Here is a 72,089-nt window from a genome sequence, read left to right on the forward strand (position 1 = left end):
CACAAGGAACAAACAGATGAGAAGAAATGCTGAATACGTTCACGTACACACATCATCTGCATGCAACAGACAGGAGTGAATTTCCCAACAATTTGTACAGTCATTGAAGTGGCTTTAAGTGGATATGGACAGTACTGCATTTTTACTTGCTATTTCTTTTTCTGTTTTTTTTTTCTTCTTCTATGTAAACATGTTGGTGCTACCTGACAGTGTCAGCAATGTCAGCATGACATAACTGTCACCTTGGCACACTCTGTATTTAATAACATACAGTGGTCACGTAAAGAGGAACATTACAAGAGTATTACGGCACACTGCAAGACCGTGTGGTAATTTAGGTTTGCCGTACATATAGAAATTGTGGTCCCGAAATGGGCTCTACTCTGAACTCTGCAACAAATTCTTGAGAGCATAACTTAAAAACACCGCTCCTCTAAATTAGCTTCTTTGGGGATTGGCTAATCCTTGTTCCATCAATCAGACAGAAATACATTTTATGGATTTTGTCAATTTTTTATTATTATGTTTTAACCAAAGCATTCCAGATTCCAGTTTCCTGCACTGGTCCATTGAGGCTTTACATAAACACTCTCTTGAGAGCCCAACAGCCGTGCAGACTGCAGATTTCTCAGGGTGAGCGCATGCGCTCTTGCCTTCTGCTCCCCTGCTTTTGTGGATTGAACTTTGAGCCACTTTGTGTAGGCAAGACATGTTGTCATTGATACACAAATGTGCTTACAATTCCATCAGCATGCCAACAAACACATTTTTTTTTTTTTACTTTTTTTCTTATTTTACTTTTTATTTCACGTAATTTTGATTGTTTCAGCATAGTGTCATGGTCTTGTCCCCATTTACAAAGGTTAGTTCATGAGGGCACTTCTCCACAGCACTGCTCTCTCTCTCTCTCTCTCCAAGATCTAGAAGAGTTAGTGCTGGAGACATTTTGCAGAAATACAGTGCAACAAATTGACGGACAGTGTTCATTTCCCCTAAAGTTCAGCATTTGGGAAAAGAAAATCAGTCGCTTGAAGGTGACTTCTAAGCTTGAGTGGCACGTCGTAGTTCTTTCGGAGAAAAAAAAGTCTCTCATCGATCCAACATTCACTTTCAAGACGGCAATAAAGCTTTTCCGCCTCTTGTATCTCAGTTTAAAGTTTGCTTAACCCCTCCTGAAGCCAATTCAGAAGAATGTCCTTGTGACACTGATCATGCCAGACCCTCAGCGGGTCTTTTAGGGAGCCTTCACACATGAGTCTGCATGCGTTGCTGCGAGGGCCGCCCATAGTCCGACTGCTGTGACGACACCTGCGAGGATGCGTATGAGAAACGGGAGGAGCTAGATACTTTGCTGGCCTGGTCTGAATGCTCGTATCCGTCGACCTTTTCGAAGGAGGCGGGTTTGACGTAGCTTGTAAAGGCGCGACCGTAGGTGGCGGGCAGGTAGGCGGAGCCTGCGTAGACTGGCTCCTGGGGGTAGATGGTGGGAGTTTGCTGTTGTTGCTGTGGTTGTTGCGACTGCTGTTGCTCATAGGTGGTGCGTGTGGCAGGGGTTGTGGCGTAACGCTGGGAGAAGTCGTAAATCCGAGGCTGAGCGGACTGTTGGCCGTATAAGGGGCTCGGCGAGGGAAGCTGAGAGGGAGTGTAGACTGGGCGAGCATTAGGGACATATTCGGAGAAGCCGGTTCTCGTGATGTTGCGGTCCTCGTGAGCCCGCACATTGTAGTAGCCATTGGTGGGATCCTAGGACGAAAGAAAAAAAAAACCTCGTCAGAATATTTTTTAAATATTGTACTGAATTAAACGCATGCAAATGATTTAGCTACAGTAGAAGTTTGCGATTGATCGATAACTGTAGGCTTTCTTGAACATGATCCAAACTTGTAGTGTAATACAAATATGTTTTCAGCAAGTTAGTGTTATTAAGTACAATATTTCCCTCAATCCTTTTGCTTTTATCAGATTAACCATCAGATTCATGCTTTGTGAAATGTAATACCTTGATATCTGATCTCTCATCCTCCTCCTCCTCCAGTAGGTCGCTGTGCTCTGTGCGAGAAGTTCCCGGAGACTCACTACTGTTGGGAGCCTGAGAAAAGAACAGATATTTGGGTTAGAGACTGTTCAGTGTCTATGGCATTTGAAATGTCATACACTCGTAATTAATAGTGTCCCTAGCTCCTGGTCTTATTGTAAAGACATTATCAGTAGACATTTTTACTAAGTAAAATATAATAAATGACTAGATTTTGGCTGGCGTCGATTTAATTTTTATGTTTTCTTATTGCATATCCAATTTCCCTTGGGAATATGCAACTGTTCTTGTTTTTCCTGCTGTACGGCACTTGATGTAAAAGCTATTCCTATCTATAAGAATATTCTGTGCATTGGTTTGAGAGGGGCTTACCATAGGCTCCTTCACATCCTCCTCATCGTCATTTCCTCTTGCTGCGTTGTGGTCACTGTGTACGATTTGTACGCGGATGTCGCTCTTAGACAGACGTGTGCCCTTTTTGCCTGGGTGAGGAAATAGCGCAGTGTATAGAGATTAATGAAGTGAACGGTGGGAAGATTTCCAGAGAGGTGAAAAGGTCAACACTGCTCCAGGCAAAGAGGTGGCCCCATAATTAACCTCTTGTCTAGTTAGTTCGTTTGATTTCTACTGTATCATGTTTTTTGAGGAGAGAATAAGAACTCTCAGATAACATCTGACCTTTGACCTCACCTTTAGCAGTGTGGCGGCAGCAGATGGAAACCAGGGTGATGACACAAACGATGAAGACGCAGCCTCCGCCCACCGATGCTCCAATGATGATTAGCAAGGGGAGGGCCTCTATAAGGGAAACAGGTATTCTATTAAGACACTATCTCTTGAACACAATCCAAATTCAGGCTGCTCATGCATTTCACAGCATTACAAGGTCAGTCACAAAACAAGTGGATTTAATGATTTTACATTTCGATTTTATTGGTCTCATAGCTTAGTTTGTCCCTCTACAATTTTTGTCAATTTTATAGTAGAGCCCGAGCGATTAAGGATTTTGAAGACCAATACCGATACAAATATTTGTTGGTATATATCGGCCGATATTTTTTTATTAAACTTGTTTCTTTTATTGGCTAGTCTATGATGAGCCATAATTTAGCAATGGATAACGTCATACTGCAAATTGTAAAACACATTTTCAACATAACAGGCGAAGGAGAGATGATACGTCTCATTGCTATAACTGTCACGTGCTATTAAAGAAATACATTGTCAAAAGTTAAAAGGACAGTCAGTCAACTACACTGTTACAACGTAACGTAAAAAAATGAGCTACACGCATCAAAAGAATGAGAAGAAATAAGTGCAATGATGTAATTAAAAAACTGACAAGTTATAGTGCTGTCGATATATAAACCTAAGTTAGCATGCTAAATTACTAGCCCCGGCCCGGCAGGTGTCGTAATACCAGTTTCGGCCATGGGAGGCGGTATGCGGGCGGGCAACATTACCACCAGCCAAACTGCAATAGACGAGTAACTCGCGCGGCTTGTGTGTGTACTTGAACCTGATGTCAGTCGTGTGGAAAATACAGCCCACTACTACATTTCAGTTCAGGGAAGAGTTAAAAAAATGATTGGTCGACATTATGCATGAGGAATACATTTTGGTAAGTTGTAGCATACTGTGTCTTTCAACAGTGTTCGTGTTCTTTTTCCATTAGCTAGTAGAGATGATCGGTTCACGTGCGCTAGGGATCTGTCGTGTAACATGTACAAGCGACAAAACAGTATTTATTGTTTGAATTGCGTGATAAAATTGACCGAATCTGAGAGCTTAACTAACCTGTGTCTCACGGTGAATTCGTGAGAGTTGGCAGCTCTGAATGGCACTAGGTTGATCAACATCAGCGAATGCTGTCTGTCAAATTAATTCAAACTAACAATAAAAGTGTAATATGAACAAAACGAATAAAATAATAGCCCGCAGGCTTTTATTTTCCCATATCGTCGAAATGCACCAGCTTGTTTTTGAGACAGGCGTCTATGAGATGGTCTTCATCATTTAGTGTTGAGATGTTGTTCATTGAGTCTCTGATCTCTAAAAATCCCCAAATGCTCCACGTAAAACCTCGGTCTTCCAACCTTTTATTATCGTGTCAAATGATTTGAATAATATGCGGAGAAAGAGAGCAAAACAGCACTCGCTTGTGTTGTTTGAAGACGTGAGAGTGCGCGCGGCGGCGGCACAACACATTTTCTGGAGGTATACTGCCCCCATCTGTTATGGAATATGTAATATTTTTTGATTTTTAGTTCCAGATGGCACCTTTAACAGCAGCAAAACTGTACACGATAGTCACAAATTTTGTCATGCTAAAAATTTTGTCATTCGTGTAGAGTGCCCTCTGGTGGACAAACTATACAACTCCAACACTCATGACATGGTTGATGCGTGTTTCGTCTGTTTTTATTTTATTTTTGAAATATTCATTTATCTGCCATTATAACTGCCGATACCGATAGTTTGTAAAATGCCTAATATCGGCCGATAATATCGGCCTGCCGATAAATCGGTCTGGCTCCATTTTATAGATCTTAAATAGGGTATTTCTTTTCTTTTTGCTTTAAACTTTGGGGCTAAAGTATGACTCAGTGTATGACATGTTCTTGACAGTTATTTGTGAGATGATTTCATTTACATATTATCAAAAGATATCCCAGTCCTCCAGATGATTCAAAAAAGGCTGTCTGCTTGACAAATGCGTTCTCCCAGAAACTCTTTTTCCAAGCCACGTCCAAACTGAAGCGCAACATATAGAAATTCATCTAGTGTGATCTGCGGTGGCATCACAGGACCCAGCTATTGTCTCTAATCTCTGGTGGAAGAGGGGTAACCAGACCTGACATGCAGCGAGGCAGCCGACAGTAATCTAATTAGAGATTCCAGGAGATAGCACTGTCTGCCTCTCCAGAGACTTGGCTCTGCTGCCTTGATGCAAATTGCTGGCGAAGACCTTATTTTTGGTGTCTTCCAGTACAAAGGCTCAAGCCGTCTACAACGCTCTTAGTCTTATTTAAGCACATTTAAGATGGTGCACTGTGCATACAAAATGTAACGGTCAGTGAAGCGTCACATACCCATGTCGTACATTAGGTCTTGATTTAATTCATCCAGGCTCAAAATCTATATCTTTGTTATGGAACGAATGTATTCATTAAGTCGACCATCTCCTGATTAAATGATATTGATTTGGTGGTGTATAATTAAGATTAGCACAGGGTTGCAGGGTGTTTTGGGATGCAATCCCTCCATAGAGCGGACTTGAACTGGATTAAGCTTGTCATGACTAATCTTAAATAAAAGGCAAAAACTCTAAGGTGGACAAACCGTACAACTTACTGTCAGTGTTTTAAAATCATCCGTCCCTTAATGACTAAAGCAATGGTGCCAAACAGAGCTTGGCCCGTACCCAAATCTAAAACCCCATGCCACTTTTCTCACTTTACTTTCAGTTGTTTGCTTCTCAATCCTCCATTTTGCCTCTCCTGACCCAACATTTCTCAGAAAATCCCCCCAAACATTTCCTCGCTGATCTGCACTACCAGTCAAAAGTATGGACACACTTGACTGAATTTGAAGCTTAAAGGCATAAAATTACTTGTTAAACAAATATAAAGTGTGCCTATGTAAAACTTTCTTGGCAAAAAAAAACAAAAAAAAACAATCAATACTAATTTAATTTCAATATTTTTAAAAGCATCTCAACTCAGTGATTTAAAAGCATGTGCTGTCCACTTCAAAGAAGCTAAATTATAATGTAATTTTGATTTATTTAACAAAAATAATTAATTTGTTTGATCCCTACATCATTTCCATACTTAATTTCATGATTTAATGACCACTACCATTCTAAAAGGTGGAGCATAGTAATAGTAAGGAAATAGGTGTGTCCAAACCTTTGACTGGTACTGTATGTTTTACACAGGATAATATGACATGAGGACCCATACCTTGCTCTTCAAGAGTGACCAATGCTGTGCCTGTACCGAAGCGGTTCCAAGCAGTGCAGTTGTATCGAAGCTGGAAATCTTGGGCCAGAGTCTCTGAGAGAATTAGCGAGGAGAGGACCCCCTGGTCACTGTTTACTGTCTGCACGGAGAAACGACCAGAAGAGCCAGATGACAAGATCATATCCCCAAATGTCCACACCTGAGGAGGAAGAAACAACAAGGTGTAAGGTAAAGCGACAATCTTTTTCTCACACTTTAAGCAAGCATGAAATGTTTACAAACGGTTACAACAGTTACAAATGATTTTATTGATTTGATCATGAAAAGTTAAGAGGGATATTTGATATCAAGCAGAAAGTTTATTTATAACAATAACACGCACTGTGTGAATTATTTATACTATGACCAGGAACATGTATTAAGAACAAGGATCTCAAGGATCAGGATCGATTAAGTTTTTTTTGTGAATTTGTAATGTGATATATATATATATATGAAGAGTTCAGATGCAAAAGCCTCTAAATGCCATTTGAAATTTTCTTCTTTAATGATGATTTTTATCAAACTTGTATATTTAAGTTCAGTAATTTCACTTAAATAACAATTAATAGGTAATTATCATTGCCATATTTAAGTGAAAACACTGAACTTAATTATACAAGTTTGATAAAAATCATCATAAGAAGAAAATTTCAAATGGCACTTAGAGGCTTTTGTATCTGAACTCTTCATATATATATTTATATAGCTGTAGTAGTAGTATGTTGGAATCACTCAGTAGATTTAGATAATTGATTTTTTTACAATTTACATTTGAGCCCCTGATAAACTCTCTGCATATCCCTGTACTTGAAATTTGCACCAAGCTCTCTAAGAAAATACAAGTATCAGATCGGGACTCTATGTCGGCAGATTCAATATTCGGATCGGAGCAGGAGAACACAAAAAACCTGATCGGGACATCCCTAGTATTAAGTGAATGGGGTCCATTTTGATTCCAGGTTGACTTAAAACATTAAAAATTTGTAATGACTTGCGTCATTAAAAATTCAAGCCTAGTCCAACCAGCACAGCAACTAAAAGTGGCATTTTGAACATAAAAGAATTAAGGACATGGACATAAAAATTGTCAACCCAGGACATTCAGTGTCTTATAGAGTCAGATTACAATTTTTCTTATGCTCGCTGTCATGTCGAGTTGGTTTACCAACAGTGTTGTGCCTCGGCTTGCGAAAAAGAGCTTTGTGAGAAAGCGTGCGGGGAAGACAAGTAGCTCCTGTCTAGAAGAAGGTCAGTCTGAAATCTCAAAGCTACTCAGAGAGAGAGAGAGAACAAGCCATTGTTTCTTCCCTTCACCTTTCTGGCAAAGAGGTGAAATAGCATGTCAGAGAAGTCCTCCCTTGACTGGCCTGAGGTGAAGGAATAACAGGCAATAACACCCTGAATCCCCACCTGTCACTGTTTCCAGGATCAGATTGTTTTCCTCCTCTCTGATTCCATCTTTGCATCATTGCTTTCAGTTACCCTTGCTTCCATCTGTCTCTGTATCTGCTTCTCCCTTCTTCTCGCTGCCTTTCCAACTTAGACCCTAATTATCTACTGAAATGCCTACCCACGTACTAAGAGGTCATGGGAGGTCAGCGGTGCTATGCACTAATTGCTCGTCGTTGGAAAGGAGCCTAGAGGGCCGGAGGTCCTCTCTGCAGACCCTGGCATTAGTGCGGTTCGCCTCTGCACGCTTGAGGGTGGAAGAGGTGAGCTACACGATCAGCCCTCTCATCGAGCGCTCTCTAATAGGGGAACGGGGCTGTGTAGCCGCGCGAGTGTACATTCGTGTGGGTGTCGGATATGGAAAGAGAAACAGGAGCAAGGGAAGAGAAGCCTCGCATGAGATATTGGTGGAGGGAGCTTGAGCGTGTGATGTGCACACACACAGAAAGCACCTGCTCAAGGGAGAGGCTCACAAACAAGCTTGTCAGGAAAAAGGCTAGACTAAGCAAACACACACACAGAAATAGGAGAAAGTATACTTACAATCTTGTCAGGAGGAGGGCTGCTACCAACCAGACACTCCAGCTTGCCCTTGGAATGCTTGACGGCCTGCTGCGTGGCCTCAGCCGTGATGATGGGAGGGCCTGAAGTGTTTGTGTGAGAGAGAAACAGAGATGAAGAGAAATCGTACTTACTAAGGATGCTAATGAAAACAAAGAAGACCGAGCTGATGGTCCTTGTGCACTAGACTAACTGCATGAGTCATGCACATAAATATAAAGCTCATAAATTGAAGAAGCAATTCACTGATTAATAGTAAAAATTGCAGCTTTTGTTCCAAACCCTAGTCAAAGAATCCACCTCATGGTTTTGTATCATGAATACAATCCAACAAATGAAATAAAAAGACAGAATTTGGTTACCATTGACAGTTAGAGTTACGTCTCTCTCGGCCACACCGATTCGAGGCACGATGGCTTTGCATGTGTACGTCCCAGAATCCTCTTGGGTGACTGCCTTCAACTGCAGGGTGTTACTATTGCTGAGCACCTGTTAAATAAAACGAACAAGAATAGCCTGTGTTCAGACCTGTTGCTAAACCAAGACATTTCTCATCAAGTGACCACAGATATGGAGCTTTTCCAGTACCAGCTCGACTCGACTTGGCTCGGCTCAGCTCGCTTTTCGTTCCGTTTTCCATTGCCGCCACAAATAGTACCCGGTCGTCATAGCGACGCTTTTCGTTCCTCGTTGCCCTATCAAGCTCTCGCTGGATCCTCTCTTCGGCCACCAAACAATGGAAAGTCTGCACCTCCTCGTTTGACCACGGCGTATTCTTCCGAGGTGCCACAATAATAGTAACTATCTCTGGCCAAACTATTTAAAAATAGCGAGGTTATTCTGGATACTCCATCTGGCGCGTGTAATGATGACGCAGTGAATGGTGACGATTCTCTCTGACCAATCAGCAGTCGGCATTGTTTTCACGTGACATTTTAGTATCGCCTTAGCTCGCTCAGAACCTCGCCGAAGGTGGTACAAAAAAATGTATCCGAAAGCAGGAACAGGTACAACTTACACAGTGGAAAACCAAACAAACTGAAAACCGAGTCGAGTCGAGCTGGTACTGTGTAGTGGAAAAGCGCCAATAGAAACATCAGGTAAGAGTTTGCCACAAACCACATGTCAATAATTTATACCAACAGAAAGAGAAAACGTCTGTATGAAAGTGCCTGTCTATATGTTTGTAATATTGATGTTTTTTTCACTTCCTGTTAAAGTCTTATGTTTCTAGCAAGTTGTGGAATAAAAATCATTACAGAAAGTCAATATTTCCCCAGGATAATTGGGAAGATTGTGACACACGGCATGATTTTTTTGTTTGTTCCAGACAGATCAAGCCATGGCCCTCAGAGATGGCCCCATTAGCACCACTCATCCATTTTGTAGTTTGTGGATCACACAAGAGAAAGACCAATGCCACCAATACCAAGGGGAAAGCATTGACTCCGCCTGTAATTTCGTCTGCAGCAATCTTAATTACTGTCTAAAGCGCTCCAGCCTGGGTCCTCTGAGTCAACCGACTGCTCTAATTAAACCTACTACAATGGCAGAGCAAAAATTTCCAGAGTGTAAGCAGATCCTTGTGCTCCTTCGCCTCTAGTGCACACACTGTGGTCACTTGTTAGAAGCCATCATTAGATTGATCATTAGAGCACCCTCTTCCCCTTCCCTTCCTTCCCCTCTCGACGCCGCCAAACTGTGATTAATCCGTTTAGCACTCGCCTCGATTTTTCATTCGCCGGCACTCATCGAATTAGCCAATTAATCCATATCTTGTGGCGATGAAGTAAACGCTCTACTTGTGGATCAGATCGGCCCATACTCAGGAAGGGCAGGGTGGAGGGATGTAGTCATGGCAAAATTAACTGATTGCCTCATCAGAACCTTCTGGCTTTTCAGCCTTGGCCTCCCACTCTCTCTTTTCCTTTCCTCTCTCGCTTTTTGTTTGCTTTCTCAGGCTCTTTATGAAATCTGATTAAGCAGCAGCAGAGAAACACTTACAGCAGAATGGGCTGATGCATTTCACACCCCTTCTGGAGATAAACTTTCATTTTAGGCTAGCAATCACTTTATCCATTTGCCATATTCTTGTAAATGCACCGTAAACAGAAATGCCATCCATTAACCATCCAGCACTGAGCAGAAAATCATTTGATCTTTTCTCTACAGACAGGGGTTAAATTGGGATGGAGGTGGGTGGGGGAAATGTGGTGTTGATTTTGGTGCCATAAAAAAATTAGATATGACTTGAATGGACGGATTGGGCGGTACTGCCCAAAATGACATACTTTTAAAAATGTGTACTTATCTTAAGTACTTAATGTGTACTTAAACTATTCATGATAGAGGTACAGTATTTTTGCCGTCTTCCTCAGATTCCGCTGAAAACAGTGATAACCGAATACCCGGCTTATATACAGACCGTCAAAGACCAGTGAAATCGATGTTGTTTGGCAGATTCACGAGCAACAACCAATGGAAAAATTGCCGATGGAAAAATGTTTTTCTTACCCAATCAGGAGAAGGTTACCATGAAGTATTTAAGCAAATCGGAGGACTCTCAGAGTGGAGGAGACGACAAAAAGCGAGTATAAACGAGGCTTTACGGAGCGAGAGAGTGATTTTCAGAAATAAATGACAAAAATCGAATTTCCGTTTTTGAAATTCTCTAGTATATTGTACATTTTTCACTCATACTTCCTTTATAAACACATTAAATGCATGCTTTTGTTAGCTTAGGGTCTTCTGAATCCATAGATACCAAACACATAGTGTTCTATCCATCTCCATTACATGTAGTTTATGAGCCCAAATGTCAAAAATAGAGAAAACAGAACAAAAAGGGCTTAGTCCCCAGAGGGTTAATATACTGGTTTATGTAATGAACCTTTTTTTGAGTTAATAACTTACTAAATGGAATATGTGTACCGGATCAAACAAAAACTGGGCTGGAAAAAACTATGGATTGTCAACCAAAACAAAAGGCGTTCTGAATCATTGCGACTCAATCATTCCATAGCCTAATGGAAATCAAATTAAACCTATAGCTTGATGGTATGCCATATTTAGAAAGAAGAAGAGAAGAGGTCAGCATACCACACTGGATCCTTGTTTGGTCCAGGCCAGAGTGAGGGGAGGGTTGCCCGTCCACGAACAAGTGAAAGCAGCATCCATCCCTATGTCCACTGTCTGGGGTTTTGGTTCTGTCAGCAACCTGGGACCAACTGCAAATTAAAGATGTGGATTCATATTGAGTTCTTGAGTGTTTTTGTGTGCACAAAACAGGAATGAAGCCCATTACACTGTTCTCATCTGCAGTCTTATTAATGGAAATATGCTAGAATACAAGTAGGAAATAAAGGTCACTCCTAGAAGAGATTGTGGGAGGTACGGTGCGTATATTTCAATATTTTTGATGGAAAAAATATGATTGTGTTTACCTCCTTATATATGAAAATGTATCATATATATTGCCACGTTTACAATATTTATGAGGTTGATTATACCTAACATTATGCTATTGATTATACCTATACATTATATCAATTAATAGACACTTCATTTCTAAAACATCCACATGAAGACCAAAAGACATGGCCCAAACAAAAAAGGTGAGTAGTATATCTAGCACTTTTAATACAATGCTACAACAAACTCTACATCTCTAAAATCCTGACCAATAGAGCTTTGTTTTCTTTGACAGAAAACTACTCACATTGTACATCCACCAAGGTGCTGACATTAGTACTTCCTACTGAGTTGGACACCTCGCAGGAAACTGGGTCTGTGAAGTAAGAGTGATCTACGGTCACCTCCAGGCTGTCGCCATTGGCCTCTGAGATAGGAATCCCACCTTTGGACCATCTGTTTGAAATATGGTGATGAAAATATATCCAGTTATTCGATTAAATTCACCATAAATCTTCTTAGTGATGTTGCTACCTTTACATTGAAAACTATTATTGACATCAAACATTGGAGCAACTGTGATCTGTAATTTATATATCCAATTCGGGGTTTACCCTCAAACCCAAATCTGATGGAGTGGATAATCTGGGATTAAATGTGATATTAAATGTGCTTACCTGTAACCTGTGATCTCAGGGTTGGCAGAGGCAGAGCAGATGAACAACACTTTCGCTCCCTCCATCACCGTCTGAGGCTGAACAGACAGAGTCACAGACGGAGGATCTGGAAGGGAACATGCAGGATTAGATTCACTGCAGCAATAGAGGCTTTACAAATCCTTCCCAATGACTTTACTTCAAAGCTCCAGGTGTGTAAATCTAAGTCAAAATCCTTTTTTTTTTTTAAATCCATTTCCCTGTTCAATTACACATATTCTTTTTACCATAAAAAAACTGCTTATCTATAGACAATTGCACAGTTTATTGCAAACATATACAAACCACTTCTCATATTTATAGAATCACTAATCTTATTCTGAAATATTGCTCTCTCCATGTTATTTTTTATTGTGACAAAACATTTTTTACGTGTTAAACTTTTTCAAAACACTAAGTAGCCATTGTTGTTTTCAAGCGTTCAATACAAATGCAAAATGTGGCCTCTACCTGCAAAATTAAAGCACTATAAACAAAAAAAAAAGAATATATAAATAACACTCACGTTGAACATTGATGGTAACCGAAGTTTGGCGACCTGCGGGGGCGGCTGGGTTTAGGACCCTGCAGGTGTAGGTACGTCCAGAATCGCTGTCCTCAGGCACCATGGGTAGCAAGCTAACCGCTGTTTCTCTCTTTCCATCCTCCATCAAAGTCTGAAAAGACAGTAATGCAGTGTGAAAACAGTAAAAAAAAACTGAGACCGTATCAGTGCTGGTGGAACAAATTGCTGTTGCTCTCTGAAATTAGAATGCCTCAATGAAATGTTCTGAAAATAATGCAGCTCTTAAACCTAACTGTAATTTCTATTACGTGCGACAGCCTTTGAATTCAAATAAGAAGAGCCATTTGACAGACAGGATGGCCACTGAAATGTTATTTCGCCCTAATGGTCGGTGTACTTCAGATACCGAACCCAGCTGTTTCTCTCATCTTGTTATCACTGTTAAAATCACACAGACATGATAATCCTAATCTAATTGTCCTATATTTCCTGATGCAAGTCCTAATTTAATAAGGAATTCCCATGATGCCAGTAATCCCATTTGAGCTCAAGTCTGTGCCAGCACTGTAGGTTGAGCATTGCAGAGAATTAAAGCCGCCATCAGTTTAGCGTTTAGCGAGGCAGGTGTGCGTTTGTGTTTTACAACGCTGCCGGGACCATTCTGCCATTTAACTCGTTTTCCCAAAGATCTGTCTATCAGCTCTTCCTGCTGCACATCATCTTCGGAATCTATTTATTGTGTGAAAGAAATCAATACACCTAAGTAGGGAGAGGTGAATTGTGCCGCGATGAAACTACAAGACAGAGTTTTGGGGGTGTTTGGAGGGGGGAAAGACAGTGCTGTACTGGGGCAGGAGCATTATGGGAAGACAGTTCCCTGGAGAGCCTGGGGCGAATCGATGGCAGGTCACACGCTTAACCTCCGACGCGCTGAATGCATTTTCACGCTAGATCGAGTCGCGATGCCGCCTGTCATCAGCCTGTCCTTTTATTATTGCTCATCTGCTCCGTCAACCTTTTTCACATTCCTTCACTTTGTTCTTTGTGTCTTCATGTGGCTTTCCGTTTCATTATTTTTTTTTGTTTCAAATCAAAATGGCTTTGAGTTTTCTACCTCACTCTTAAACAAGCTTCTCCCGTGTTCATTTTTCTCTCATCTACTTTCAGTTCCATCTGTCTTTCTTTCTCTCCTCTTCCCTCGATTCACTGCTCACTTTCCCCCCCCTTTAAACGTGTCGTTTAGTGTCATTTAGCGTGGTCAGGGAGCATGACAAATGTGACACTTTCGCAGTTGCACCCGGTTCATGCTCCAACGCACTTCCCATTGTGTTTCGACATTGTTGTGGCTGATTTCCCCTCCTCTTCCTCTCTCTCTCTCCCTCCTTTGCTCTTTCTCTCTCAGCGGAAACTGTATCAAACGCTTATGCCTGTCTGAGCTTTGACATGCTCCAGTTATGCTCGAGTATTAGAGCAACAGCGAGAGTGAGAGAAAATAGAGGCACAAAAGGAGGCAGCTTGCGGTGGGGTGATGAGGATGAGACATACAGAGATTGAATTCGAGAGTTTTTGCAACTTTGCTCGTGCACTGTGAGATAGAATTTATGTGAAGGACAGGTAAGAGGCAAGACAGATATCCTAAGTTGTAATCAGCCATAGTGACTGTCATGCCTGTCAGTAATGTGTCGACAGCCTCACCTTTGAGTAGATGGCATCGTGCATTATCTCTCCATCTCGGTACCAGGTAATTTCTGCGGCGGGTTTGGCTCCGGATGCCCGGCATGTCAGGTTATGAGGGGTGTGAGCTTTCAGTCGAACAGCTGGCCCTCCTTCTACTACTGGATCTGAAGGTGGCACTGAAAAAAAAAAAAAACAACAACTTTTTTTTTAATTTGGGAGAAAAAAAAAACACAATTTCCACCCAATTAGCCTGAAATGTGCAGGTGTCAAATCACTATGGGAACCCACAAGTGGCTTGTTGAAGACATTGTGATAAACCTGGCAATGACCAACGTGAGACTTGGATTTGTGAGAATAAATATTAAAAATGATCCAATCTTCATCTTTGCATTCTATTGATGATACATTGTTTATTTTACACAGTATGACGGCATATACTTTATGTTTTTGAAATGAATATTTTGTTAGAAACCCAACATAGTTAATCAACATAACAATGTTAAAGGAGAACTCTGGTGCAAAATGAACCTTTGGTCTAATAAAACATCGGTACCTAGTCAATCGTTCTCTGAGATTTGTTTTCATGATATTTTTTATCTCTAAAAACTATTTAGCGTATAATGCTAGTATATGGGGCATAGAATAAGTAAATATCGCTCGTTAATACCACTAACAAGGCTCAAAATAGCCCCACACTAACACAGTAACATAATGAGGGTCCCTACATGCAAAACAAAGCATTGAGAACTTTGTAAGTGTACAGAATGTTTAATAAGAAGATGCTTTATAAAGACAGTTCACTTCGTGTATACAGACAGGAGCCATCTTAGAAAATAGTCTCGACAAGTCGATCCCCGAACGCTGTTCATACAGTTCAGCTCACTCAGCACGAAGTTCGTGGTTTGACTTGTCGTGACTGTTTTACAAGATGGCTCCTGTCTGTATACACGAAGTGAACTGTCTTCATAAAGTATCATCTTATTAAACTGTCTGTACACTTACAAAGCTCTCAATGCTTTGATTTGCATGTAGGGACCCCTTATTATGTTACTGTGTTAGTGTGGGGCTATTTTGAGCCTTGTTAGCAGGGGCGTGGTAGTGGGGGGAAAAGTGGACCTGACTACCCAGGGCCCCGTCTAGGGAGAGGGCCCTTTAAAATCCCACCAATTTTAAAAAAAAATTTTTTTTTAAACCTAATTAGAATTAATTGGGCCCTCCAATTGATGTCATTAATAATAATTTTTAAAAAAATATTGACCAAAATGAACTCAGTGCCAGACACTCTGGACCCCCTTCCAATTGGTTTAGTCCGCAACGCGTCGACCGCCCATAGACGCAGCGGGCGGCAAACAAGTAATAACGCAGTGAGCCTAGCCTGTAACGGGAGCCTGATCTGATCATGCTGTGCAAAAAGCCCAAATCGGGCTTTAAAAAAAAGAAAGAGAGGAAAGAAAAAGATAGGAGGCAGAATGCGGGGAAGCAGCTGATGACTGCTTTCTTCCCAAAAGGTGAACTGAGTTTGCTATATGCACCTAACGTTACATCCAATTAAAGTTAACGTAACTTAGTCAACTCCAGACAGCTGCTGCTAATGCAGGGTTCCAGACTGCGACCAAATTGGTCTCATATGCGACCATTTTTTTGAGAATTTGATTGTGCGAGTTAAAATTGTATGTGGTCGCGTCGCATACGAGTGGACGCTCGCGCAAAAGAACACCGACCGTTGTATCAGCTGCTGCAGACTGCAGTCCGTAACTTATGTTCAAATCGAACGAGTAGGCTACATCATGAACCCATTTTCCAAACCGTGTTTTTGACTTATCCTGAATCACTACGCCTGTTATAAGTGTTTATATTCGGACTATTTTTTTATCCCGGATTCCCGGGGTTGACTCGGATGCGAAGTTGCCCAGTGACTGCGTGACTCGCCATAGACATTAATGGAGAGAAGTAGCTCCGGCAACAGTGTTCTTCCGCAAGACACATAGACGTCACGCGCGCATTGCACACTGATGGTGGAACACGCCAATTACGAATTCATGAATAAAAATATAAAAATGAAAATGTCTCAGGAAACAAATTATTACAAAATGCAGGAGGAAGGAGTGTGAGATTTCTGATTTTTGAACTAACTTATAAAATTTGATAACGAAAAATCTGTTTTAGCTTGTTGTAATACTCTAATCTTTTAAAATGTAATGTACATTTGAATGTTTAATGATTTTTAAAAGATAGAAATATGATGCTAATAGAAAAATGACAGACACAGAAGATTATGATTCAAATGTAAATAGATAGATTGAATGTAATTCAAATGTAAAATTCTTAAAATTACAGATTAAAATTACTGTCCAAAATCCATGAAAATCCTGAAATTTGGCAATGATAATTAATATATTACAGGTATTTATGGTAAGCCTTTGCTGGCTTTGGTCCATTAAAACCACTATTCATCGGCATGCATTGATTAATCCCATGGCATGTAGCAAAAAAAATTAAAAATAACCGCGACGAAATCAAATGCTGATGCGACCAACTGAGAAAGTTGGTGGCATCAGTTTAACCTGGTTTCTGAGGGTACAGTTGTCTCTCGTGTTCTTGTGTTCTCCTATTTAAAAATAAATGTTTTTCATTTAAAACTTGCATCAGTATCATGGATCAAAATGTTAGTACACAAAACTGATGTAGCCTAAGGTTTAAAGGTATTTGAGCACAAGTAGGCCAAATGCATCAATTCAGGTGGTGAATGAAAGAACCAGTCATTACTATAATCTGATTTTATTATTTAAACACTGTTTATATTTGTTTATATTCAAATAATTAAAAAAATACATTTCATTCAAAATTGAATTTTCACTTTGCTAACCCGCATCGTACAATGCCATATAGGGGGCCCATTGACATTGAGAGTGTACAGGGCCCAGAATTTGGTGCTACGCCCCTGCTTGTTAGTGGTATTAACTAGCGCCCCGTATACTATCGTCAAACGCTAAATAGTTTTTAAAGACAAAACTCTTTACATTCGATTATCATGAAAACAAATCTCAGAGAACGGTTGACTAGGTACCGATGTTTTATTAGACCTAAGGTTCATTTTTCCTTTAAATTGACTTTGAAGCGTACTAAAGACCAGTAGACTATTCAACTCTATCGAAGATTGTTCAAAATGTAGTGTATTTTTAATAACCATAACCTCTCCCTGGCTGTAGTGCAGTAGCAATTTAGCTGGTTTGACCTATACAGAACATGCTGGTAAATGGACAGAGAGATTGAGATAGATAGGCTCCCTCTGAAAAAGGTTAAGACAGTACTCATGCCCTTTTAACATAGCTGAGATTTTCTATTATGAGTCTATTTACAGGCACTCTGCCGCAGGTCCGTTTCATCTGAATTACTGATTTGTTCATTTGTTTGCATGGCTGTGTGCAAGCCTTAGGCAAATAGTGTCTGCCACCTTTGATGAAGGTGTCCATCTCGCAGTAGGCACAGAAACGCGTGCAAAAAAGAGAGAATCTTTCAGTGGTACACACTTCCGTCTGTCCTGCTCCTTTTCTCCGAACCAATTTCTGTTTTTGTATTAGAATTGTCAGAGGTCTTTTCACTGGTCTTGCCCAGGTGCTAATGGAATCCGTGCGCGAGGTGATTCTAATTTCCATGCGGATTCCCTCGACTGCACTCCCGCCGTTGACTTTTTTGACTCTGTTGGATTGCTTTGGTCTCATCCGGCTGCATTGATTTCCCCACATGCCCCTACATGCACGTACACACATGATCGCTCACATATACGTACACACACACCTCTTTCCCTTCATGCGGGAGCTGGCATACTCGCTACATATTCGCTACACACAAAGGCTATTGTTGTAGCCCTACTTTTCTTTGGTGAGACTGTGTTTGTGTGCCAAGACAGAATTCTTCTTATTTTGCAGTAACAACTTGATCTTTACCATTCTCATAGCACTTACTCTTTAACGTCCCATATTTTTAGCCTATGATGTACATATGCTGTGTTTTTAGATACTATACAACACCGGTTTGTCCAAGTTGGGCCACCAGGTGTCAGCAACGCAGCACTAAGCTGAAATCCCCAGTGACCCCCCTCCCCCCACCCCTGTCGCTAAATGCCGGAGAGTATGTAGATCAATCATATTGCGTTAATGTAAAAGCAGCCCTGTGGTTGATGAATTCTGTGAGTCACTGTGGAATGTGCTAACTGTGCAGACTTTGACTTTTAACCATTCACGCAAGTCATTTGTGACTGCTGCAATCACATTTCCTTGGCCCTTCACTGTGTTAAGTGTCGGAAGGCTTTATGTTGACTTGGTTTGATAAAAAAAAAAAAAGAGTCCTGTTTTGGCGTGATTTAAAATTCGAATAAAAAATGAAGGAATGACTTACGATTGCATGAGGGTGGGATCTCTGGAGTGTTTATGCGGAGCAGAGAAATTTGCAGTGTTACGAATTTGAGGCAGTATTTTAAATACTGTTAATGAAATTGGGGACTATGAGGAATGCCTTTATTCCCTCCCGCTTTTAATCAGTTGCAGAAGAGTTATATTGCAGTGTTTTTTTTCTCACTCTCAATCACACTCACACACACACACAGTTCTTACCCAGCACCGTCAGTTTGGCTCTGTGTGATCGCAGCCCAGCCTGCGTGGCTTGACACTCGTAGACTGCATCATCGCCTAGCTCAGCTGAATCGATCACCAAGCTGTGCTCACCTGATAGCGGGTCTCCCACCAGAGAGTAACGTACCCAACCTGGTCCACACAAACAGCACTGTTAGAGATATGCACACACATAGGGCTACTACTTGCATTAGCATCTTTGGTCAGCGGCAACATGTGAGATGCCACGCTCATGCAGCTAGCATAGCACACGGAGATAGCCTCAAAGGTTCTCTAAGCGATGTGGGGCCAAAACATTTTTTGTCACATACATCAAACGTCTCCTCACTATCGGCTAGCTGCCTGTCCCCTAAACACACTGTAAAAAATTGCGGCCTCTGTAGACACCACAGGCTCCACAAACGGCAACAAAAACAATCATGTCTCACCCGGACCACGAAACCTAACAAACAGTGTTCCAGCCAATCACTGGCAAGAAGTATTTGAGGGTGGGTCTGGGGGGTTAGTGCGTGTGCACATGAAGGGGGTGTGTGTGTGTGAAGGAGATAGAAGCATCAGAGGGAAGTTTGAAAAATGGCCGACACACGACCAAATAGACGTCGTTCTGAAGAACAAATTAAAAAGAAGAAGGAGTCGGATAAAGAACGTGCGAAGTTCCGAATTTACATCGGTAGCAAAGCTTTTGAACGATGGCGAGAACTCCGGCGGCAAAAGGGCTTCCAGTCCGACATTCAGGTTGCTCTGTTTTTACTGGAAAGGTGGGTAACGTTTAATTGTTTTTTTTTCTTCTAAATTGACGCTTTATGTTCGCCAAACCCACACAAGGATATAATTAGCTAGAAATGCACGTTCACAATTATTTCAGGAAGCACGGAAGGGAGGGGGAGGGGATGAGATGCGGCGGAGGGAGGGTCTAGCTAGCCTCCGATTTGTTTGAAAATATTCCGAACGTCAACAACACCCAGGATCGCTCAGAGAACCTTTAACTGTCCAGGTTGCTAATTTCAAAGCTGCTGGGGGAAATCATTTTAAATGTCAGTCCGTGACATGAGCTGTGATTGATTCTCCACCTCAGCCCGAGCAGACGGCTGAAATGATTAGACAAATTAAACGCTAGTTTGCATTAGCCGCAGTGTTTGTTTGCCTTCCCGTTTCTTCACTCAATGGAGCCTAGGAAGTAAGGCTGTGACGTTACTCAAACACACATTCACTGCAGAAGAGGGATGCTGCCCTTTACCTGCCAATCTATGATTAGTTTTATCTCCCAATTGTTAATTGGAAAGAAAAAGATGAAGATGAGAGGACACTAAGCCTTGGTAAATGGACTTCAATACGCATTGTGTACCTCCTGGGGGAACAGCATCATTTCTGCCTTGCTACTTGCTCTAAATTTGGTTGACATATCGGAAACTGGGTTTCTAGCTAATTACAAACCAGTGCACCATTTAGAAACACCTTGGAAATTAATTACGTCGACTTCCTTTTTTTTCCCTTTCAACTCAATTTTTAAAAGTGACTCGATGATGAAAAAAGCACTGTTAAATGGGATGACTGTTCGTTTTACCTGGTAGGTCTCGTTCGCCACCTAATGCCAGGCCATCTTTGGTCCACTGCACCATGCCCCGATATCCCACAATCACACAGGGCAAGGTTACTGATTGGCCAGCAACAACTACTTGGTCCTGGGGCTGCTGGGAGAAGTAGGCTGCTTGAGACACTGCAAAAGGAAAACAAATATACTTTGGTTGGTGTTTGATATTGTAAAATATGTATAATAATGGACCATATTCCATTATCTTCTTTGACTTTAGAAAGCAACACCATACAGTAAATGAGAGTGCTGCCACCTAGTGGATCCTGCTGTTAATTAAATGTATATCACACATTGTAAAACTGAAGCATCCTTAAGACTTCAAATTCAATGACGGGCTTCAATCTATCACATAGGCATGCCCATAGAATTTATTCTCTTCCAGTCATATTGAGTTTTTCTTTAAATGCAGAAGTGGCACAAGGCTGGCTCTCTGAAATAGACCAGTAGCAAGTTGGATTACCATGGTAAACTACAGCAAGGCTCTCCCTCCTAATGCTGAAGCCTATCTGTCATTTTGCTCTAACCAGTTCGGCTTTCAGGTCAGTGATTTTGTACAGGGAGAGAGATGGGAAAGCACAGAACACATTAGTGCGATAGTATATTAGCGCTGAATCAGCAAGAGCCATTCCAGCTCGCATTCACCATCTCTCCGCAGCTGGTAATACTCTTCCAGTTACACAATGAAACACAATTTTCCTTGCAGTACCCATGCACTGGGCTCTAGGAACCTATTACTCTTTTACACTGATCTGAAATCATTTTGCCTACCCAACACACTCTCTTAATTGAAGTTTCACGACTGGTCACACACAATTTTTTTTTATCAAGGCAGTGAGTGGCATTTCGCTAACTGACTGATGCAGAAAAGGCTAATATTTCATCATCTTCCGGTTGGAAGAAAAAGGCACAGTCCATAACACATTTTACAACAGTTTGATATTCTGAACTTGGCAAGGGGTCTAGGCGTCAGCTGGTCATGACTTATTTAACTCTTTCCCATGCCCATATGGCAACCTGCATAGAACGACATGGAAAGCAATGCCCCGTTGAGCCAGAGAATCTGTTGTTACTTCTTCTCAGGGTGGGGGAAGTGCTGTTTTTTAGTAAAATTGTTGGTTAAACAATCAATGGAGCTTTCAGCGTCCCATGAGAGCCATCCGTCGTGGGCTGAGAAAGGCACCTGCCACCGCACTGCCTTCCCTCTATTTTGGCTTTGCTGCTGTCTTTCTTTCTCCTTTTTAAACACTTTTACTGTTTTTCCGGCTTGATTTGCATATCAAGATAAATGTGTCCCGACTAAACAACAAACATCCATCTCTCTCTCTCTCACTATTCCAATCACTTTTATATACACACATGGTCTTCTTACACACTTTCTGTGTTTCTCAATTGCAAGAGCTTTATGATTGGATCTGGTGCATCATGAGCCCTCTTGAAAGTAGAAAGATGGCAACCAGCCAGAAGTAACTAATCCATTCACATGAGATTTCAAAAAGGGCGAGGGAAGAAAGAGCCCAATTTGATGGAGGTTTTAGAAGGGGAGGGCTGTTACTGGTTCTTCAATAAGAAAGGGGCCGTCCCCCCATTTTTTCTGCCTTTCCTCCTCTTTCTTTGCCCTTTTATTTCAGTGTGGTTAAATAGGAGAATAGCGTGCCAGTGGTGGATAAAGAGGGGTCTATTCAGCTGGTGCTAAACCCCTCTGAAACTTCTCTCTTTGGGCCAGGGGTGTTTAAACAGACAGGGTAGGGGGCCTCACCCCAGGGGGGCCCGAAAGACGGTGAAAGGAGGGCAACATACGGTGGCCAGAAACACACTATTGTCCCCTTGTCCCTTGGTTTTAATAGGCCTCTTCATTTCCAATCAATCCTGCTAAATGCAAGTTTAATAGCTTTTCAATAGCGGCTTTCCCCCCCTGAGGGAGCCCAGGATTTTCTTTCTCCTCCATCCTCTCTCACTCTCTGTTGTTCTCACTCTCTCTCTCTCTCACTTCATCATTCTCACTGCATTTCTTTGAGCTGAAAAGGGGCTTCCGAGCTTGGCTGACGGAGTTTGGTCGAGACTCAATTATCCACTCCATCAAGGGGTGCAGCAAAGACCATCCACCCCCCCCCCCCCTAACCTCCTACACAACCCCACACCAATGTTCTCTCTCAGAAACATAAGCTTCCTTTCCTTCCAAGGCAAAGGCCAGTGCAGATTTCAGATATTTTCAAACTTGCTTTTTTTTCTTTACTCCCTCTTGTGCTGACAGTCCTCTTTTCTTCACTTGAGGATGGACAGGGAAAGAAATAGCAATACCATGGAAGTATGCTACCTCTACTTCCTTGTCTTTTTCTTGTACTGCACCAACCTTTTACTGGACAGACCCATTAAATAGTTAGGGGAAAATAAATGAATTAGGGGAAAACATGCATCATGCCTGACTCTGACTACCTGCAACACTAATATCACCCTGCATCCCACAAGTTCCCATTCCCATGGGAACTGTTACTGAGAGGAGGATACCAAATGCTCAGTCTTCCAAAGCTACCTAGTTTCTTACATCATGATTCAAATGCTTCTTCTTATACCTTTTTTCCATGTAGGATTGTGATTTTGTGATTATTATTTTCATGCTTCATACAGAATGTATATAAATACCCATAGTAATTAGTAAGTGGTAATTTATATTTGGAAACCCTGACCTATACTTGTCAAGAGCTAGATATGAGTAATTAATACACTAAATATGACTCTTTTGTCAAAAACAAAACTCTTCTTGACATTATCATCAGCTGCAGTATTTCTAAGCCAAGACTTTAAGTCTATTTTTCATATAGAATTGTTCTTTTTGTGTACACTTCTGCCATCCCTGGAGCACGATATTTATGAGATATTGAGTCTTTTTACAGATACTGTAATTGTGTTGTGCTTCTGGGATTCTCCTTTTTGCATCAGGTACTGGATGAACATCGATTGCAATTAAAGAATCTTGCCCTAGCATCTAAATGTTTACGAGCGGTGATAATTCATCAGGATGAGCCGATGTTTAAGGGCTTTTGTATATTCAATAGTTCCTCTTTAGACCCCTTACTGAGTTGTGCCTCCGTGCATGTCTTTAATCACTCTATCACACACAAGACATTCACAGCTTGCATTCGGGCCCATTTACAAGTTATGCACCTGTATCAATGCACGCATTTGGCCTTATGAGCAAAACCAAAAGCATATTTCTTACCCTTGCAATGCATGTAGCCATTCGAACACACAAACCCACATATGTAACGAAATGAGTTCACACCACGGGAGTGATTCAGCGCTCTCCAAATCTTGCTCCAAGAGAAGCTCAACAAAATATCACGTCTGGTTAATGAGTCATTTCAAATTGGAATAATTCCTCCTTGCTGAATTAGCCAATTCTTTAACGGCATGTTAGCGGCTTAATTACATGAGTTCATTCCTGACATAGAAGAGAGGGATGAACGCAGGAAAAGACGAATAAAAAGGAGGAGGTGTTGAGATGAAGAGAAGCAATTGAACATTTTTATAGGTGGACCCTTTTGAGGATTTCTAACCTGGTCCTGCTTAGAATGCACTCGTGGAAAGAAGGAAAACCGATTAACAAAAGTTCAAAACAGGATAATAAAGATGGTACTCGCATGAGCAGGTCAGACAAAAGGCTTGATATTAACATGGCTTTCTGGTTCATGCAATGTCATTATAAGGTACCATGACAAATAAAGAGGTGCGTGGGATAAGACAGAGAAAGCCGCCTCTAAAACCTACGTTGTGATTTGCTCCACAGTGTGTGGCATCTGTGTGTGCCTGTGTGTTTACGCGTTCCCCCTTCCCCTAGTAACAAGGTCATAACACACTTGGCCTGATACACTTTAATCCGGATTTTTTTTTGAAAATGGAATATCATTTCACGGCACTGGATGGAAGCAGAGAGGAGTGTGTGTTCGTGTGGTGGCGTAAATAGGGCAGGCGTGTGGGGATTGTGGCTCACATTTAGTTGCTACTTTGACACAGTGACTTTGTCTTTTTTTGTCACACGTTAAGTGCAACTGCAGCTGTGCCTGACTTGAGCATGACATATTAAAGAGCTTTGCTTTTTTCTCTCACTCTCCCCTAGTTTCTCCAGGCTGTTTTTAGAGCCCAGGATGTGTCTGAGGCGAGAGCTATGCACTCTGCCTCACTGGGACGAACGGACGAACAGATGTTAGCAATGATCCCTCCCTGGTCTACACTCACTAGGGACAGCGGGGAGTCTTGATGGTATTAGCGAAAGTCTATGTGTGTGTGTGTGGCACTTGGTTTTTCGCCCCTGGCACAGTTGCAGATAAATCAGAATATTTATCCCATGTCAAGCCATATTTAGCCCTCCCTCAACCTCTTCACTGTTTGCTCTGACAACCCTGATTATAAAAAGTGAAGATGTTGCAGCGGGGGAATACAGCTCACATGGATTCATGATCATGCTAAAATCTAGATAGATAGATAGATAGATAGATAGATAGGTCAAACACCCTTACCGTAGCCTGCTCTTCAATTATCCTTATTTTGACAATGCGTATCCAACTCACATGGCACCCTTTAGCGTCAATATAACGCTTCGGTTATGGGTAGGTTTAGGTGTGGGGTAGGGTTAGGGTTAGACCACTAGGAGGTGCCTTCTGGCCCATATATATCTAGGTCTCATATTGACGCTAAAGGGTGCCATGTGCGTTGGATGTATACGCATTGTCAAAAGCGTCACTATAACACGCTTCGGTTATGGGTAGGTTTAGGTCTGAGTTAGGGTTAGACCAAGAGGAGGCGCCTTCTGGCCCATATATATCTGGGTTTCATATTGACGCTAAAGGGTGCCATGTGTGTTGGATGTATACGCATTGTCAAAAGCGTCACTATAACACGCTTCAGTTTTGGGTAGGTTTAGGTCTAAGGTAGGGTTGGGGTTAGACCACTAGGAGGCGCCTTCTGGCCCATATATATCTAGGTCTCATATTGACGCTAAAGGGTGCCATGTGCTTTGGATGTATACGCATTGTCAAAAGCGTCACTATAACACGCTTCGATTATGGGTAGGTTTAGGTCTGAGATAGGGTTAGGGTTAGACCACCAGGAGGCGCCTTCTAGCCCATATATATCTGGGTTTCATATTGACGCTAAAGGGTGTCATGTGTGTTGGATGTATACGCATTTTCAAAAGCGTCGGTAGGTTTTGGTCTGAGGTAGGGTTAGGGTTAGACCACTAGGAGGCGCCTTCTGTATAATCAGGCGCTGGATGTATACGCATTGTCAAAACCATCAGTATATGACGCCTTGAGATGAGAACGGGCTGGAAACTCCACCTTGAGCATTGTGCTCATGACTTGTCTAGAGGTGAGATTGGAATACAAGAGAAAGAAAGGTAAAGGCGTGGATGAGTGCAGAGGAAAAAGAGAAAACTACTGTGAAAACTTGCTGGAAATAAACAGGGCTGGCTAAGAGCGATCCATTGTGCCTGCTTCAGATAAGGCCACTAAACCCAAGCTGGAAAGAGCTGAGCTCCATTCTGCGCCATGGAATTATCCTTTTGTTTGGTGTGGGTAGACTCTCTATTGTTTTCGCTTTCATTGTGGAGGGTGAGTGTGTTTGTGTGCGTGTGTATGAAATAGTTTATGCACATGTGAAGATGTGTCATACCAAAGTCCCTGTAACATTCTCATAGCCGTCTCCTCTATCTAATGTCCAAACAAACTGAGCCAAGGGCCACTGGTATTTGTTTCTGCCATTTCAGAACCTGCCACATTTCATTCCTTTCTCTTTTTCTTCGTTCTCGCCTTCCCGTTTGCCTGGTCTCATCTTCTGCACCTTATCTACTGCCTCACATTCCCGTCGCATCTTTCTCCCCCTTTCCTTTTTCACTTTCAGTGTTGTTTTGTGTCTAAATTGCAGCCTAACAGCTTTTTAAGAGCTGTTTGCAGGGGTTTAATCCTCCTAGCCTCTTATTCAGTCTGCAGTCTATTGTAAGCATCCTGGCACAGTACGAGACCCTTTTCAGGACTACCATGCAGCTCATCCATCCATCACACCTTCTTCCTCTGTCCTTCCCTCTCTTCTTCTAGCCCCTCCAATCCCTTTAGTAAACCCCCACTTTCTCTTTTCCCTCCATCCCTCTCTCTTTTCTCCTGTCAGACAGGCCTGATCCCCGGCATCAATGCTGAGCAGGGCCCTTTTCACAGTTACATAAGGTGTGACAAATTGTTGATTTGCCTTTTCCATGCCTGTTTCTGCCCCTCTCTCCGCATTCCAGACACCCTGTCCCTTGCTCGCACCCTCCCTATCCCTGTCCTTTCTCAATTTATCAGCATGAAAATTGCAGGGGTTCAAGTCAGCCTGTCGACAGAGAGAGTGAAATGGGGATGATGGGGGGTCTGCAGCGGCAAGAGAAACAGAGAATAGGACATGAGAGTTTCCAGCAGGGATGGAGAAGGGAAGAACAAGACTCTGACAGAAAGGGGACTCAAACAAGCCTATGCTTTTCAGAGGGAATGAAGGAAATCTATAATCAAGCTTCTCACCCTGCAGTTACTTCTCACTCTCTCTTATTCTCTTGTTAGCGGTGCATGCTAAGGTGCTTGCAGACTTGCTCATACTTGGGGTTAGGGAATTGAACGAACCCCTAACCCCTACTGTATTGAACCGACTATGGACATGAATGATTTATATTTACATTTATTAATTTTGTAGATGATTTTATTCAAAGCAAAGTGATTCCTCGAATCACATGCCTTGTTGAGGATTGTTGTGCTATTACTTTTCTTAAACTCTGATTGCGTCAACCCTGCTAGGTCACGTTAGAAATCCGTTAGCTAAATCTTGAAATGAGAATGATACTGAAATATGCATATGTATGTGTGTGTGCCACTCAGGACATATGCGTGCAGCAGAGGCTTTATCTGTCACACACTCCTCTATGCTGTGCAGCGTCTCTGGTGTGCGTCAGAACTTTTCCAAGTGTCATTATTCCAGTGTTCCCATTCCCACTCTCCCACTTCAGAGTCTAAGAACTCCTCTACTCACAGAAGGAAAGCTCTCCGCTAGGAACACAAAGACGCTGGGAGGAGAGAAGGAAGAGGGGGAGGATGAAATTGTCTCTACACATCAGCTAACTGTCTTGACAAGATGTTGATTGAGCCAGTCTTGTCATTTCATTCCTGCAGGTCTCCTGGTATTTTCTGGAGATGGTTATTGCTGCTTATCTTCCTTCTCTCTCTCTCTCTACATGTTATCTACTTTTCATGCAGCCTTTGTCTATTTCCCTCTCTCTCTTATACAGCATGTGACAATCTCTTTTTATCTCTCTCTCTCTATGTTGCTTGATGTACAGTATGATCTAAGATCTAGTATGCTTTTAAATCATTAGCGTTGTGAGCTCTTTGCATAAATGTGTGGGTTGCTGTATGCTCCAACACCCCCACAATAAAGGAAACATCTACATTTGGTACGCCTCCGATGGGCCTAATAAGCAGGGAAAATAAATAAAGACAAATTAATAAATAAGTAAACAACGCTTTTATATGCACTCTCATTTCATTCCTTTGGCTGTGAAGTCCGGGTAAACAACACAGGGAAAAAGCAACACAAGATGATTCAAAATCCGAAAAGATCACTTGTAAACGTGCCCCCCTTATTCGTCGTTGTTGATCACTGTGCCCTGCACTCACTTTCAAAAGGCAAATGAAATGAAAACTAAGAAATCTAGCACTTTTACTGAGCTATTGGGATGCTAGGCTCAGTGCCCTAGGGTGTCAATTAATTTAGTCTGGGGATTTGTGGCCTATACTTCCTAATTGAGCCCAGTGGAGGCCCCTGTGGCTCATTGTGATAGGAGGAAGTGCGTTCTATAATTAATATGTTTTTTTTCCCTCATACTGTCTTTATTATTATTATTTTTTAATGAGGAAGTGATGTTGTAAATGTATGCATCTCATTAGAGCAAAAAGGGCCATGCACTTTATTGGTCTAAATGCGGAGAGGAAAGGGAAAATAGCTGTAATCTCAGTTGTTAGTGGCATATTGAAGTCTGAGCATGCGTTGGATTGTGTGTGTTGGGAAATAAAGAGAGATGGGTTCAATGAATACCTTGTTAGGGTTGTTCAGTGTGTGTGCTTTTTTTTTACCGATTGGAGGTTAATGTGGCGCTGGCAATTCTATTGAAGCTTTCTCTAATTTTATGGGGTTTTTTTTCCATTCTCCTTGAAAGAGAGACTGGCCATGGCTAAGTTATGTTTTTGAAGACCACCAGTTGGTTTGATGTACAAGAAATTAGAATTTTCTCATCTGGTCTGTTATGCTTTGTTTCTTTCTACACCTATGTGGTGGCGACTTCTATCACGTAACAGTACACAATTAAACAAACAGCTCCTTCATCTCTCTAGGACGAGTGGCATCAGCTGAAACAATGAGCCCCCTCTTTTTCCTGGGTGAAAGAGCTGACCCACACTCACGGACGGCCTTCAAATCCACCGTGATTAATCAATGTCTTTGGTTTTCACAGTCACCACATTTTGCATTTCCTTCCTCTATCAAGTTAAGGTGGTTGGAAGTCGGGTAGTTTAATTAAAATCCGTACAGTCTTGTTCATCAGATTAGCCTGGTCTCAAAAGTGTTCTTTTAACATGACTGATGACTGATGACTAAAACCCCCCAGAACAAAAAATAATGGCTAGTCGAAGGAGGATAGAAAAAGGATTGAAAAAATTGTACCTGCCGACCTCAATACATCCTGGCTTGCTTAGCGCAAAAGAAGAGAGGGAGGGAAGAAGGGAAGAAAAAAAGTAATTTCCTGAAACTCCATTTCTTTGGTGGTGATTAGCAAAGAAGCGTAATTAGGCTGAAATGTGAAGTCAGGATTTTTTTTTTTTTTTTTGTCTTTACGGATTGAACCACTTCCTCTGGAAAAATCTGGCCCTGATTAATGAATGAATGATTAATGAGAGAACTAATAAATCAATTAATTATTAAGCAAGCACTCTGAACAAGAGAAAAGGGAGGATGAGTAGTTGGAAGAGAGTGTGAAGGGAGCATTGTTGTGGAAGCCACACACACATCGTCTGAAGAACCTTTAGCTGAGCACAAACGTGGATTCCAGACAACAAGTGTTAGTTTTAGCCAAAAAATGTGACATACTCACATTCGCTTTTACTGATTGGTGACATCGTGTTACAACAAGTTGTAACCCTGAAGCACGGAGGTGGCAAATCTTCTTTCCTCGCTTCATCCCTCGTTCCAACTTCCTACACCCTAACTAGGACACTCTATCAATCTTTGATAATACTTGGCGTGGGCTGTGGCTACGAGACCAGCGACGGGAGAGTTGAGGCAACACAGCATGGCATGATGTATGAAATGTGGGCCGTGCCAGTAACAATGATATACTGTAGCGTTTTCCAGTCAAGTTTGACCTTTTTTCCTCCGCTGATATTAATCGCTGCAGCGCCAGAATACATGCCTGATCTATTTCTCCCCCAGGAACCCTCTGCACTTTACAGTGCCGCTCTGGCCTCTCCATGTCTCTGCTAAGCTTTCTTTATCTCACTTCCTTCTTTCTTTCGCTAAGACTACCCCCTGTCGAAACGCACCTCACCAGGATGCGCCGCCTAACTGTTATTTTATGATTGGATAGGTTTGTTGTGGCCTTTTAAAAAATGTGACGTGCCCCTGTAAACCTTCAACTCCCCAGTGCATAAGACCCAACTTAAACATAAGAGAACTTGCCTTGTGATAGCCAGAGATATAGATCTCTATGCTTTGGCCGTGGCATTATTAGCTGAGCATCTGAGGAAAAGAAATAGACACCGAGCTTTTGAAGAGAGTCTCCCGGGGGCTTTGGAACTGGGCAACCTACAGAAGAACTCGGGGAAAAAAGGGAAGGAGCCTCAGGGCTGTTTGGCAGGATTGTTCCTAGTTAATGTGATGGAAAATGCCAAGTCCCTCTCATGCTCTCTCTTTCTCCTTCTTTCCCTGTCCTCCTCCTTTTCACCATCTTCTTGTTGACTGGTGCTATGCTGCCAGTGTGGAATTGTAGATTTCCCCAGTCTCAATTGAGTGAAAAGGGCTTTGTCCTTCCATTTGGGGAGGATTATTGACCAGAGCTTGGGACATATGGTCCCTGTGTGCTGGTCCCTGCCTAGCGTTGCTGAAGAATGTAGTGGGAGGGACACTTGACCTCCCCACTCTTCATTTAACACCTAGCATGCCTAACCCAGCTAGTGGCGTGATGAACTTAAACACTTCATTGTTTGCTTTTCTTTCGTTAGGGATTTTTTTTTCCCTCCTGTCATCAGCTTTAAAAGTTAACTGACCATGGGAGGAGTGCTGGTAGTGGTGGGCGGGAAGCAATACACAGGAGGACAGATGTGGATGTTTCCACAAATTCTCCAGCAAATAACCCACCCACAATATGTTGCGCCAAAACTCTGTTCTTCCAAGCCTAGCCATTTGGGCGATCCTATCACAAGTGGTCAGCTGAGACACATTGCTGTCTACACCTGGTGATAACTTGCATCTAAAATGCAAAGAGAAACAAAATAAAGTTGTGGATTGATCATCAGTCTGTTTTTGGATCCCATTTACACCTCTATTTAGCACTGTCCTGTTTCAAACGGATCCCCCAAACGGGATGCTAATGCCCTTACATTTTCTCTAGCTTCGTCATTCGCACTCGCACCATTTCTTATTTTGAATACGCACTCCTTGTTCTTTTATGTTTTAACACATACAAACACACACTCAGTTTGGCTGGACAGTTAAGCAGACAGCGGTAATAGATGGACGCTGTCTGGTTGTGCCAGTATCTCTAATGCCCAGGCCCATATTGGAATGTCTCAGCGTGTTTTCCTGTGATAAGGCTTTTAATTAAGTGTCTAACAAGGACGTCTGGGGGTGTCCATCGAAGGGACATGGCCACCTGTGTACAAGACCATTATCCAAAGAGACAGAGGGAGAGAAAGAGAAGAAAGAGTGTGTGTATGTGTGTGAAAGAACGAAAGATAGGCAAAAGCAGAGAAAGATGAACAAAGCCACACACATACGTACTGACTTTGCACTCTGTAAGAATCTAATTCCCCTGTACGGTCATGACCAGGACACCAACAGATTCAAATCATGATTTAAGGACCAGATGCCATGACCACTTACATAAACAAAGCTTTATTAACAGATAAGGGTCAGTTTCGGGCTACTTCAGAGGCTGGTAAACAAGTGAGGTAAATATAAGACGAGTACTTTTTCTAGTTAAAATTACACTTATGGGAGTCATTGTTGGTGTGGCCACTTTGGTCCCAGTGCCACTTCCGGTTGAACAATTTTTATTATGAATTGAATTTTCTATTTTTTTCTAATACTAGTGTAAATTTAAGCCAGTTCTATGATAGTTTCACATATTCCCCAAGCGCTGGCTCCAATATGAGCACCATTTCAGTGGATAAAGGGTACATAAGGTGTCCCTATCGACCATTACAACCATATCTAGATAATCTGAAGATTGCTTGCCTGCAGCTCGGCAGTGTTCCAATGACGTCTTTACAGGATATGGGTTTGGATCTTAGGAAGCTCTAATCAATTTCTATGGATTCTGATTTTTTTTTTTGTTAAAGAAAATAATAATTTAGCTCTTGGAGGAGGGGGGGGGGGATCTGAAAGTGTGAATGAATGCATACACTGTACACCACATAACCCATTTTAATTCAACAGACATAAAACTCTCAACTTTTTTGCTGGCCAATCTGTTCCACCTCGTCCACTCTCATCTCCCCCATCCAAATAAACCACTCAATCTTCCTTCTTGAGGGAGACCTCTTTTAAATCTTAATTAAAACTCCAAAAGCCCATCTCCTCCCAGGGGCAAGCTTGAAATCAGCTTAGAACAATCAAGCTTACGGATTAGGTTCCATGGGAAACGAGGAAAAGAAAAGGAAAGATAGAGACACAGCACAAAGAATAGGATGATGAGGTAAAAGAGTCCCCCCCCCCACAGGCTAGCGACTAGAGTCCAGTCTTGACCTATCGACCCCACTTTCTTGCAAGATTAAGCTGCTAGCGATGCTCCTAGAGGAGGTAAACATAGGTTAGGAACAATGGCCACCAGGCAAGATCCTTATTGGATTTTAATTAAGTGCCAGTAGAAAGTGTTAAAAAGGAAAATGGGACACAGAGGGGTTCCAGTGTTCACAAACCCATACGGCACATTTCTCATGCTTCATATTTTGTCATGTACTTTTTCTTTTTTGTGTGACCCTTCCTCCAACTCCCCACCTTTTCTTTTTCAGAAAAAAAGCTCCTTTGCCTGTTTGCCCGCTCGTTCACATTGTGAGAACAACAAACAGGTCTTCACTCCCGCTCCTTAGAGAACTATTCGTCACCCGCCTCGTTTCACCACGATCCCAGGTTATCGCTCTTGGGCTCCCTCTCTCTCTTAACAAGGTGAAACGAGACTCGGTCCCCTGAGGAGGGAGCGCCAGTGATAAGGTTAAAATGGGACGAAAAAATGGAGGCGATTATTTGATATTGGACAGATTGAATTATCTAGATTGAGAGTGCAAGAGAGGAGGGGGTGCTAGTTTGGCTCCGAGTGCCAAAAGAAAGATAGTGTGAGGGAGAGAGGAAAAGAAAGGAAGAGTGTTGGACAGAATGATTTTTCTCCAGCATTGCCATTTGTGCCAATGAGGACCAGCCTGATATTAATGAACACTCAACTCTCGACCAGTGGAGGACTTAAGGGGAAGATTGTGAACAGTGCAGAGTTGGCCGTTAATTTGACAGAGCAAGTCAGCTCATGCTAGATGTGTGAAGACTGAGAGAACTCTATACGAAGACTGAGAAATCCATCCCTATACATTCATTGGACCTTCTGGTGTTCTATCTATGAGATCTATATAAGTCTATTGCTTACTAATGAAAATAGAAAAAGGTTGAACATGGAAAAAAAAATCCAAATACGGATAAACACCAAGCGCCTGGCCAGAGGCAGGCCATCATCACCTCAGCAGGCACCAAAAGTGAGCTGTTAATTGGTGTGAAAACACACACACTGACTTGTGTTGTGGGTATTCGATGAATCTGGCACTTGTTAACAGGATACACTGAATCACAGTGAGAGATGGAGTCAAAAGGAAGAGTGTTTTGAGAGGAGAGACCCCACCTACTGCTAATATTTGTGATTTCTTTGCTTGGCTCTAAGGAATAGGGCTAATGATTTCGTCCCACTTTAAGCTATAGTGCTTTTCGAGAAATCAGTGATACTCGAAGGAAATTTCCACTGTCAAATAACTACACTTCACACCTTCATGCTAACATGCCTATAGTGCACCGTTGTACAATATAAACTGAATATAAAAAGAAAAAAACACGCTATATTTTTCCCTTACGGGTTGAATCTGCTTCACTTTTATACTTAAGTGAGTCCATTAATAACATTAGCAAAACAAAAGAGGTTTCTGGGACAAAAGGCTGAGCCTTTTAAGGTTCCGCTTGACAATTCAAGACTCTTTCACGGTGAGTTTGGACCATAGGTTTTTCAGATGCCTGGTAAATGAGTGAAAGCTTGCGGCGTAAGGACTGTTACAGGGCTAATCACTAGCATGGATGATCTCTGAACCTCCCTGTGGCTCTGTTGAAAGGGGGTTTGTGTTGGCCTCTTTGCCACTCTGTTACTGATCAGTCTGCTTAAGTAGCTTGTGATTGAGGGGGTCCATTAGAAACCTATCCATCACCTCCTCCCAACAAGCTGAGTGAAAAGTGATGACATCAGACACTCCCCTGCACCAGGTCCACATTCATCAGAATAGTGCCATTTTCACCTTTTTATAAAACGAATAGTTCAAATTCCAAATTCAAATTGACCCTTTGTTAAGCTCTGCCCATCTTGGTTACAGTTGCTAAAAAATCCCATATGAATGAACTGTAGAGTTTTGAGAATTTTGTATACTTCCAGTAGAATGTGCTTATAAAGAGGTAAACGTTTTTACACAATTTAGGAACTGTGACATGCAAAAACTTTTCTTCCTAGATGACAAAAACCCCTGCAAATAAGAATAGAGATAAATCCTTCTCACAGTCTGACAAGAAGAAAAGGCTCATTTGATCATGATTACAACTGATAACATCAGTGTAAGTGAACAGAACACATTTACTGCGGTACTGTGCACTCTTAAATTACTATAACACAACAATGACCTGAATCAATATTTAAAATTACGTTAAAAGAATAGAATGCAAATTAGTATCATCAATTTACCTCTGAGCAAATGGAGGTGTTTGTATAGATATTCTACTTGGTTAATTGGTAATTAGAGCTGGCGCATTGTTCAATCCATAGTACATGCTACTGTACTTTAAAAAAAAAAAAAAGTAAAACAGACAAAGTTGGCCCAGCAACATTACCGTATACCATAACATGTATATTCACATTAATATGATTAACAACTACTTATTGAACAGCATCTCCAAAGCAAACTTTTTGTTTTTTTTAGCCATTCTAGAAGTACAAATCTAACCGAGGCTCTGAGAAAACATTCCCACAAATTCCTCCGCCTGCGAAATCCTTTCATATCTAAACAAGCTTTCTCAAAGCTGCAGCTCCACCAAAACTCAACAAAACATTGACTTTGGAAGCGAGATGTCAGTATCATATGAAAACCTTACACATTTGTGCCCTTTTTTCTAGGGGGCTTCATAAATCATCACTAAATCTCCTCGCCGTGGGACGCAGCTCATAGAGAAATCTGAACCCGTATCTTCAGGCAGGAGAGTATCTCGCTGCTCGCCTGCTGCTGTAAGTGAGAAGAAGCTATGGAAGTGCAGTCCAGCAGGAACACGCTCCTCATTCTTTCACCTGCTCTGAGGTGACTCTGTTTGGGAATGCTTGAAACCAAGCAGCCTGCTGCGTACAAAGCCAGTCTGAGAGCTAGAAGACCTGCTGTGTTCACCAAAACCATTGCATCTTTATCTCAACATACTGGTGAAGCTGTTTTTGTCACACACCAGTAATATACGCAATCCATTCGAGGAGAAAGCTTAAAAAGGTGGCTTGAGGTAAAGCACCAAGTGGATTGCATTAGTGTCAGACCTTTTTGTCCTGCTCTCCACACATGAACCAGCCCACACTTCCTTGCCTGCTTGATGGCATTTCTTCTTTATGTATTTGCCCTTTACTATTATGATGTTCCTAAGGGTGGCATGCCAATTTTGCCAAACACAGGATACAATTAAGCCTCCAGCTCACACTGCATTATGGATACTTTCCTTGAAGGATTAGCAAATTTGCTTACCAAGATGCATTTTAGATCATGTGTTGGTCTATCAGCATCGCAAGCCAAGTTTTTCTTGTGAACAACATTGGTTAAATATATACACACCGTATTCACTGAAACAAGGGCTAGTCTAAGCTGGTCTTTTCAGTGGGACTATTACTACTTCTAATCTGCATAATAGGCATACTTATGCATGCAAATTCATAGAAACTGTCACGTTGTGCTGCGCCTTGGTAAAGTTCTAAAAAGCTCAGCCAATGTAAGCATATCACTTTTTTAGACTTCATTTGTCCATACAGACTCATTATTCACTCCAAGAGACATTATGTTTAGCTAGCAACTTTTCTTCCTTTGTCTCTCTTTGTTTCCTTGTGCTCTTTGTCTTCTCTCTCACTTCCTCCTCCTCCTATTTATCTCTGTCCTTATCTGTGAGTGACAAGCACCCCACACCAGTGTTTACAGCAAGCCAGAACCGGGGAGAGAATTTCAAAAGTAAACAGCCAATATCCTGCACAACAACGCTGAGGTTGCTCTTTTCAGTGTGTATCGTGTACCTGTTCCTGTGTGTGTGTGAGCTTCGTCTTCAACTCTGCCGAGAACGGTAGAGTTTGGACGCCTCACCCAGACAATAGTCACAGGCCATTAGAGGTTTCTCTGTCTTTCTCCGTGCAGGGTTTGGCGCTGTAATCCGTTACAGCCCTCCCACAGCAGTAGAGCGGCTGGAATGCATCAATCAGGAAGGTCCAGGGGCACTGCCTGACATTACCTCATCGTCTGAAAGAGGCTGTGTATCAAATTCAACCCATCAACACCCCCCTGCTTTCCCTTTCATCCACCCAGCTCTGGCCAACCTGTGCATTCAAAGCTTGTTTGCTTTGTTACGGCTTCATCATTGCCCCCAGGTGTCCAAATGCCCTATCCAGTCTCCTGTGTCAGACGCTCACTTTTTCATCTGGTATGTCTTTGTTACTCTGTTTCCTACTTTTAAACTGGGAGAACAGATGAAGGGGTTCCTTCACACCAGTACAAGGATATCCATTACCTTCAGAGCTAAGATGCTGGAAGTTAATCTGTTTGACCCCCCTCTTTCCTCTCTTCCCTTTCTGCCTTGGCACACCATTTTATCAAGCCGCATGAACTCCCAAGCCTTCCGCACCTTGGCTAAACGGTTCTCTCGCTTTCTCTACCTTCCGAATCATTTGATCGCCCGTTCTTTTTTTTTTCCAAAGGCACTGGCTTGTTTCAGATAACTTTGGATCGCTCGATAAAATTACCATGTTTGGACACATGAGTGACGGCGGAAAGCTTGTTTGATGCGCTTTGACTGACACCCCTCGCTTGATAGCAAATTGGCCAGCTTCTCCTTCGACCTCCCACTGTGGCGTTCAAAGCCATGCCGAAATATCCCAGCAATCAAGAAACACCAAGAGAAAGAAGAAGGAGATACATATTAGCTTTTCTCAATTTCTTGCCCAGCTGTCTGAAAACTAAACAGAGATGCCTTTCACCCTGATGTGGTGGGGGAGCTTGAGTAAGGTCTTCTCTCCGGTGTGGAGTATTATGGTTAACGGTCGGGCTCGCAATCACAATATTTGCGCGTACATTCCACTGGGGTTTCCAGAGTGGAAGAACTATTTGGTTAAGGGATGTGAGTGTGTGCGCGACAGAGAAAGAGAGACAGACGGAGAGAGAGAATGAGCTCGCAAATAGCTGATAATGAGGGTATTCCTGTCTGCATGACAGTCTTTATGCCAAAGACTCAAGTAGGGCTGAGATCTGGTCTGAGATCTGATTTAATATGATGCTATCTTATAATGGAAACAGGTATAAGATCCTATCCTAAAACAAAATCTAGGCAGCATTAGCGGAACTGAAATCGGTGACCAAGTAGTGTCAAAAACACCTACTACACTTGTTATATCCCTGCTGAAAAATCCAGCTAAAACCAGCCAAGGCTGGTTGGCTGGTTTTGGCTGGTCTCCCAGCCTGGTTAGTTGGTTTATCAGGCTGGTTTTAGAGGGGTTTTGAACACTTTTTCAGCTGGTCAGGCTGGTCAAGTTGGTAGCCAGGCTGGGAGACCAGCTTAACCAGCTAAGTCAGGCTGGGAGACCAGCTTGACCAGCTAAGCCAGGCTGGGTGACCAACTAAAACCAGCTACTTCCAGCTTAAACCAGCTAAGACCAGCCAACCAGCCTAGGCTGGTTTCAGCTGGATTTTTCAGCAGGGATTGCATGAAATATAATTCTGTTTAAGTTAACACAGTGGTGGATGATATGGCGAACATTAAGGAGTCAGGTTATTAGCTCAAAAAAAATGTTTAACAACTAAAATCTGGCATATGAAATAGTAAATGAAACAGTTTTAACTGAATATCAGGGGTAAAGCAGGGATGCATCACATGTTGTTGTAGTAATCAGGCTGTGGCTTTTTTGAGAGCTTTTCTGTCTCTCTCAGGCACACAATGTCTTCTGTGATGGAGTAATCATTAATTAAATAGTCAGACTTTGACTAATCACCCTACAAAGGCCATGTAGCTTTAACCAGCAGACACTCATCTCAGCTGCCCCTGTGTCGGGCTGAAAAACAATCAATTACTGTTAGCTGTCCGTCCATCTGAACTTCCGTGCCTCCTTCTTTAATGTATGCATGAATCCATATCTATAACAAACGCAAATCCCAGAACAGATAAGTAATAAAGGAGCATCATTTCAAATCTAGCTCAATGATTTGCAGTACAACATTTTTCCCCAAACGTAAACACAAAATGTAATATTCAATAAATAAACAGACAGATAAAATTAATGAACAGTTTTATAGCAGAATTGGATTTTTTCCCACTGCAGAAAACATCCTCTCATATCAGGGCCATCTTTAAGTCCGGGCTTAGGGATCTCGGCCCGAGAGGATAATATGAGCCCAGATATTGCAGCAACATGGAAGATAAATTTCAATTTACTGTTGCTTCCTGTGTCACAGCAAGAGATATGAAATTTTTGTCTTGGAGGACTGGAGGTGATAGTAAAATAGAAGCCGATGTGCACTCGACCAAATCCCAGCTCATTCTCCTCGCGCCTGTGTCAAAACACTTCCTTGCTTCTGTTCGTACCAAATTGTGATACATTTCCACTAGTAACGAGTGACACTCGCATTTTGGGAGAAAAAAAAATGCAAGCAAAGTGCTTCCTAAAATAGGAAATGAGTGTTTGAAATTGTGTCTTTCCTTAGGCATTGTTTTAATGATTTTCTCCAAATTAACTCAGGCTGCCTAGCCTCACCCCTTTGTGATCGGGGAGTAACGTCAGCAGTAAACACCCTCTTTTTATCCCCCTGTATGCAAATATCAGTGATTATCTTGACCCTATTGCCCAATGTATCTCATCATCAGAATAAACATCCCCGGAGACGTGGATACATGAGATAAAATTCCAATCTAGGAGCCTTGGAAAACAAACTGTCCATTTTAATGGAATTGAAGACCCCCCGATGACATCATTGCTCTCTTTTTCATTTTCTCCTCCAGAGGAAGAAGTCAGCACAATTCCTCTTTGTCCACTCACTCGTCTTTCCGCCCAAGGAAAACGAGGTGAGGATGTGGGTGGATGGAGACGAGGTTAGAGGAAGAGAGGGGCTGAAAAAACAATGGAGATGGAAGAGATGGCCTTGTCCCAGAGTGAGAAACAACTGGCCACCTATCCTCTAGGCTCTGCCATTAGCCGCGCGGGCTGGAGACGCTGAGGGCTGATAACAAATGCCCCCCTGAACGCAATGCCAAGTTCTTTATCTATGTGCTCCTGCACGGGCAAGCAGATTACAAGCTTTCCCTCCAAAACCTTCTCATTTGCTTTCTCCATTCCACTAATTCTCCTCAATATTTTTCTGTGTGTGCCTCTGTAGGTTGGGGGGGGGGGCTGCGGAAAAACGTGGGTGAGGGTTCATGTCTTGTGTCTGTGAAAGATAATTAGACAATAAGGCTGTGTGTAGCAGAAAACAGAGAGAGCCATTGTTTCAAGATCCCCCCCAACCTAACAGCTGTACGTGTCATCAGGAGCACGGTTTGAACGTTATGATGGGCAAATGGGGGCGCGGGAAAAAATGAAAAACAAGAAGCGGTGCCCTTTTCTCCACAGGAGGTAGTACTATACAAGTTAACTTAAAGATTTCTATTTACCTGCAACTTTATCCTGGTCCTCGGAAGTCCTTTTCACAAGCTTGAATGTCATTCAGTCCCATAAAATGCGTACGCTAGAATGTTGTCTGGGGAGAAAATCTCGCGATTTGCTCTCTGCTGTAAACAAAACTGACCTTTATGTTGAATTTGTCTCTGAGCGCCAACCTCTCCCTGTAAAAGAGCCCAGAGCACTCAGCCACTCGCAGCCAGTCCATCTCACTCGGTTCTGCAGAGTGCAAGCGCATCAAAGCAGGCCAAAACTCATCCATATCTATGCCATACGAGCGTCTCCTAAATAATGCAGCAGTCTTACCGCACCAGATAGATTCTGCTGCATCGGCGCTATTGTGAATCGTGTGTCACTTACTCCCTCTAACTCGAGCGCACACACACTTATCACTGAACTTCCTCGCCTTCCAACCTTGCTACTCCTTTTCAATAAGGAAAAACAGGTGAAGAATGGAGGCCCATTTCGGTCTCAGAGTTTAAGAAAAGTCACAAAGTGACTCGTAATTGTCATTTTTACCTTACAATGTCCACTTTCCTTCTTGGAACTATGACTTTATACAATATATTTCACAACTGCATCTTTTTTTTCTAACAACTGTCACGTTATTTCTCATAATAGTGACTTTATATCTCATGATGTGACTTTATTTTTTATTTTTAAACTGTTAATTTTTTTCACTCTGAGGTAGTGCTGGGCGGTGTTCACACCTAAAACCGGTGTATATTTTTGTTACGATGTTACCGCCATAGCAATATATTTAATTACACAACATTCAGAGAGAATGTTATGCTGCGCCGCCGACACTGTTTCAGACGGACCCTTTACAACGTTGCACTTCTAAGCAGCGACGGTGAGGCGAGGGTAAACCAAGTGGCAACATTCCCAGATAGCAAGTCTATTTGATGTGATTTTTACATCTGGAAGACGTATTTTTAAGAGTGTTTGCTCATCTGCAATACTTCTATAGGATGTTTCCTGTCAGATATCAAATAGACGTTTAGATGATCTTCTAAACGTCTATTTGACATCTGACAGGAAATGGAAATGTCCTATAGAAATATTGCAGATGAGCAAACACTCTAAAAAATACGTCTTCCAGATGTAAAAATCGCATCAAATAGACTTGTGCTATCTGTTGTAATCTGAAAAATGAAGCATACCTGGAAGTGCGAAAAACTGCAATACATCTAAAATTCACTAGAGGGAGATCCCATAAGGGAGCAAATGTCCATAGACCCCATGTTAAAATGTCCATTTTTACAGCGTCAATTAATGCTTTTACAGGTTGGTCCCATGCACTTTTATTGTATTTTTGGATAGGTTCTGAATCCCTGACAACTGTGAGAGGGGTGATATTTTTTCTAACTCGTTAGTTTAGATCGTATTTAGATATAAAATGTATGACAAATAAGGGTGGTTAACTTTGATTGACAGCTGATAACGGGCTGCGCCGAGTGGAATTTGACGTCTCAGCCATGATCTGACAAAACACATCAAACCACCTCTGTGTCCTTTCTGAACATTTGTATCTTGTATTTCCCAAGATTTTCCAAGATGGCGCCGCCCATACCCCCCATAAACCGCCTCAAAACGTTTGAAAGTCTATGGGTGACGTCACAGGATTTGTCCATATTTTTTTACAGTCTATGGGGTAAACCAAACAGCAGTGCTCTGGTGTTCGTTACAGGGAATGTGGATGCTGCAGAACTATGGCGTTATTTTCCTGTCAAATGTCGAGAGCGCACTATTGTAAGCGCGAAAGGAAATTAATATAATGCGCAAGCGCGAATCTCTGCTCACGCATGCTCTCAGATACATGCTGCTCTTGTAAGAAAAGGTCTATTTTCTCTGGGCTCGCTCAGAGAATCCTGCACTTAAAGGGATACTCCACTTTTTTTGGAAAAGTCATTTTACCACTCCCCCAGAGTTAAACAGTTGAATTTTACTGTTTTCGAATCCATTCAGACGATTTTCTGATATTTAGAACAATATCAGTAACCAGACAGTTTCTCGTCTCATTGACTTCCATAGTAAATTTTTTCCTACTATGGAAGTCAATGAGACCAGAAAATGTCTGGTTACTGATATTCCTCTAAATATCAGAAAATCGGCTGAATGGATTCAAAAATGGTGAAACTCAACTGTTTAACTCTAGGGGAGTTGTAAAATGAGCCTATTTCCAAAAGTGAAAAAGTGGAGTATCCCTTTAAAGCGTGTTCAGTGCAATCGCAAATCTCTCCACTTCCCCAGATAACAATCTTAGGTTATAACGTTTTATAACGTTCCCATTAAGTTATAAAAATGCTATTTCAGGAACATTCAAAACATTCAGGTTTTTTTTTTTTTTTTATAGATATTGTATTAATGTTCTTGCTTGGTTATAAGAATGTTATTAGAATGTTAAGAAATAACAATTTTAGGTTATACTGGCCGCTATTCTATTCTACAATATTAACTATTGACAGTAAAATAGACCATCCAAAGTCAATTTATTGCAGTAATTCCTCTCTCAACCAGTCGAAAATGCTTTGAACACCTGATTATGCATGGAAAAAACGTCATAAACCAGAAAACCGGCATAATTCTGAAAAAAAACAAAAAAGTGATATCAATTTTTTGGTCAAACCACCCAAAACAGGCTTGCAGAAAAAGCAAGTGAAGCGGGAAGAAAACAGAAAATATGAGATTAATTCTCTGTATTAAACCTCTACATTTTAAGTTCTGCTTTTTCAATATTTACGCTAGATGCCGCTTATCCGACACCTTCCCTAACATAGACACACAACCTCATATTACACCTCTTCACATACAATACAAACATTAAGCCTTTTAACAATACAGACACACATAAAAAAGTCATTTTCAGTCCCTATAAGACATTCAGCTCATGCATAATACAAAATCTCCTAAAGCAAACCCAGAAGGCCAGAAATACCACCTCACAACCCCACTCAATCTAAGCGCCCAGCAGTCCCCACCACTAATGGGAGGCTCTGTGTGCAGGTCAAACTATCTGTCCCTCTAATGGAGAAAGCTAAAACATCAAGACAAGCTGCAGATATGCAATGCTGTTGGTTGGAGTGTTTACATGTGTGAAACCCAAGCCAGCTTATGCCTTGCTGCCCAGTCAGTCAATAACTTAACAGACAGCAGATTTGTATGACGGCACCGACTACAGACACTGGTTTCAGACAGGCTTCCAAAGCACCATAATGACGCCTAATGATCTAGAACAAATTCGAGTGAGTCTTAGACTAAGTATTTAAAGATTGTAATTATTTCTCAGTAGACATTTATGAATTGACTTTGTCAACACCGCGCACACACACATAGGATTGTGGGATATCACAGATATCAAAGTACTGACTTTAAAAAACTCCAATTTAATACGTCACCATTATAAATAAATAGACAATTTATTAAATCATATGCTGGCGCTGATGATCAAACCTACAGAGTGTGAAAGAAATAAAGTATGCGAACGAGAGTGTGTGTTAGGGATATAAAATGATTAATAAAATTGATAAAATAATAATGCACAAAGGGACAGTCATGTATTTCTTTGGCTCTTTACAAGGCAAAAGGACTAGGGAGGAAGGAAGCAGTAGGCAAAAGTTGTATGATCTTAACACGCTTCCTTTGAACGCTGCCTTCTGGGATTGCCAACCCCACGCCATTTTTTTTTTTTTTTTTTTTTAAAGTCCCGAAGAATACTTGGAATACTGATGGCTCAGTGCAGCATAATTCCACTGGGAGACTGAGGGGCATTCCGAGAAAGCAAATTATGGCTGGGAGAAAGAAGCGGCGGAGCTTTGTTAAGGGCATACACATGAATATCTAGCACTCGGGGCTGGTCTCTTCAAGACTCTGTCATGTTCTCTGCTTCAATCCCTGCTCTTTTTTACTAGTTCTGAGCCTTCGTGTTGTCAGACTGTGTGTGTGTGTGTGTGTGTGTGTGTGAAAGAGAGAGAGAAAGAGGAAAAAAGACAGATAAGACAAACAAGAGAGAGACCAATAGATAAACGAGATGTGTGTTTGCACCTACGTTGGGGTGTGTATATATCTGGGTGAGTGTGTAAGGGAGCATGTGTGTTTGTGTGAAGCAGGACAATCTTTCTCTCGCTGCGCTATCTATCCATGAGCCATTATTCAGAGAGGGAGCCGGTGAGTCAGATGCGAGCTGTTGGTGGTTTTTCAGAGTGTGCTGCTTGTATAGATGTCAGGTGAGATGAGTGGTTCAGGCCGTCCGGGAGCCTCTCTGCTCCTCCCAAAGCAGCTGCCACCAGTCTGTCAAAGAGTTGCTCTGCTACATCCTATTCTTCCCTCTCCCCCCTCCTTCTGTCTTACTTACACACCCATTTAATGAAGAGAAAAACATCTAGAGTGCAGCCAGGGTCACGTTTCCCCCTTTAACGGGCTAGAAAGTCCACGTATAAAGCTAAGTATGCTACTTGACGAACTGACACCATATCCTGAAGTTAACCTGTTATTGAGCAAAATTCAAAACCAAAACTCGAATGAAGCATATGCCGTACAAATTTAGAGCCTATTTGTGAACCAGGTATGCACATTTGTGTCTAATATATATTTTCCCTCCAAGTTGGTGAAGGTGCTAGGCATTTATATTCAACATTTAAATTTAATTACCGCCTCCATCCGTGTCAATACGGCGGCCTCATTTATCAAAGAGACAGACAGAAAGAGCAGCTTAACCGCCAATAAACATTTGTTTTTAATTCCGTTTACTGGAGCGCCGAGCGAAAGCGCTTTGCCTCGCTTGCAGTTACGACGTTAATTGGGAGAAGAAACACTTTTGGATCTGAGAGGGCCGGGGGATTTTGAAGCCTTTATCTCGAGCTGAATCAAAGCCGGCGTTAATAATACACCCAATGAATAAAATATTTGTTAAAAGGCGTGGAAACAACAGACTCGCGGTAAAAATAGGCCAGGCTCGAGGATGCTTTACTTCTCCGCAAATGAATCAACCTCTCTCAATCAAAGCACACAGAATAATGCAAAATATAGCGCCGCCTTTGGTGTGTAACAAACAACACAAACTTGAATACGGCTCACGACAACAAGGCTACTTAGGTGGACAGAGTGCTGAGCTCTCAAAACAAAACAAATTCTTTCTTTGCAAAGAATTCAAATTCCATGTTGTGGTGCACTGCAGTGTACATGTTTACGTGCCTTTTTTCTCTTAGCAGACCTGAATGATTCTGGTAAACAAATACTTTTGAGAAAACAAGCATTTGAGGGTTATCTCAAATTTCAAACAAATTTAACAACTCAGAAAAATAAATGCATTTTGATGACTTTACACCTTAAAATGAAAAATTTGTAATCATTTAGACTACTCTCAAGTTGTTTCCAGTGGTGGAATGTAACGAAGTACAAATACTTCGTTACTTTACTTAAGTACATTTTTCACGTATCTTTACTTTACTTAAGTAAAATAAATAGTGCATACTTTTTACTTTTACTTCGTTACATTTTGCAGCAATTATTATACTTTCTACTCCACTACATTTCTACAACTTCTGTTACATTTTCGTTACATTTTCTGATCAGTTTTTCCCTGCCAAAACGTAATCTGACCGTCTGTTCGTTGCACGTTTGTCTCACCAGTGACGTTTGGTTGCCATAGATACAGTATATCAACCCGGTCACACTAAATGCGTCTCACACGCAGTGTGTTTATTGTGCAACTCATACGCGAAAATTTGTTTTTACGTGCATAAGAAACACACCGTGTGTAATATATGTTTGGTTTGGTTAGGATTATGGCAAGCCAAGAGGTTCAGAATTACACCATAAATGAATCGCGTTTACTGCCAAACATATTAACATATAGTAAGGATAAGCATGATATTGCCTAATTGCAAGCTTGTTTCAGAAATGGTGACATTTTTTTCCATCATTATTGAACATCATTATAGGAGTAGGCTATTAGGTTGAATGAGTTAGAATTAAATGTTTTATTAATCATTAGAAAATAGACATTGAGATAATAAATTGTTATGCAAGTACTTTTACTTTTAATACTTAAAGTACATTTAAAATAAAGTACTTTTTACTTTTTACTTAAGTATGGTTGTCATTGTGTTACTTCTACTTTTACTAAAGTAAATATTTATCTGGGTATTTGTACTTTTACTTGAGATTCAGTACTTCCTCCACCACTGGTTGTTTCAAACCTGTATGAATGTATTTCTTCTGCTGAACACAAAGGAAGCTATTTTGAAGAATGTTGATGGACCCCAATGACTTCCATAGAAGGAAACAAATTCTGTGTAGCCTTTCCGAAATTCTTCAAAATATCTTCCTTTGTGTTCAGCAGAAGAAAGACTTTCATACAAGTTTGAAACAACTTGAGGGTGAGTAAAAAGTGTTTTTCATTTTTAACTAACACTTTCTTGCCTCATTCACACGACAAGTAATGACAATAACAGATTCCAGACTGATTCAGGCACTAAAGAACCGGCTCAATAAGAGTTATTTGTTCGAAAATCAACCAACATTTGTCACGGTGTATTTTTGTAATTCACAAAAATGAACCGACTCAAAAGAGTCGTTACATTGACAATCAAACTGTAGCCAACTGGTAGCGCTTGTGATTCACTAAAACGAACCGATTCTTAAGAATTAACTCGGGAATCGAACTACACGTTGTTTATGACTCACTAAAAAGAACCTTTTCATTAGTCATTCGTCTGGGAATCGGACGCACTCATCGCGCTGTCAACGTAACAATTCCGTTTGTATCGGGGTAAAAAGCAAGTTCGAGAACGTTAATAAAACCGAAAGTCATAAAAAACATTCGATTTCATTAATGGAACCAGTCCGTTCCAAACCCTATCGGCAGCGCTGCTCTCTATCAGAAACAAAGAGCAGCGCACTGAGTGCAGCAAGCGATAGTCAGCTCATTCACGCTCACAATCACAACATATCAGGATAGCGCCAGATGCCCGCGGCCACTACAGCATAATAAAGTACAAAATAATGAATAAATCAACACAGCGAGGAGCATAATATTTCAGATCGCGCGCATTCCCTGCTCCCCTTAGACTGTATTGAGAAATGTCGCACCTCTGCCCACCACCATTTATATTTATTTAATGATGTTCAATTATTCTGTTTGAGAGAGGAGATGGTGCCTTCCTGGTGGCGTTGGCTGTGGAATTATTAAGAGGTGTTTCTGTTTTGGAGACTGTCATCAGCACATCTCCTGTGCATTAGACCTCTGTGGCTTTTAACACACTTTCCAAAACCCAGAAGGGTGTTAGCAGATAACCATTATCGTGGTCACACCTGGTTCGCTTTTTCTTCAACTTTTCTCTTATGGCAAGTCGGCTAGACCATCTCAATAAATGGGGCACTGAATATATCCCCCTCAAGTCAACATCTGTCATACAAAAGAGCCTCAAGCCTATACAGTAATGCATTAGTCAGAAACGCAGCCACTTGTTCCATTGTACTGAAAAAAGTTCCCAAAGCGCATCCCTCACAGCCTAGGCTATAAAAGCACATTTTGAACGATCAAGTTCTTTATGTGCCAGAGTTGTTATTCATGTCCACAGACAACAGGTGTAGCCTACAATGTGCAAAATATAAACTGCAACACTTATGCTAGTTAAAATAATAATAAACACTTCCACATTTGGACATGTAGCCCATCATTATTAAGTAGCGCGTAATCCCTTATGTATTACTCTATGTTATGTAGCCTACCATAATACCATCACTGTATCACGGCACTGCTGAAGTAATCTTCAGTAAGAATACGGAGAGCTGTAGCCTAGGCTATAGCTGCATTCTGCTGGGGTACACGCCTGTATTGGACAAGTTTAATTTCCAAATGAGCCTTGTTTCCATTTGGCGCAGTGCCACTCGCCCAATATCACCAGGGTCTCACTAGGACCTCATAAGTCACAAAATGCAATTATGATACTACTAAAACGACTGCGTTAACTTCAAAGCGCAGCGCGCTGAGATATAGATAATCGCGTTATGATTATGTTGACGCAGCCTTACAGAGTACGCAAACATCTGATTTTATCATTACAATAGTTAGGCTACTAACATATTACAAAATGTCTTACCTGTTCCTAAAAGGCACAATGCGATGTAAAACACCAGCATCTTTCCGGAGTCTTCAACACTTGTCCTGCAGTCCAGACTAAACGTGTGCGCACGAAAGCTCCGACTGGACTGACTGTGGAAGCTCTTTTTGGTCCTCGCCCTCCTCTTGAATACGGTAATTTTACAAAAAAAAAAAAAAAAAAAGTAAAAATCAACGGCAGATTATGTTAACCGCAGCTCCGAGAGCTGAAAGTCTCTACTGCCATCCGAACACAGTTTAAGCATCAGTGCTGGTTGGCTATTTAAAGTTTAGAACTTTCTTTAGATCGTTGCCATGTATTTCCCTACAATTTTTTTGTTGTTGTTCAGATCAAGTTGATATGGGTAGGTCTTGCATCAATCCAAGTACTTGGAGTAAATTCCTCGTATAGGTAATAGAAAAATCTCCGTTTCTCGTGATCAACGGGGCTCCTCCGCTCGCCTGTGCAACTGAGCGCGTTTCAGCACTACTAGCTCTAGCGTACATGAACGCAGGCTCCTCTTGCGCACAATCTCATCCGCACTGCCTGATCACTCCGCACTCTCTTGTTATGCAGCGGCAAGGCGAGGATGCGATCCGCACTGACTGTCGTAGGCTACTGACTGGATGAAGGCGCGATGAATAAGACGGGCGCTTTTTTTTTGACTGGGGAACATCGAGTTTGAGAATGAAGTCATTCTCAGTCCACAGGGATAGCCGTTGGCCTACGCCCCCGGGTCCTGCGATTGGTTATAAGGGTTTAAACTGGGGGTGACTTGCAGGGGGTTGGGGGTTGTTTAGTTGTTAAACAACAGGGGGTGCTTGGTTATGTGCGCCTCTGAATGAATAAACTGCTAGGGAAAGTAAACAGGTGTGTCCCGGAGCAAACAAGAGTCTGGAAAAATAATCTTAATGGCGTTTCTTTAAATCATGACTCAATATGCATTCTTTTTTTAAATCATTGGAACGTTTTCATCTCCGATAAATTTAAACTACAAAAAGATAATATCCATGAAGCTGAAAGCTGAAAAAGTGAGTATAAACAAAATAAGGTTTTTATTATTTATCCTACCAAGGCGAAATATAGGCTAATGGTCTCGAAACGAAATGTCAAAGCGTCATCATTCACGTGCTGCTTGATAGTGATTAAACAGCTGGCTCAGCTGCAAATAGGCCTACTGAAATAAACTGCAAAGGAACAAATGAGGACTTTTTCTTGACGTGTCAATCAAAAGTGCGTTATTTGGGCTTTGTATTTGAAAACAGGCTAAATGCAGTAAAGCACACTTGTGCCATACAGTCTTTTGAAAAGGCTAACACTTCGACTAAATATAGCAACAATTCACTCCAAATTTGTGTCATTTTCGCAACACAGTCTCATGAGAGTGCGTAGGCTATCTATACCACGATTGTCAATTTCGTGGCATTTATACGCCAAAAATGTTTTTTTTGGGGTGCTCCGCACTGACAACCCATTGGGTAGGTTTAGGGGGAAAGGGCCCTTTCAATCGGGGTGGGGAGATCGTAGCTACTTAGGCTATTATACGCCATAAAGTGCGTGTCATATGCCCGCGAAAAACGCGTACCATAGCATTTACACGCAAAAACAATTTTTTGGCCAATAAATGGCATGGCACGAGAAATGACATGATCGTGCTTTAGATCTGCTTTTCGTATCTATACGAACTTTCATGAGATCGAATAGCTTGGTGTTGCAAATTAAAGACTGATTTCCCAACATAATCAGCGATATTTACGTTGGAGGATGTCCGTATTTCCATAATAATAAAACAAAAAACATTCTATTAGTGACGACGTTTCTGCGACGTAGGCGCGCGACGTCAGCGTCCATCCATTTACTCATTTCCATTCGCCCCATTTAGTGGAATATTAACCGCGTAAATTTACTTCAGAAAATGTATTTCCAGAATTGACTGTTTTATCACATTGAGTTCTGTATACATTAGCAATACTCTAGCTGATATTGAAGTTTTGTTGACTGACTCATATAATGTGTGAACCAGTGAGTGAATTTGGACAAAGCGAATAGTTCAGAACTCTTCTCGTCAGAAACGATTCATTGCAGGAATTGGAGAAATGTAACACCACATTATATGTTGCAGTCTCCAATGTCATACAGCTGACAAGTTGATTGGGATAAGCCGTTTATGATCAGTTGGATTCACACTTGTTCAAAAGAGTTCTGCACTAGGCTACACTTTCATATGCTTTGAAAAATGATTATATTGCACACCAACTTGATGTTTTAGAAGTAGGCTATTTCTTACAATTCCACCTTTATAATTTCTCACTGGGGAAAAAAGGCTGGAAATCGTGTCAGAGAGATGAGAACTGTAAAACCAGGCATTCGGATGGTTTTGGTCTCCACCCCGTTAAGATTTATTGTAGGTGAGGGGATCAAATGTGAGACTGCCTCTCACAAGCACATGCTGATGAGAGAAACAGCTTGCTGGACGGCCGCACAGATGATGGGATTCCTGTGAGTTGAAGGAGACGAGGTTGAGTAAAGGAGCAATAGATGATCTCTAAACAACAGGGTCTCACACCTGCTGCGGGTTCGAAGTAGAGTAAACATCAACAACTACTGCGTGAAGTTTACAAAGTCTTGGCAGGGTGTGAGCCAGACGTGTTAATTAACAACTATGTTCTACAGTCAAGGGTGACGTATCTACTTAGTAGTGTTCTGCTATATACAGCGATTTTGTAACTTCACACTGAGGGTGCTATAGCCCACCCCAGGCCTCTGAACACATAAATAATTAAAGTACTTATTAGAGGGGTTTTTAAACTGTAGATTTATTAATAATGAATACAGCTGGATATTTACTAAACTGTTCTTGGTTGGGGGGGTGGGAGAGTTAAGATGTCGTGTGCATGGGAATTGTAAAGAAAGTCATAAATAAAGCATGAGGTGAAGTTATATGGAAATGTGACTCCCCAGGAAATGAGAATATTTTAACAAAATATTATCTCAGGCCCATTTGACCCGGGGTCAATTAGAAAAGAAACGTCAGCGCCGACGAGGACGCAAGGCTGAAATTAACATTGAAGCGTTTCCCCCTCCCGTCTAATTTGCAAGGCTGATGCAAACTTCGACTGAAATGACTATTTTGTCGTGAGATTGCAGTTTAATTCGACGAGGCGCTATAAAGTCGATTACGATCTCGCTCTGAGAGACAAACGCAGCTTCCTGTGCATTTGTAAACAAACTAAAATGGCGTTCTCTCCATGGAGAGAATTTTCTTGCTGACAGACTGTTATTGTGCTATTGCACAAAGGTTAAAATGTCTTTTCATCAGCCTTAAAATGGTCTCTTCTACATCCCTTAAGTAAATATTGTATCACTTAAAGGTCAGCGCTCCTTCTAAATGTATAAATCAGAGCTGGTTTATGTCTGTTTCATCCAAATGTCACAGGATAAATGCTATTAATAGTCTCAGGCATATTAATGTCAATCTTGAGTTTCAAATGTCTCTATCATCTACAAATGACTCTGGAGTGTAAATTAAGTGATGGCATGTCGAATTCTATTGTCACTTTGAAGTCAGCATGAAATAAAAAATGGTTTCTTTCTTTCATCAAAATGTAATTAATGTTATCTTTCTCTGAAATAATGTTAATTTTTTCATATGTTAGTGATATAACTAACTCTTTTTCTTATCCTCTTCCCTCCAACCCTTATCTATATCCAATCTACTGTATATTCAATCAATTCCCAATGGATACAATCAGTTTCCATCTTACTTTTTTCATTGAATGTCCTGTCAGTTCACCCAAAAAAATGTTCACCCTCATTTTGTTCCAAACCTGTATGAATTTCTTCAACCATTGACAAGTCAAAGGGGTCCATTAACTGTTTGGTTAAACACATTCTTCAAAATATGATTTGTGTTCAGCATAAAAAAGAAATTCATACAGGTTTGGAACAACTTGAGGGTGAATTAATGATGACAGAACTTTTATTCTTGGGTGAACTGTCCCTTTAAAGCTACACTGTGTGATTTTTACCCCCATCTAGAGGTGAAAAGGTATATGACCATCCAGTGAATATTAGTTTCTGTTCCTCTCAATTCCGATTTCGTTTTAACTCCTACGGTGGCCAAAGTAGTCCAAGATTAACATGGCTTCCAGTTCGACCTCGTCCATGAGTGTTAACTCAAACGTAAACACGAAAGGCGAAGCTTGAATTAACGGGTATGTCCCTCTTTGGCTAATGTAATTTCAAGATGGAGGGGCAACATGGCGACCGACATTAGAACCCCTTACCCGTATGTATTTTCAATGGCATATTATACACTCACGAGAATACTTTATTTCTTGAACGAAGTAAATATACATTAATGAGCACATATATTTTTGAAAGAGCTAAGAATAAACTAAAAGAGTTACACAGTCTAGCTTTAAGTAAAATGGGTGGCAAACTCCATTTCTTGTTGACTTCTCTTTTTTATTCTCCACATTTAACATAGTGCACGGCAAGCATATTATTTTCGCCTTTCATTATTAAAACCATCAGTTCAGAGTTTAGTGCTGAGCGGTCCTCGGTCTGCTATACGGTCAAAGTTCTCCTCCCTTTACATCAACCATATGGGGACATTACAGCGGCTTTTACTATAATTGTGTTATTGAGTACAGCCTTGATCTGTGTCAACCATAACTCTAAGTACTGCTACATGGCAATAACTCTTTCTGTCTTTACCTATGCCAGGCATATCAAGCATTCCTATTATTGTGTCATGCGTTTGGTTGGTATGCATATTAGCACTGTTTCAGTCTTGAGTACTCTGTATCATATCAGTCTGTAACTATAGATACCATCATTTAAAGAACAGTCAACAATATGTCCTTCATCTCAGTATCAGAATACCAGGCAGGCCATTATTGAAAGCAGAGTTGGGTGAAAGGAAAGTACCTCAGGGGAAGTTCAGCACGTATAAAGTTGCCGAAGGGTCAAGGGTATGACCTTTTACTGGGCCACAGGCTGCTGAAGAAGGCTGTGTTACGGAAACAGGAGTGTGATAAACGCCACTTCGTTTCCATGTGCCGTGCCCCTTGTTGTGTGATGTGGTATTCTTAGGGAACAGGTTTGTATAGTCAGGTTTAAAGTTACAAAGAATATCAAGTGCCTGTGTGATATGTGTCATTTGTGAATGACTGCACTTTGGAGGCTTGAGACATTAAAGGGATAGTTCACTTTGAAATTAATTTTTGATATGTTTTAGCTTACCTCAAGGGCATCCAAGATGTAGGTGTCTTTGTTTCCACAGTATTTTCGAAGCGCCCATGCCTTCAGATCAGTTGGACATAGCTGTGGTTACATGAGGTAAAAATGATTTAAATACTGTTCGTTTTCTCACACAAACTGCTCGTTTCGTGTCTTAGGCCATCAATGTGTACTTACATTTGTGAGTCATTAAATCATGTTTAATTTTGACTTCTTTGTGCATGCTCTACGAGGTGGACCAAGGGTGGACCCCCTAAACCTGCATTATATGACTGATAGACAACAACGGTTTGACCGAAAAATATCAAAATTGAAAATACTGTGGAAACAAAGACACCTACATCTTGGATGGCCTTGAGGTAAGCTAAAACATATCAAAAATTAATTTCAAAGTGAACAATCCCTTTAAGATTGCAGTTTCCAAAAGCAAATGAAGAGTTCAGATGCAAAAGCCTCTAAATGCCATTTGAAATTTTCTTCTTTAATGATGATTTTTATCAAACTTGTATATTTAAGTTCAGTAATTTCACTTAAATAACAATTAATAGGTAATTATCATTGCCATTTAGGTGAAATTACTGAACTTAAATATACAAGTTTGATAAAAATCATCATTAAAGAAGAAAATTTCAAATGGCATTTAGAGGCTTTTGCATCTGAACTCTTCAAATTTTTTCCCTTCTTGTTCATTTAAATTACTGTCTTTGTGTTTGTTTGTTGCAAACTATGATTTTTAAGTTTGACAATCATAGTTTTAGTATAGAAACCCTGGTTTCACAGACAAGGCTTAATAGTCCCAGACTAAAAAGCATGTTTTAACTGTTTTGACTGAAAGCAACATTTCCTAAAATGTCACTGCCATTGTTTTGTCTCGTCTCAAGATGGACAACAGTAATGTTTTTTGCTAAGGCGTGTTCATAAAAGATTCTTAAATGTCCTAATTTTAACTAAAGCTTAATCTAAGCCCTGTCTGTGGAACCAGGTGTAACAGTTTTAATACTTTCTCTTGCGAAAATGCCTTACTACAATTCAGAATCATTTTTGTTTTTCACTATTTGTTAAGTCCGCACTAATCAGTAAGCCCAGACTGAACAAACTGATCAATAATAACACATTTCCTTTGGGGTAGTCAGTGTGTGTTTGTGTGTTTCCAATTGGTAGTGATTAAAGTTGATTTGAGGATGTCTGCAAAAAAGCAGCATTCACCTAGGAAATATCTTTATTTATATTCTTAGCAAGTGTCTTCTTTAATAAAAATGCACTTTCAAAGGTAGGTGAAAGCACACAAGGCCTCATAAAACTGATAGTGATACTTTCCGGTTGGAGGTCTGATTGAATTGGCAGGCGGAGCACTGGGGTAAAAATGTATTTTTTTGAATTATGTCAGATTGGTTGATGGTATCAGACTTTGGGTTATATCAAGGTTGGTTGAGGGCGATGATGGCCACCGCGTTGGCAAAGGATTCCGAAGGGATGTAGATAAAAAAGATCCAGCCGCTATAACAGATGTTTACTGACAGATGTTTAATTAAAAGAGGTAAAGGTTCTTTATTGGCTTATGATCAATGACAAATATTTAATATCCTTAGAGTCTTTCCATTGCACAAATGCTCCTTGTAGTGAAAAAGATTCGTTGGATTATTAAAATGTTCCTTGTGTTAAGACTAAAAATGGTTCTTTTTAGAACTATTCACGGGTTCCTTGGGGAATCCAAAATGGGTCTTCTATGGCAAAACCCCTATTTTGGAGCCTTTATTTTGTACATGCAAAAGTGGTTCTGCATGGTTGCTAGTGATTGCTTACTACTTGGTCGAAAAGGCCTGCCATTGAGATAAAATTATTCTGGTCCCTAAAAATGGCTCAGGTCGCTGCCTCAGTGTCAGTCTAAGAGATTCTGTGGGCTATTCTAACATCCACCATCAGGCGAAAATCTGCTCACTTATAAAAGTTATAGCACACCTCTTTTTCGGGAAGCCACAAAATGTGATGTATTATTTAAGTAAGTTGTTCTGACAGTGTGGGACACGTCTTATACCGTGTTCAGATTTTATCTTCGCTAAGTGTTTTTGGCGATATCTCAAGGAAATGCAGCAGGTCTATACTATACACAATTCTAAAAGCTGATCTTTATCATCAAGTCTTCTTGAGTATCAGACAGTGCTTTGTAGTTTCATGGCTTTAATCTCATCCGATGAGACGTTGAGTTGTTTGAGATTAACCCTCTCAGCTTCCTCTATATGTTCATCACCCCTGCGCCCTCATTCTTTAAAGCTTTGTTTTTTTTTTCATAAGAAAATTGACTGATATACTGTATTATCAAAACAGTTACATATCAGCTTCAGGATTTATTTGTTCAAACACCATGTAAACGGAGTGAAAGTTTGTCAGAGAGAGAGAGATAGGGGTGAGAACTGTGACCCATACCAGCTGTTGGTCCTGGACTGGCATCATTGCCAGATCGAGACTCTGCGCTTACCTAATCCCTGGGCGAGGCGAGCTCTCCCAGATGGGCCGACAGATTTAGATCAGCCACACTGACATGCACTGACCGGTCTCGACAGCAGTCCCACATCTCGGCTGTACCGCTGGAAAGTCTCAAAAATTACTAGCAAATTCCTAAAATTGATGTATTAAGCATGAACGATGATCACAGTTTTAGTTGCAAATTGCAAGGTCTAATGGTTTTTTGAAACATCCTCTCGGGGAGCCACTGTTGACTTTAATCAAATGAATTATGGGAAATGGTTCCTCTTAAAATGTGTAAAAACTCCTCCTCTCTGGTTCTTGGAGTTTATTCTCTGTTGCATTTCATTATCGTCTGATGATCCTTAACATATCTTAATAATTTATTTTTTTCTTGTTTTTTTTTTTTTTTATAAATCTTGCTCTGTTATTTGTTTTATTTATATTGCATGTAATCATTTAATGCATTTAGGTTTACTCATAATTTAAGTGTTCATAGCTTGTGACTAAATGACCTCACGGCATCCCGCAAGAGGAAAACAGGCTGTAGGCCAATGAATGTCTGTTGTTAATGCTCTTTCAAGTGATTCTTTAGAGACGATGTGTTGGAACATGAATATTGTTCAATTTCACCCTCATATTTTAACTGCTGTAGTGAATTTGTGCACACTGGGTTTCTTTTAATGTCAGTGCCTGTAATTACAAGCCCACAATTACACCAATTCAGTAAAACCACACAAATACTAATTCATGGTTAGTTCTATATCCAATTGGTTTCGGAAATAAACTGCTGAAGATACCGTTATTAACAAGTATTTCCACGAGTCGCCATAACACCTGTTCATTCAAAAGCCAATCCTGTTGAGAGTGACTTGCATCAGGCATTTGGTTTCACAGCAGGGTGTTTGCTGTAGTAATTGAGAATGCTGGAGGGCACAACAGTAGCATCCACATCTGGGAATTCCCAACCTGGCTCATATGGCTTCTTAATTACTCAACCAAACATGGACCAGAGATGGTTTAGATAACCCTTTAGAGAGGTCTGCAGTTAATGTGGCAACTCAAGTGCTAAGTGTTAAATGTTTTTTCTCTTAGGAACATACAACTAAAGTAGCAGTATGAACAGTAAAAAGTGGTGTTCGGACTTCTGTTAATGTTTTAGGGTCTAATGCTAAATGTAACTGTGTAGCATCTACTCAAAGCAACCAATGACCAAACAAGACTATCTACGGTACATTGGAAGAATTTAAGTTGGACTAATGTTCACTTTGTATAGCCATTTTCTCTATGAGTAGCCTACTTTATTTTTTATTTTATTTTTTAAGTTGAAATGACCTGTCTACCTAAAACTATTTTAAAAGGCATTTTGGTAATTATTTTATAATTATTAATCATTCAACATTCCAACATATTATATTAGCATAGGCTACTAAATTGAATATTTGTCAATGGATGACCATTAAATTAACCTATATAACTAGGCAAAATAGCAGATTCAAATCGTTAAAATAAAAACATGACCAGATTCAGGACTTGATATAGCCTTCACTTACACTTATTCATATTGCAACTTCATATAACAACTATTCTATAAAATCGAATATTATCAACAACAAAAAAGAAACGTCAACGAATTTGATTATCGATTAGTCGCGTCTGCGCAGTGTGCTAGGGAAAGTTGGAAACAAAGCCAGCGATGGGAAACAATTGCTTTAGTGAATAACCCTTTTCTATGGACAAAACACATTTTGAAAGTGGAGGAAGACACAGAAAGCTGCCCCGGGAAATGTAAGTTACATGATCCAAGTCTGAAACATAGCTTTATAATTAATCGCTGTAGTGCCAGATCCATGTGCTGTTAATTACTGCCTCTGACACGTACTTTCCTCAGCGCAAAACGTACATAGGCTATTATGGTTATATCCTTATCTGTAAGTGATAGAAAGTTATTTAACATATTCTGACAACATACGACTCTTAAACATCACAGAGAACAAGCGCGGATGGGGCACATATGCATCAAAATCTGCAATACGCGCAATGATGAGACTAAAATACACATTTTGCTAAAATATTTTTGTTAGAAATTAAAGTTCTGCATGATGTAACACAAGTCATCATATTCATGAGACTATGAGGCACTATTGTTGGTAGCTAATAGACCATTAATATTTAGATGAGTTGTTCTATACATACCTTGTACAAGTAATAATTTTTTTGTTTATTATAATTATTTATTTAGTTGTTTTAATTTCTGCTTTAAAATTGTAAGTTATCAGTTGATTTTAGGTTTTAAAATGTAATCTTTGTATTTATCCCTTTTTTTGCTTATAATGTAACGTTAAGCTACTATATATATGCCTAGATATAGCTGACATGGATACATTAACTATATTTGTTGCATAGGCTTATATTAAACATTGTTTGGAGGACAGTATTGGGCAGGATGTGTAATAAAATTGTTTAAAATAATGGATTAATATATATATATATATATATATATATATATATATATATTTTTTTTTTTCAAATGGGCATAATGTTTTAAAATTTTCCTACAATTAATTGAATAAATAATCATTAGCTTAATCGATTATCAAAATAAATGTTAGTTGCAGATCTTATTTATATAAATGTTAACCGATGTTAAATGTTAAAAGCCTTGGTGCTATAATTTAAAACAGTTCATGCACCAACCCATATACATATGTTTAGAATCAAAAGATTTAAATTAACACATCAGAGACCAGAATCATCACAAGCGGGCTTTGATGAACAGAGCAGAGTAAAAAAAAATAATTTAAATGTTTTTTTTTAAATAAATAATAATAATTTCCAATGGACATGGTAATTGTGTAGCTACATTTTAGTCCTTGTATTTTTGCCAACCACAGGTGTTTTTAAGCAGCAGGCCATAGAGCATGTTGTTTCTCAGGGTTTCTGGGCTTTTGCCCCTGGCTCTCTGATTGAGGTACAGGCACTGCAATCACATGGGTTCCCGAGAGCCTCTGTTGCTAACGTTAGCAGTGATGGCGGGGCCAGCTGACAGTCACAGGAATGGGCCATGACTGGCTGCTTGTTTTGTGCCACGATCCCTCAGTGTTCACGCCCGCTGAAAAAAAATAAAAATACTCCGGCTCGGAGGCTATAAATAATGGATGACTTGTCCACTGTCACTTTAAATCTTGCGTCTAGCCTCGGCCTGGCCATTATTAGGGTCTCCCTTTCTGTTTTTCTCTCTCGCTCCAACAGTCTACCTTCCCAAAGACTGAACCAAAGGCTGTCATAGTGCCAGTCTCTCTCCCCATTGTCACAGGAATATGGAGATTTACATGGCAAAATAAACCTTACTTTGATATCTTCCATGATTCCCCGACCATACAGACCAGAGCTGACATCAAAATATCCTAAAGAAGAGGGAGAGAGAGGGAGAGAGGGTAGACGTGTGCAGTAAGGTAAACATTTTCATCTCCTACGATCCCAGTCTTGCATTTGATAGGTGCTGTAAGAGTGCTCGAGGGGCCATGACTCAGAATCTGACCCCATCAAGCTAAACCAGTCGCCTCGCTGCAGCCCCAGCATGTGATGTCCATGGAACCCTGTCATGTTAAACATTGAGCTGGCCTGATGAAAATCTGTCCTGAGGATAAGTGAGGAGAAGAGTAGGGAGAGCGAGCAATGCAGAGAGAGAGGGAAAGCTCAAGCCCACCCTTTCGAACAGGAGAGATCATGGATTATTCACATTTGCAGCTGTGATAAAGAGAAAAGATGATGAAGAACAGCTGGCTGGAGCATGATGCGTGAAGGCTAGAAGCTGCTCTACCTTTGAAACAGCTGGGAAGCTACTAAAGAGTGCTTCTGTTTGCCTCAATCACAGAAACAAATCATTAAAAGCAAACATCCAACTTTAAATTATGGCTTCTGGAGTGTAGGATAGAAGTTCTGGGTGAAAGGAAAGGAACTCAGGCCTAGTGGTAAGCATGTGCATGCTACATGTATCAAGTTGTGGTGACATATTCCTCCCGCTTTCTCAATTATTTCCTACTCTTTCAATAATTGAGCGGAAAATGCCCCCCAAAAACTTACTTTGCACCCACCAATGAAAATGGGCAAAAGGATATGATGTCATGCATCATGTTTATACTTTTTAATGAATTAGAACAAAATGTTAAAGGGCCTCTATTATGGATTTTTGAAAAAGTCCTTTCATGTAGTGTCTAACATAGCTAAGTGAATGAAAACATCCTGCTTAGTTTTAAATCTGAAAGTACACCGTATATGAAGTTATTGTCTTTTAAAAGTTAGAGTCGACTCTGTGACAGTGAAATGAATTATTTTTCAAATGAGACATAAGCCGTTTCGTTGTGACGTCAAGACGAAACATTAGCATACCTGCCTGTCCACTTATTGCGCACGCGCAGACACCAGGGAAAAGTTGAACCTCAAACCAGCAGCTGATTCCTGTGGACACTGGATAGCATCATGTCAAGAAGATGCTGTGATCAACAATGTGAAGGTAGGCTAAAGCCATTTTTTTTCACCTCCCAAGGACAAGCATGTGAAGAATCATTGGTTAAAATCTTTACCATGATACCAAAGCAGTATAATTTTTAAGGCCAATTTATACTTCTGCGTTGAGGGTACGCTGTAGTGTACGGTGAAGTCTACGCTTGTAGGCGACGCCCTCGTGAGCATTTATACTTCTGCGTTCAGGTCTTGGTTGCTCTGCAGTACTGCTCCGAAATTCTAGTTGGCGGCGGAGGGTTTTAATGTTCCACTGTGTTTAGATCCCTCGCGGCTAGGTTACTACAAGCAATGGTGGCTGAAAGAGATCATGTTGGAGCTGGAGCTTATTGAGGTGGAAAAACAGTTCATTTTAGTGAAATTACTAAAACTAAAAGGCAGAAATGAGAGAAGACGTCGGAGGAGATGGTACGTGCGGAAATGCGTGAGATGGTATGTGCGGAAATGCGTAGGAGGAAAGGTGATGCAACCAAGCCGACCAATCACAGATCTGGCAGTCTGCGTCGTTGCGACGTGTATTAACATTTTTGAGGAGGTGCGCGTCAGGCTACGGCGAAGGGTACGTGGTATGGTATGCGTCTGTGCGTATGCTACGCCGTACCTTCTGCGCGCACCCTACGCAGAAGTATAAATTGGCCTTTAAACTTTTGCGGTGTTCCCTTTATTTTACTGACGACTGCTTCTCAAATCTTGGAGTTCAATGCAGGATTCGCAAACCGCTTGCTCTTGGAAGATTTTATATTTTGTAATTGGCTAACTCATGTTAGCACTTTTATTTGTCTTATTGAAATACTGCTAGTGCTAATCATCTGTGGGCCACTATTGCCAACAACTGTGTCTATTAATGCAGATTGTCTGTCGTTCTCACTACTTTGAGGAAAGATTTGTTTTACCAAAGTTTGTTACATTAGTCATTCACTCTAGAGCTCAGCTAATGTTTACATTACATACATGCACTGTTATCGATACAGTTTCCATGTGTTCACTGCAATATATTAGAAAAATACTCTCTAAATGAATGAGTACAAGTAAAATGATTGTTGATGGATATGCTCTTGTTAATGCATTTGGTGAGGAATTACAGTTGCAACATCTTAAAATGTACCGTCAAACTGAGTTGTGTATCACTAAGAAATGTCCTCAAGTCGTCCTTGCGATGGAGGTTTGTGTTGAACTAGTTTGCGCTCACATTGGTATGGTACAAATCAACGTCATTGTTTGTTACTGTCTTTAGTTTATTGTAAGCAGAGCTGGCGTTGTTATTGCAATGTGCGTTTTTGTTTTTGACGCGCGCGCTGTACGCGGCAAACCAATCAAAGCAGACTGAGCTGTCTGGCCAATCAGAGCAGAGTAGCTCGCGGAAAGGAGGGATTTCGAAAGATTAATTCAACTGAGTCACTTGAGTATCATTGGAAATGTGGTGATATGCAAATGTATATTATGAAGAAATGAAACAGTTTTTGGACATTTGATACATGTAAACCTGTTGTAGGAGACTGGCTAGAATAAATAAATAAATTCATCAATTGTTACTTTTAATTTTAATACTTAAGTACAAAGTACTTTTGTTTTTTTACTCAAGTAAAATTGAAAGTGAGTACTTCCCTTTTATGGAGCAATATTTATGGTATTCATACTTTTACTCAAGTACTTGATTTGTGTACTTCGTCAGAAACGGAAACACAACCAAAACAAACACAACCCTGACATTTATTTACTCCACTTTTCTGCTTCAGCGATGAGAGGGGTCAGCCTGTGACATTTGACCAATGGAGGATCTAAAAATATAGTTTGCTATGAATTTGCACTCTAAAAAATGCTAGATTGTTTTAGCCCAAATTTGGGTCAAATATGGACAAACCCAAATGTTGGGATAAAAATGGAATTTATTCATTTAACCCAATGGCTGAGTTTGTCCATATTTGACCCAAATTTGGGTTAAAACAACCCAGCATTTTAAAAAAATGCTGAGTTGTTTCAACCCAAATTTGGGTCAAATATGGACAAACCCAAATGTTGGGTTAAAATTAAATTAAAAAAATATAAGTTGAAAGTGAAAGTTGAAGTTGGGTTCAAATTTTAAATTACATTTTTCACCCAACATTTGGGTTTGTCCATATTTGACCCAAATTTGGATTAAAACAACCCAGCATTGTTTAGAGTGCTGCGCATATGTTTTTTTGTTCCAGCTCTCAAACGTTCACACGCATGCTAATGAAAGTGAATATAACTCAAAGTGTAGTGTGTTCGACCTATCAAAATGAAATGCAGGACAAGCTAACCGTTAAAACATCTGCATTCTGCTTTTAACACAAGCCAGACCACCATTCACACAGTGGGAAGGAAAGGTGGGTTTACCTGGACAGGTAGCCAGTCGGCATTGTCTGTGGTCTAAATCACTCTAGATGTGTGAGGGGATTTAGGTTGACACGACATCGGTTAGATACAGAGAAAACGAGAACGAGATGTGGATGGTGGAGGCTTGCAGTCTGGACGCATGGGTGGATTGTTTTTAAATCAAGGTCTCGTGTTGCCACTGTGAATTTTTCATCAGTCTCCTAAATTAAAAATGTGAGCGGTCATCACTTATTTGTCAAGTCGTCTCAGCGCAAAAGGTGGATATGACAGGGGGTTTACATAAGCCCTTAGGAGCCTTCAGCCAAAGCCTGCCTGCAGACCACAAACACAAAGACACACAGAGGAAATACTGTCTGATATGGGAGATTTAAGTGTTTGGAGGAAGGAGGAAAAAGTCGCAGAGCTTTTCAGCAATCTTAGTAGATGACATTCACCACCATCTCGACATATGGAGCAGCTTACGCGTACTTATTCTGTGCAAAACCCTGATTAACACTAAGCCCATACATATAGACAACATGTAAACATTCTCAGTTTATCTCTGGATGTAGCAAACAGGGCCAAGTTCTAATCCACCTTTGATGTACAACACATGCACCTTTTCAGTAATTCTAGACCAAAAGATGTTGAGCAAAATAGTGAGACGTAGTTACTTTTTTATTATTTATTAAATTTGAAATCTTACATTTTCTTCATCGGCTAACTGAGAACACGTTGGCTAAACGATCTCGCAGTTATTTTTATTATTACGACCACAAAAGTGAACCTTAATTTTCTGATTTTTGCTTGGATGTTGTTGTGTCAGTAAGGCTTTTAGTCTCCTTGTTTGGCTTTGTTTTGGCTTGCGGTTCCTCTGGAGAAGGCAATGGCCGTCTGTTTCAGGGACAGGAAAATGATACAAACATAAACACTGGCCAAGCAACGGTTCCCCTCGGCAGCACGAGCGCACACACGGCAACAGGTGATGTGCCAGATCTCAGAGTATTGGCACTTGGTGGATACACACACGTTCGCAAACACATTCTATCTCCTTGGATGGATGCTGTTCAACTGCCAAATGTGGGGGTGTTTGGCAACTATTCTTCCCTCTGTGTGACCAAGAGCGGAAAGGTAGATCTAGAAAAAAAGTCGTTGTTTCATCACCTGTTGTGAAATGTCAAAGGATGTGATCCATAATTGGCATCCACATGTTGTTAAAAAAACTGGCGTCAGACCTTGCTCTAGTCCAAACTCCTTTGAAGATCTCTTCGATAAGGTTCCTATTTGGAGAAAACCACATGGTGCATTTTAGTTGTTTTTTTCCTTGAGGGGGCAGGAAACCGGTCGGGTCTTTCAAAGAAATCAGGGGTTAACATACTAATGGCATTAAACACCGGCATAGCTACACATCTGGAATGAGTGGTTTCATAGGAGTTGGAAAAAGTCAAGCTTGACTTTGTTTTCAAGGCAAAGGATGAGCATCTGTGGCTGGGTACTGCCAGAGGATACTAGAAAACTCTCTTTCAGGATAACACAGAGCTTGTTTTCATTTTAAAAGGAAGACTTCCGTCTCTGTTGCTTGACCCCTCGTAGCCCAGCAGATTTCAATCACTTTAGGGAGGAAGAGTGAAGGAGGTTTGGCAGGAGGGGAAGATATGTGTTGCATTGTTCCTCATCAAGAAGGTTTCTTTGTCTTTTAAAGGGGAACACCCAAAAAGGAAAGTTACTCACCCTCATGCTGTTCCAGATCTGCATGTCTTTCTTTCTTTATGAAGTGCTGCCGCTTCATTTTGATGGTAACACCTTAGTTGTCCAATTTAATGGTGTTTGCAAGCTCTCATAGGACTCTAAGGGCACTTTCACACCGACCCTGTTTGGTCCGGACTTTCGGACTTTTCAGTTTGGTCTGAATCAAAATTATAGGTGTGAACCTCCACCCGACCACGGTCCGGACCAAACAGATGAAATTTGGTCGGACGAAAAGAGGTAGTCTCGGTCCGCATCAAACTGAAAAAAGGTTTGGTTCGTTTATAGTGTGAAAGCATTTCTGTATGGTTCGGACTTTCAGACTTTTTACATGAAGTTCTGGTGGTTCCCAAAAAGCCTAAAAACAGAAGGTGTCAGGAGAAATGAGCCGTGTTGCACACGGTGAGATGAGGAGACGAGGTGTTTAATTAAATTATGCTCTGATGACGACATAAGAAGTCTTCTCCTCTCCTGCCGGCGACGATAAAATGTTCGCATGACGAGGACGTTCATTTGACGAATTTGAACTAGCCTTGTGTATTCTTGGTGCTGCAAGTAATTATGCCATAAAAATAACAATATAGTTGCAACGATATGCGTCTGTTTGTTCATGTTGTCAAAGTTACCCGACGATTTGAAAACACGCTGACTTCAGACACACCAATCAATATTAAGATGCAGCACACATAGATGATGACGACGGGACGCAAGTATGCCTCGTAAAGTTCTATAGTACGCTCACATCATTGCACTGTGAAACCAAACCAAAACTTTCTGAAAGTATAAAATGTATGACCTTGGTGCAGACTTTCAGGTGTGAAAACGCCCTAAAAAGGGGGCCCAGACCGGACTTTAACTGTTTTTAAACTATAAATTATTGCCAGAGGTGTATAGTCCAGGGGTCAGATACAGAAAATAAAAGTCCTGCCATATGTTTATTACACCCATGAATTCAGCCAGCTGATTTCACCATTATTTCTATTTCTGGTTGAAAAACGTTTACTTTCTGAACCTGGACTTTACCGATTATCGCTTCTGACACGACTTGCATTTAGGCAAGGCAAGGCAAGTTTATTTATATAGCACATTTCATACACAATGGCAATTCAAAGTGCTTTACATAGAAGAAATTAAAATAATCAAAAGAAATCAGAATAATTAAAACAGTTTAGAATAAAAAAAATTAGGCTAAGCACGAACTCACAAACTTGCAAAGAAAGTCAGATACATCTGGGGTGGCTTGGGGGTTAGTAAAGGAGAGAATTTACATGTTTAGGTGGAATATCCCTTTAAAAAATTGTTGACTGATTAAGCTTCAGGACTTTGCTAATAAAAACTGGCACATTTTACGAAACTTTTGAAAATGTTTCTTCCACCCCTTAGGGGGTGCAGGAATGTGCACTGAACTTCAGATTTTTTTTTTTTCTGTGCACGCCCTCAGATCATCCCGAGGAATAGCTGGTGGATGCTATTTCTTGCTTCGTTATCAAGAAACTAATAATAGCAGAGCGTTTCTTTCTTACCGTCTGTTTCTTCGCTCAGCGTGTTTCCTTAAAGGATATCCTGATCAGATTTTTTTTTTTTCCCTCGTCAGTTGCTCTCTCACCTTTTCTCCCTGCACTCATCTGTCAGTCTTTTAAATATAGGCCTCCAGGTTCACTAGCATGTTTGTTTTTGAGATTCTGATTGGAACAGAGCACTCTCTCTCTCTCTTTCTCGCCCTGTAGTCACACAGCCGTCATCACCTCCAGTGGCTGCAGCCATGGCCTCATTTTCCGCAGAGACGCGCTCCACTTATGGTGCACTCTTAATTACACTCTGCACCGCTGAGGTACGTTACACATCGTCACTGCAATCGACCTCAAGAAAGATAGAGCTCACCGCAATGGCTGCCAGGCACGCTCATTTTTCTTCTCTTCAAACCTGCCGCTACAACGCCTCGAGATTTCAGCCTCCAGTTTAAATATTGTTACTCTGATTGTTGCGTTTGGCTAAGCCCTGGTTCTGTAGGCTGTGTGCTCTGCCAGACCATTAGCCAAAGCAACACAGGTAGTGATGCACAGAGGCTGCAATTTTTCTACAATATTTCACAGAATGTCATTGCTGCTCTTTTACATACAGTGTAAGTGGTTGGTGATGCATACTGGCAAGCTCCAAAAAGGATTACATAAAACAATTAGATAAAATTTGCCGAATTACAATAGCTTTGTGTGAAGAACAGACTGAAATTTAAGCTATTCACTACTAATCTTCTCCTCTGGAGCTCTTAAATCTCATTTACGCCCTAGTTCATATATAAAAAAATGCTGGCTCTATTCTCATTAGGTTTGACATTATGCTGTTCTACACGCAAAACTATCTTATGCCATCTGACTACTTGGAGTATTGTGCCTGGATTTTTTTAAATTTATTTTGTATTGATTTAATTAATTTATTTCTCTGGATTTATTTGGTAACTATCTATGGATCTTTGAGCGTGTGAACCTTCCAGAAGCTCAAACAGTAGATCATGGAGCTAGCATACCTTAAATGCATAAATCGAAATTATTGTTGCACACAAACTACAATTTAGTTGCACACAAACAAAAAATAGTTTAAATAAAACTGCCAAACAGTGAAATTATTATCATTTTTTTTTATTATTATTACTTTTACTATTTATTGCATGCATAAACCGAGTACAAATGTAGAATTTACTTAATATTTTCAAGTTTACACTCGATCGAACTTATTCATTGTGTAAAGTACACATGGGTTACACTTTACAATAAGGTTAACATTAATTAACATAAACTAACAATGGAAAATAATTCAAAAGCATGTATTAATCATAGTTAATGTTAAAGTCAGCATTATTATTAAAATCAAAGTTGTTATTGCATCTAAATATTATTTAATGTACAACTCTTTGATACCAATCTCTCATTTGAAAGTCACGTGTCTAGTATCTGTAAAACCGCATTTTTCCATCTTTAAAATATATCTAAATTATGCCATATGCTCTCATTGACAAATGCAGAACAATTAGTTCATGCGTTCATGACATCAAGACTAGATTATTGTAATGCTCTACTACTGGGTGGTTGCCCTGCACGGTTAGTAAACAAACTTCGGCTAGTTCAAAACGCAGCAACTCAAGTTCTTACCAGAACCAGGAAGTATGACCATATTAGCCAAGTTCTGTCAACCCTGCATTGGCTGCCTATTAAACTTTGTATACATTTTAAAATATACTGTAGCTGATTACTTACAAAGCATTAAATGGTTTAGCTCCGCAGTACTTGAGCGAGCTCTTAACGCATTATAATCCCTTACGTCTATTGAGATGTCAAAACTCCGGCCAGTTAATAATACCTAGTATATCAAAATCGACTGCTGGTGGTAGATCCTTTTCCTATTTAGCACCAAAACTCTGGAACAATCTTCCTAACATTGTCCGGCAAGCAGACACACTCTGTCAGTTCAAATCTAGACTAAAAACACATCTCTTTGGCCTAGCAAACACATAACACACTATAGCCTTCCTTAATTCAAAATTAGGCTGCATCGTTTAGATCAGCCGGAACCCGAATCACGTCCTGTATATCCTGATGTACTTGGTACATCATAAGAAGGATGGCGTCTACGCTAATATTAGTCTCTCTGTATATCCCGAGAGGTCCTCTACGGTGGACCTGTGAATGGATCCATCCCGACTCATTCTTAAGTGCCGGCCTTATCGACACAACAGCCATCGGCACTGATCCACAACATCTCGTCTCCAAACCGGCGTGATTGCTCCGACTTCCAAACAGATGGAAATGAACAAATTCTCTTAGTTTCAATCCAATTTGTTTTGTAATGCTACCCGAATCACACTGTTCCTTCGTTGGCCAGAGGACAACTGGGCCCCGACTGAGCCTGGGTTCTCCCGAGGTTTTTTTCTCCATTCAATCACCTGATAGAGTTTTGGTTCCTTGCCACTGTTGCCTTGGCTTTTGGCTTGCTTAGTTGGGGACATTTAATATTCAACAATATTATTGATCTGTGTTGTATTATTTTCATGTTATCACTGTGAAGCTGCTTTGATACAATCTGACTGGACTACCTGAGCAATAACTGAATGAAAGGATTATGTAGGCCTATTGCTAGTTGATGGTTTAATGTATGGGACATTATTGTAAAGTGTTAACTATATATGTGTATCCATTCAGATTCCTTGAATGCACCAATATGAACATTTTGGCCAATATGATAACCAATAATTGATAAAAAAGATGTTTTATATAAATGTTGAGAGCCTGATTGCATAAAGTCTCACCATTAAATGCCACGATCCAAGCACTTCAATATAAATAAAAACATGCAGTACCAGTAGCCTAGTGTAACCTAGTAGTAGCCTAGTAGTTTGAACCAGAGTAAGTTTTAAAAGTGAACTTTCTTTATATAAAAAAATAAATATAAATAAATATAAAAATATAAAAAAACGATTGTCTTACAAATAAGTAAAATTCATATTTCACAAAACATTCATTTACAGTAGTTTTCATAATTATAAGTAACCTAAATGACAGACTACTTCACATGTTGCACCAAATTGTATTTTCCTATTCGAAGTAATTCCGATAATATTTGAAACAATTAAAAACCATAAATGTGCATCTGAAGTCTCTCTGCTGATATAAATAATATATTATTTAAATATATCGGGCAAAATTGAAACATTAAAAATTAACATATCTACCGAAATGGTAACCGATATATCATGCATCCCTAATGGTTAATGTATTGAGGTGAGTAAAATGTTGACAATTTTCATTTTTAGATGAACTGTTTATTAAAAAAAGTGTCCACAAATAAAGAGGTTTGGAATAGGACTTGCACAGAGAGGTGAGATAGATCGTAAAGGTTGATAAATGCTCAGCTGAGAATATGCTGACTGGAATAACTGAACATTGACCACTTTCATTAGAAATTTGATTCATATCAGCAGTCGTGGTGCTAAGGGAAAGGGAAGGGTATGAAATGTATCATGAAAGACATGAATGCATAAAAAAAAAAACCCCGTCTGAAAGACTTTCGCTATGTGCGCCTGCCAATATGCGATATGTAACTCCCCTTTAAAACAGGAGAGATCCATTTCAGCAAGCACTCCCTGTCAGGGGACGCAGAAAAAACTAAATTAGCTTCATTGTTTCTTATCATTGCACAAGATCGTATTTCTTCATGTTAAATCACAAGCGTTTGTAAGCCTTGCATAATGACTTTGAGAAATCAGCCACTTTGTAATGACCTGTGCTCCAAAAAGTATTGTTTCAGGCACAGTTATAACAAATGACCTTTTCTGCTAGAATGTGTGTGTGGATGTATGTTTGCGGTGTGTGTTTCCCAAGTGCTCTCATTCCCGGGCCTCAAACACACTAATTATTGCATACCAGCAGTTTGGTCCAGTGGTTTTCCTGTGTCGACAGCTCATTTGATTCATTAGCAAGCTCCCTGTACAGTTTGACCAGAGGACCCGGAGGCGAGGAAAGCAAGAAAAATTGGGAGAGTGACAAAATATGGTGATGTAGAGGGAATAGGGGGATGGAGAGATCGAAAGAGAAAGATGTGAGAGTGTAGGAAGTGAAAGAGAGAATATAACCGTGTGCTTTGGGGAAAGATGGAGGGATGACATTGGAGGCTTGCCCTGATCCGTCAAAAAGAAAAAAGATGATTGATTTGCTTGCCTGGGAGATGACATCCCCCAGCCGACGCACAGAGCTGTTAACTCGATATGCACAGACCACTCAAACCTGTTGTGACTTCGAGAAAACACCCAGTTTGGCTGCCTGTACAGATTGGCAGTGATATACAAGAAACCCGCCGGGCAAGATGAGGAAAAGAGGGTGGAGTAACAGGAAATATAATGGAGATGGACAGACTCCGAGGCTTCTTTAAGTACTCCTTTGCATAGTTTAAGTGAGTGTGGCATCTGAGGAATTCAATCATCTGCCTGGTATGAATATATCATGGCAAGCGCTTCATGAGGTCTTGCGCTTGTGCAATTCGGTGGCTTTTTCTGCTTTCAACATGTAGATATCCAAGTATGCGGTAATTATCTTGAATCCAGTGTGGAAGAACAAAGCATGGATGCATCATGATGCAAAAACTACTGTGACGCATCAGTGTGGGTGCAATGCACTTAAAAGTTGTTTCCGTGACTATAGGCGCTCAGTTCTAGAACTGTTTCCATGAGCTTGTCATATGGATCTTTGTAGTACTTCATTTTGATTGGTCCTTTGCTACTTTCTGCGGTCCAAAAAAAAAGTTACTGTTTACAAGCAGACTTTGAAAAAGTAAAGGCATGTCTGATTTGGAAACCTGTTTACAAAATATTGTTGGAAATTTGTGAAGCAAATTCACAACTGATTGGTAATTAGTGGTGAGAAATTGATGTTGCTAAATATAAGACCAGGTGACATTTTTTGATTTTATTGTACACTTATCTCTAGGGCTGGGTAATAAATATTGATTTCTCGATATTAATCGATTCTCATTTTTACAAACCGATATCGATTCTTAAATCTCAAGAATCGATTAGTCATCCTGTTTCATTTGAATGAATGAGACATTGTATCGCGGCTGCGCACATCCAACAAATCGCACTAATCTTTGTCCTGCTTTGTTACTATTGATATGAAACAAAGTCTCAATTTTCAAATTCCGTCCATTTTCTTTAGAAATTCAAAAACATAAATATAGCGTTTTGCCGTTTTGGCGTGAGATCGCTCTGGCGCAGCTCCAGAGAAGCAGCAGCGCTGTTCTCTCTTCCGGGTTAATAATACCAGTCACAGCGCGAAATAAACATGAATAAGCATCTGAAAGTGTGTTAAAAGATCGAGTACAACTTATCTAAATCCGTATCATGTCACATTGATTCGCTCAATCTGCGTTTCAACCGTGGAAAGACGTCAATTAAACAGCTTGTAATCAATGTCATGTATCGTCATATTTACCTCAGAAAACCCACATAAACTCGTTAGTCCACACTCGTTAGTGTTCTTTAATATTTAATGCATATTTGAATAAATCTGGCAAGTTTTTATGACAGCCACCATTTAAATGATTATATTTCATATAATCTTCTTATTATAAAAATAAGTAAAAGTGTAATTTAAGTGTTTAAGTTAATTTTTTAATAATTTAAGTTAATTATTACCTTCATATTAGGTTAATGAAGCCTAGTAGGCTACAACTAGACTATATATATATATAGACCATAGTTTACAGCATTTAAGAGATTTGATTCCCTTGAGAAAAATTGCCATTTATTGTAACTGATATCCAAAATAATCGATATTGAATCGAATCGAAATCGAATCGAATTGCAAGCTTGTGAATCGAAATCGAATCGAATTGTGAAATTTGTCTCAATACCCAGCCCTACTTATCTCTATAATCTCCCTGAACACACCACTTTGGTGACTCCCAAGTGTAAATATAAGAAGTTTGGAGGTCGGTCTTTTGCCGTCCAAGGCCCAAGACTGTGGAATGCACTTCAACCTCAACTACGAAGTATTACTTCGCTGAGTACTTTAAAAAACGCTGTTGAAAACACACTTATTTAGATAAGCTTTTAACATGTAGCATCCGTCTCTATTCTATTGCTT

The 72,089-nt window shown here is 40.6% G+C and overlaps 1 protein-coding gene across 1 annotated transcript; it reads right to left on the reverse strand.

The window, feature by feature from the left end:
- Positions 1-492: 492 nt before the first annotated feature.
- Positions 493-48,829, reverse strand: kirrel2 (kirre like nephrin family adhesion molecule 2). The gene is made up of 15 exons (XM_039670570.2): positions 48,145-48,829; positions 20,557-20,709; positions 18,975-19,124; positions 14,380-14,537; positions 12,685-12,835; positions 12,141-12,246; positions 11,771-11,919; positions 11,152-11,279; positions 8,415-8,541; positions 8,035-8,135; positions 6,001-6,199; positions 2,726-2,833; positions 2,408-2,517; positions 2,000-2,089; positions 493-1,743 (listed from the first exon to the last, which is right to left on the reverse strand). Exons 1-15 carry the CDS (start codon positions 48,182-48,184, stop codon positions 1,246-1,248), a joined length of 2,268 nt encoding a protein of 755 aa, XP_039526504.1. The 5' UTR covers positions 48,185-48,829; the 3' UTR covers positions 493-1,245.
- Positions 48,830-72,089: the final 23,260 nt, after the last annotated feature.

The sequence above is a fragment of the Pimephales promelas genome, chromosome 16 (assembly GCF_988280905.1).
Source record: "Pimephales promelas chromosome 16, fPimPro1.hap1.1, whole genome shotgun sequence".
NCBI classification, from domain to species: Eukaryota; Metazoa; Chordata; class Actinopteri; order Cypriniformes; family Leuciscidae; genus Pimephales; species Pimephales promelas.

Coding starts and splice junctions, on each gene's coding strand:
- kirrel2 (XM_039670570.2), bottom strand. CDS start 48,184: ATGCTGGTGTTTTACATCGCATTGTGCCTTTTAGGAACAG. Junction 19,125..20,556: donor TGGCGAACGAGACCTACCAG/GTAAAACGAACA, acceptor TGTGTGGACCAG/GTTGGGTACGTTACTCTCTG. Junction 1,744..1,999: donor ATGAGAGATCAGATATCAAG/GTATTACATTTC, acceptor CTTTCGTCCTAG/GATCCCACCAATGGCTACTA.